Genomic DNA, 72,089 nt, shown 5'->3' on the forward strand with positions numbered 1-72,089 from the left:
GTGTATTTAGACTTCCAAAAGGCATTTGACAAGGTGCCACACAAAAGATTATTGCTTAAGATAAAAAATCACAGGATTGGGGGTAATATTCTGGCATGGATAGAGGATTGGCTATCTAACAGAAAGCAGAGAGTTGGGATAAATGGTTCATTCTCGGACTGGCAATCAGTAACTAGTAGTGTTCCACAGGGGTCAGTGCTGGGTCCCCAACTCTTTACAATCTATATTAACGATTTGGAGGAGGGGACCGAGTGTAACATATCAAAGTTTGCAGATGATACTAAGATGTGAGGGAAAGTAGTGAGTGAGGAGGACATAAAAAACCTGCAAGGGGACATCGACAGGCTAAGTAAGTGGGCAGAGATTTGGCAGATGGAATACAATACTGGAAAGTGTGAGGTTATGCACTTTGGCAGGAAAAATCGTAGAGCAAGTTATTATCTTAATGGCAAGAAACTGGAAAGTACTGAAGTACAAAGGGATCTGGGGGTCCTGGTGCACGAAACTCAAAAGGTTAGTATGCAGGTGCAGCAAGTGATTAAGGTGGTCAATGGAATGTTGGCTTTCATTGCTAGGGGGATAGAATATAAAAATAGGGAGGTATTGCTTCAGTTGTACAAGGTATTGGTGAGACCGCACCTGGAATACTGCATACAGTTTTGGTGTCCATACTTAAGAAAAGATATACTTGCTCTCGAGTCAGTACAAAGAAGGTTCACTCGGTTAATCCTGGGGATGAGGGGATGGACATATGAGGAGAGGTTGAGTAGATTGGGACTCTACTCATTGGAGTTCAGAAGAATGAGAGGCGATCTTATTGAAACATATAAGATTGTGAAGGGGTTGGATCGGGTGGATGCGGGGAGGATGTTCCCGATGATGGGTGAAACTAGAACTAGGGGGCATAGTCTTAGAATAAGGGGCTGCTCTTTCAAAACTGAGATGAGGAGGAACTACTTCACTCAGAGGGTGGTAGGTCCATGGAATATGCTGCCCCAAAAAGCTGTAGAAGCTACATCATTACATAAATTTAAAACAGAAATAGACAGTTTCCTAGAAGTAAAGGGAATAAAGGGTTATGGGGAACGGGCAGGAATTTGGACATGAGTCTAGGTTCGGATCGGTCATGGCCCTGTGGGTAGCGGAGCGGGCCCAGGGGCCGTGTAGCCTGATCCTGCTCCTATTTCGTGTGTCTAATTCTGTTAGATTCAGGAGATGGTTCAGTGATAGTAGATTGGCGGTTAGGATCAGATCAGCCATGATCTTAGTGAATGGCGGAGCAGGCTCGAGGGGCCAATTGGCCTACTCCTGCTCCTATTTCTTATGTTCTTATTATGTTCTTAATGACAGTACTATATCTTGGTTCAATAATGCCTAAGTATGACTGAAGGGAAAAGAATGAGGTATACTTTCCAAGCCAGCAAGAATATGCCAATTTAGTGGCAGTGAGAATGCAATAACAAAAGGATAACATGCAAGAAATTACCACACTAGCTTTGATTCATTGCATGATGGTTAAAGTACATACTTGAAAAAATACCACTTCTGCTTTGATAGAAATAGGAAAAGGTGAATCAACTGCAAACATTGTAAATATTAACACAAGACTAAGTGTTATTTATGTATTTTCTTTTACAAATAGCATCCTCACTGTCCAAGCAGATCAATCTTTATTAAATACTCTATAAATGAGGTAATAAATTAAGCAGTGCATCACACTTTGAAGCAGATTGGCTTAAGTGATCTTAGAATATTGGTACCAATATGGTAAAGATGTCCACTGACAAGACTGAAGATATCACTATGTACAACTTATTTCTATAGTTTTCCTCTTTTTTCAGAAATGAACACAGGGATCTAGAGTATACAATAGGGAATAGAAAGGTACAATGCTCTTTCTATAAACTGTGTTACTTGCAAATACAATAAACTCAATTAAATAATAGTTGTGTAAATCAATCCTGTTTAAGAAAGTGGTTACCAAATTTCAACAGGATGGGAAATTGATCACATGTTGTATTAGCATTGTGACTGAAACTACTACTTCCTCTAATTATGGTAGTACCCGTACACTTTACATGGCTCGCGTCACCGTATGGCTGGCTGCATGGAACTGAAGTAAAAAGAATTGTAAAGTAGTAACAAATTAAGTGACAATCCAAATTTGTGTCTTTTTTTGGAATGAAAAGAACTACTTGCATTTATATAGCATCTTGCAAGACCTCAGGATGTCCCAAAACACTTCAAAGCCATTGAAGTACTTTTGAAGTGTGGTCACCGTTGTAATGTGGGGAAACGCGATAGCCAATTTGCACCCAGCAAGGTCGCACAAACAGCAATAAGATAATGACCAGTAATCTGTTTTAGTGATGTTGGTTGAGAGATAAATATTGGCCAGGATACTAGGAGAACTCGCCTGTTCTTCTTTGAATAGTGCCATCTATCTGAGCAGGCAGATGGGACCTCGGTTTAACGTCTTATCTGAAATACAGCACTTCGACAATGTAGTATTTCTTCAATACTACTCCAGAATGTCAGCTGAGATTATGTGCTCAAGTCCTGGAGTAGGGCTTGAACCCACGACTTTCTGACTCAGGTCAACTGAGCCAAAATATTCTAGTCGACTCATGGACCACAGTAGCATTGAGTGGCGGGGGGTGGGGGGGGCGTAATTCAGCCACAATTAGGAGATTTAAAGACTGGCTGGAGTTGCAACTGAATAAATAACTGTAAATAAACTTATGTCCACACAGAGAATATGAAACAGAAAATAGAACACTGCTTGCATATCTTCTGTACTCCATGGTCTCCTAGTCCAGGGGTGTCCAAGCTTTTGTCTTCATGATGCATACCACAGAGCTCCAGAACCACATGTGAAGTTTAAATCAATGTACTTATTCATGTGCCATAGCCTGGCCCCTTCCTCTCTCTAATCTCCTTCAGCCCCACAAGCACCAGAGATATCTGCGCTCCTCTAATTCTTCCCTCAGGGATCCCAGATTAGAATCGCTCAACCTTTGGTGGCAGTGCTTTCTGTTGCCTAGGCCCTAAGCTCTGGAATTCCCTGCCTAAACCTGTCCCCCTCGCTACCTCTCTTTCTTCCTTTATGACGCTCCTTAAAACCTACCTCTTTGATCAAACTTTTGGTCACCTGCCCTAACTTATCCTCATGTGGATCGGTGTCAAATTTTGTGTCTTAAAATACTCCCCTGCAGCTCCTTGAGGCATTTTACTATGTTAAAGGCGTTATATAAATACAAGTTGTTGTTGCATGTGTTCAGTTGTTCAGACCAACAGATTTTGATTTAAGATTTTTTCATCAAAGATGCGAGTGTGTTAAAACCAGTTCTTTCCAAACCTCTAGGTTTTAACATAAAAAGATAAACACAAATAGGATAGTAGCCAGGGATAAGAGGGCTGGATTGCAAACACCAGAGGTCCACAGGTTGAACATCACTGTTCTTGGTTACCATTAGCCAACAGACTAACACTCAAACTGAAATCTGGACTAGTGCAATGTACATTCAGCAGACTGGCTATATTGTCCATATATAGGTCCGACTAAGCCTGCGACAAAGAAGCTTTACACATGGCAGAGCCAATAGGAGCAGAGTTTCCTTCATAACATTACTATGGTTCTATACTAAATTTATTAAATGCCTAGGCTGCCCAATGGATAATCTCTGAACTTCAAAAATGTGGCTTTGCATTAGCCCGGATACCAATGCAAATCACAAGCAGTGCAAGAATACCTGACTGAGGTGGTCTCAAACCCTCTGGCGTCAGTGCACTCGAGAATCTGATCAGAACCGGACACCAGAGTTACACTACCAATCTAGTATCAAGGAGAAAGTGGCAGTATAAAACCAGGAATAAAAACTGAAAATGCTGGAAATACTCAGCCGGTCAGGCAGCATCTGTGGAGAGAGAAACAGAGTTAACGTTTCAGGTTCTTTCATCAAAACTGGAAAAAGCTATTGATGTAACAGGTTTTAAGCAGGTACAGAGCCAGTGGAATGGAGGGAGGGGAGGAAAGAACAAAAGGGAAGGTCTGTGATAGGGTAAAAGGCAGGAGAGAGTAAATGACAAAGGGATGATGGTGCAAGGCAAGAAGGTATGGTCCTGGGACAAGAAAAGATGGGTTTGGAGGAGCTGTAAATGACAGGTCAGGCAACATCTGTGTCGAGCATTTCCAGCATTTCCTGTTTCTTTTTCAGTATTTTGCATTTGAATTAGAGTATAAAACCAGGTTTAGTTTGCAGTCAGGATATAGCACAAGTCTAATGGGCACAATGGCATCAATTTACTTTTGATCCAATGAGAATGCTGAAGACAGTTAACCTTCTACATAATGGTATGAAAAAACCATTACAACACCACGTGACAAATTAGATTGCTGAATACAAGAACAAAACACTGTTCAGCAACTTTTATCCTTACACCCATCATGTAAAAGTTTTAATTTGGTTCAGTAAAAATACAGGCGTCAAGGTTCTAAAACACAAGTTTTGGCAATCACCAATTTGAATGGCTCATGCAGACCAGCTGTCTCAATCGCATTGGAAGCAGAATGCTTTGTATAAAATGTTCCAGTGAATCCTCAGGTGTCCAATTCTATTTAAATAGAAGCAAGTTTTGAGGGTTTTCTCTACAATTCTCTTGCAAAGGACATGGTACAGAATTAACTTTTTACATCATAATTGTGAAGGAAACCATTCAGCATGATCGTTTCTTCAAAATCACATGTAGGTTAGTATGCTCCTTATATTTCTTCAAGCACTACACACATTGTTTGTATATGCCCCATGTCTTCAAGTATTGGACATGTAGGGAACCCATATTTACTCTGGTACAGTAGTTGCAAACTTAGAAAGGAAACACAAATCGAGGTAACAAGGATTTCCTACTGAATCGTCTCATTCACAAAAAGCATCGAGCAGTTTTTAGATCATGGAATATTGCTGTTACCACCTTCACCTCCTTCAGCACAGTCACATGGAGACTAACATTTCGGTTGAATCCATCTCGATTCTGTTTTCGGCGTTATTTCGGGAGAATGTGAGGTCAACATCCTTGGTATTAGTTCTCCTTTTACTTTAGAGTATTACCTCTGTACCCAAGTTGGATCTCGGGTGATAGATTCATTTTCAGGCCCCAAAATTGCAGCTCCGCATGTGCTGTGTCCAGTTGTCAAATACCTGAGTGAAAAAAATAATTAAAAATAGAAACATCAACTTATTTAAATAGTTACCTCTAGTAACCGGAGCACAAAAATTCCTGCACGCATTTGGGTCGTACTAGTTAGAATTCAAGAAAGAAAAATTAGAAAAAATAATGTGGGAGAGATAATATGGCCAAAGGAAAGACAGGGTGAGACAAAATTTTATGTGGTTACTTTAATTGTATAGAGTTAACATTGCAGTAATAAAACTCTTCCTGCACTCGAGTGTTTCAGTATCAGATGGAAACTGGAAACCTAAAAATAAAAAACCTCCCAGAAGCAATCAGGGCTGGGAGGAGCGGAAGCAGAGATCGTGGGCCGGGCGGATGTCAGCAGAGATCAGCGGCCAGAGGGGCGGAAGAGAAAAAAAAAAAATGGGGGCCTCGCCGGGGGGGGGGGGGGGGGGGGGGGGCGGGGGCAGGGACCCTGGAACCAGGAGGCAAGTGTAAAGGCCCTTACCTCCTGGATCCAACAGTCTTCGTCTTGCACTGGTTGGCAGGTTTCAGGAGGCGTGCAAAACCTGGCCAGCTAAAGTTAAATTCAAAATGGAGGTTAAAGCAGAAGCTACAAGCCTCATTATAATATTTAATTAGACGGCCCGCCTCTTGGCAGCAGATTGGCTGCCCGCCCCCGTTAAAACCGGAAGTGGGTTCAGGGCAGGATTCCGATTTCTAATACTTTAACTTCCCATATGCCCCCAACCCACCCATTTTTTTAGCCTAAAATTCCCCCTGTACACCAGAGTCACTGCGATGGACGATGTACTGACTTGCTCCAAACACGGTTCTGCTCTCATGTCTATTCTGAACTTTCCACTCTCCTGTTCCATATCAGCGTGCAGATGCGATAGTGCACACAACAGTCAGCATGTATTAAAATTTAAATGTCTCATTTTCTAGGGAGCAGCAGTAAAGGGCCCCTCATACATGGGTCATAGTTTCCCCATCCCCTCGTCCCAGTTTTTTTGGTTGTACAGTTGGATTATTTTTTTAGGTGGGTCACCTGTGTATGGCAAACCAAGGCAACTTAAACCTACCTGGACCTGCTACCAAAGGAAGGATTTAAAAGGTTTGTACTAAATTGAAAGCCAAACTCAAAAGAAACCATCAAAATAAATCTGTACATAATTTCCTTTTGAAACATATAGCTTATAGGGTGCTCAAATTTTCTGTTCTAGAAAAGTAACATTTAATTGCAGCTTTTAGTATTCTGGGATTTTTAAAAAAAAAACTACTCACTTGTTGGCTACTTCTACCAACCCATCATGATCAACAGCAAAAAGCTGCTCTCTACGTTTCTGCTTCATTTCATCAGAGATGCCGTATAGAAAACGGTCCAATCCTGTTGATCAAAGCAGAATAAGTGTCAAAAATAAACACCACATTTTCAGTTGTCAAATGCCCTTTTTGCAGGTCTGTCAGTGTTTTCTTTTCACATTTGTTACCAAAGGCTTTGTTAATTCTAAAATGTGCCTTTTAAAATCATCCACCCAATTATTGTAACTATTTTCTGCCATTCTCATTCACCCCCAACTATCAAGAGGTTTGCAACGGCGCTCACATTTAATTCTATAATGTATGTACTGTACAAGCAAAATGTTTCCCCGGAGGTTGTTAGACCTGCTGAGCTATGGTAGGCACATTGGAGGACAGATTTGGTTTTACTATCAATTCTTAATCAACTTTCACTCATACATTCCTGTCCATCGACAGCTTTTTAAAATTCTTCATTCAAAATGCCCCAAATCTTTTTGGGGTTAGAAAACCAGCATTATACAGATGATGTGATCACTGTTTCCTAGCCCTCCACAAACCCAAATATCTGCAATAACAACAGAAAATGCTGGAAAAACTCAGCAGGTCAGGCAACATCCGTGGAGAGAAATTTGAGTTGACGTTTCGGGTTGGACCCTTCTTCAAAACTGACCCTCCCAAATATCTGCAACTTTTAACATTCAAGGTAACACAATCATCTTTACCTTTGTCTGATGGGGCTACAGGAGCATCCACAGCTGAAAATACAGACAGTTTAGCTTCATCAATATCTTCAAGAGTAAATGTTCCCGCTTTGGCCCAATCCACGCTCCTTCGAAATACAGATATTGTATCGAGAGAATTTGGATCTCTAGAAGATTTTATTTTAAACAGAAGAAATAATCCATATACATGTTACAATAGTGTCTATTTCTCATTATACTTTACATCCTTTAACAGATCAACATTTGTTCATTGATGAAAACTGAACGTATCACAAACCCACAGACAATTTGTAGTTCCACATGTTACTATATAAGAAAGCGAGACAGTCATGGACTCATTCACATTTGAAGACTGAAATATACTTTTACAAGACAGAAAATAACCTAACCTGCCTCTGTAAATTGCATTACATATCTAGAGTATTTACTCTGTCATTTTGTACTCAATTAGCTCATTTAGTAGTTTTAGATCAACATACATAAAAGAATACTCTCCACTTGCCTTGATGAGTGCAGCTGCCAACAACATTCAAGAAGCTCAACAGCATCCAAGACAAAGCAGCCCGCTTGATTGGCACTCCATCCACCACCTTAAAACATTCAGCGTATCGTGGCTGCAGTGTGTACCATCTACAAGATGCACTGCAGCAACTCGCCAAGGCTTCTTCGGCAGTACCTCCCAAACCCGCGACCTCTACCACCTAGGACAAGGGCAGCAAGGGAACACCACCACCTCCAAGATCCCCTCCAAGTCACACACCATCCTGACTTAGAAGCATATCCCGGATTCTTCATCGTCACTAGGTCAAAATCCTGGAACTCCCTCCCTAACAGCACTGTGGGAGTACCTTCACCATGCGGACTGCAACGGTTTAAGAAGGTGGCGCACCACCACATTCTCAAGGGAAACTAGGGATGGGCAATAAATGGTGGCCTTGCCAGCGACACCCACATCCCATAAACAAATTTTAAAAAATTACTTTTTCAGATTCAAAAGTTTTGACCCTTAAAACGAAATCTTATCTGCTGCAAAGTCATGGGAAATTTCCATCTCCCTAGGCCAGCCACTTAGATACTTCTATATTGAGTAGTTTCATTACTGTACAATACTATCAACAAGAAGAAATCAATCTCAATTTTATTAAAACATGCGGCACCACGGTTTCACTTTTCCATTGTTCTTTAACGTTATTTTCTTTCCATATTAACCTAGTTTTATACAATCTAGTATACAAGGGCAATTTTCCCAGTGCACCCTTGTAGCAGGGAGCCTCGACCCCCCCAGCCACTCTGGTTTGGTAATTGTGGGTGCACTGCTGCAGGGAGTTTTCTCTGCTGGCAGCACATTCACAGAGTTGACCCTGTAATTTTTTTCTGTGCATTGTTTTGTTAAAAATAAGTTTTAAATAAGGATGTTCTTGCCATGGAGGGAGTGCAGCGAAGATTCACCAGACTGATACCTGGGATGGCAAGAATGACGTATGGAGAGAGATTGGGTCGATTGGGCTTGTATTCGCTAGAGTTTAGAAGAATGAGAGGGGATCTCATTGAAACTTATAAAATTCTAACAGGACTAGACAGACTAGATGCAGGAAGAATGTTCCCGATGGCGGGGGAGTCCAGAACCAGGGGTCACAGTCTAAGGATAAGGGGTAAGCTATTTAGGACTGAGATGAGGAGGAATTTCTTCACCCAGAGTGGTGAACCTGTGGAATTCTCTGCCACAGAAGGCAGTTGAGGCCAATTCATTAAATATATTCAAGAAGGAGTTAGATATATTTCTTAAGGCTAAGGGGATCAAGGGATATGGGGAGAAAGCAGGGACAGGGTACTGAGTTTGGATGATCAGCCATGATCTCATTAAATGGCGGAACAGGCTCGAGGGGCCGAATGGCCTACTCCTGCTCCTATCTTCTATGTTTCTATTTCACTTTAATTTCTGTATTCATTTTGAAGGAATAATTGGCCCCAACTGGCTAAAAGGTTGACTTTTCACCCATTAGGTCTGTTTCCTGGGACCAGGTCGATCTTTGATGATTTATAAAGCATCAGAGATGTGGTACTGCAGGGCAAGATATTCTTTGAACACAAGAACATAAGAAACAGGAGCAGGAGTAGGCCAATCGGCCCCTCGAGCCTGCTCCACCATTCAATAAGATCATGGCTGATCCAATCTTGTCCTCAACACCACTTTCCCGCTCTCTCCCCATACCCCTCGACTCCCTTGTAAAAGGAAACTTTGTGCTATCCGGCACTGACGGGACCGAGCTGTTGCCGTCCCATCAAAACTGCCGGACAAACCAGCGCTAATGTTGAAACATACGGAGATTTTGAGCTCCGTATCTGGCAACAAACCCTGTTGCTTAGCAACAGCTTCTAAACAGTCGGCCGTACCTTGCAAGCGTCTCTGTAGCTTAGCAACAGCTTCAGCGAGACCTTGCAGCACCTGACTGGTGGAAAAAAAAGCAACGAAAAGAAAAAAAACCTCACGAAACGGCTCCTGATGTTTGCCAGTGGCTCGAGCATTCCGGACAGTTAACCTCCGGATAAACCAAAGTTTCCTGTAGTTCAAATGTCTGTCTATCTCCGCCTTGAATATATTCAGTGACTGTCTCCACAGCTCTCTGGGGTAGAGAATTCCAAAGATTCACGACCCTCAGAAGAAATTCCTTCTCATCATCTTCTTAAATGGGCGACCCCTTATTCTGAAGCTATGCCCCCTAGTTCTAGATACCCCCACTAGGTGAAACATCCTCTCAGCATCCAACCTGTCAATCCCCCTCAGAATCTTAAATGTTTCAGTAAGATCACCTCTCATTCTTCTAAACGGCAATGAGTATAGGCCCAACCTGCTCAACCTTTCGTCATACGTCAACACCTTCATCCCAGGAATCAACCTAGTGAACCTTCTCTGTACTGCCTCCAATGCAAGTATATCCTTCCTTAAATATGGAGACTACAACTGTACGCAGTACTCCAGGTGCGGTCTCACCAGCGCCCTGTAAAGTTGCATCAAAACTTCCCTACTTTTGTACTCCACACCCCTTGCAATAAAGGCCAACATTCCATTAGCCTTCTTAATTACTTGCTGTACCTGCATGCTCAGTTTTTGTGTTTCATGTACTCGGACCCCCAGACCCCGTTGTACCGCAGCATTTTGTAGTCTCACTCCATTTAAATAATAATTTGCTTTTTCATTCTTCCTTCCAAAGTGGACAACCTCACATTTTCCCACATTATACTCCATCTGCCAAATTTTTGCCCACTCAACCTATCTATATCCCTTTGCAAACTCTGTGTCCTCCTCACAACTTGCTAACCCACCTATCTTTGTATCAGCAGCAATTTTGGCTACAGTACACTCGGTCCTTTCATCCAAGTCATTAATATAGATTGTAAATAGTTGAGGGCCCAGCACTCATCCCTGTGGCACCCCACTGGTTACTGGTTGCCAACCAGAAAATGACCCATTTATCCTGGTTCTGTTTTCTGTTAGTTAGCCAATCCCCTATCCATGCCAAAGCATTACCCCCAACCCCGTGCGCTCTTATCTTGTGCAGTAACCTTTTATGTGGCACCTTATCGAATGCCTTCTGGAAATCCAAATACACCACAGCCACTGGTTCCTCTTTATCCACACTGTTTGTTACATCCTCAAAGAACTCTAGCAAATTTGTCAAACACTATTTCCCTTTCATAAAACCATGTTGACTCTGCATAGTATAAGAAGGGCTAAGAATTAGTGTACTTTTTTAAACTGCATTTAAAAAAAACATTTTAGCAAACGTGCACCCCACTAAATTGATCAATTTATAAGGACAAAATGTGTAACTGCAACGATTTGACAAATGAAAATTTATTCAAACTCAATCTAGGAATGGTAAATTGCTCTAGCAAAGAGCTAATGATGACACGATGGGGTGAATAGTCTCATTCTTTGCTGTGGACTTCAATGATTCTAAGTTAACTTTACACTTTCAAAAGCCGGACAGGGAACAATCAGATTAAAAGACTTGTCAATAGATCAATTTTCTTCAAATTAAAAAATATGAAAAAGGATCATGTACTTTTTTCATAGAGGTTTCAACAGTTGATAAAAGTCAGGAAAAGGAGACATTGGATGCTTCATTCTGTTTTCTACTCTTCAAAATGTATGCTATTCTAAATTGTCAATTGTAACAGATGCATGTACCTGTACGAATAGAATGAAAACAGGCCACTGTGGCTTAGGGTGGCACCTCCTCCATATGCACCACCTTTCTCTCGAATTTCCCGGTGCAGGAATTTAGCGGTCAATAGCTGTGCAAGAACACGAAGACTATAAATAAAAAAATTGTTAATAACAAACATACTCAGATGCAAATCTAACAATACCAGCCTACCGTATATGTTAAGAGATTGTAGTATCCACAGGAATGTTTCATACAAAAACTGAAAATAATGGAGATACTCTGGTGACACAGCCCATTGGTATATCAATCAATAATCTGTATCAAGACATCTTTTTCCTCTCTTCCCCCCCACCCTCTCAAATGCTGGAATAGCTTAGGTTACTAGGGAAGTCCACTGAAGCAGACAGTATAAATGGGTTCAAGAGTAAATTGTGATGAATTTCTAGATAAAGGAGGGATTGAAGGATATGGTGAGAAGTGGGGCTGATATGAATAAACCTTTCCTGTGCCTGTTATTAGGTCCTAAAACTTAAGTGATGGTACCAACCACCTCCATTTAGAAATGAACATTAGACTGTCCCCCATCTTAGTTATTCGTCATCCTCCAAAAAACTGCAGCAGCTTTATTAATCATGGAAGGATAGTACAGCTCAAAAAAATCTCCACAAATTTCTATTTACTTTTTAGTTTTCTCCTGAAGGTACTGACTTATGTATGGGGACATCAGCCCTGCAACACCTCATGTTTTGCCAATTCTCCATGTGCAATTCACCGATAGCAATCTGGTTGATTTTATTCTCCTTCCTAGTCTTAAGCTAATTTATCTGGCTGATATTAGCCAACTCAGCAGAGACAAGAAATTGAAGCCAGGACTTTGATTTCAGATGGTGAATTTACTATAAAACCATCAGGAGCTGATGTTAATTTCACTCCCTTCCCCGAACGTACTAATTTACTTACGAAACCATTGGGAGCGGAGAGTTAATTTCACCCCCTTCCCTGAATGTATCCAAGGCTGGTACACTTACCTTCCGTGGAAAGCTTTAGGAGTTTTTCCAAAGGTTTTGTATATACACACTAAACATGTGCTTTTATTTTCCTCCCTCGTTATTTTTTAGTCCTTATTTTGATAAATATTCAAAGTCCAATATGAAACTAGTGTTTGAAATTTAACACAAATGCGTGCAATTTCATTTCAATGTAACTTACCTGGTAAAGTCTGGATTCATGTAGGGAACTGTGCGAATACATTCACTCACATAATTCACAGGGAAGGGAAGCTGGAAATGAGTCTTCATTTGACAAGCTTTGAAGGTGGGTTCCTAGGAGAGAAGGAAGCAGATAAAGGTTTAATTAAACTTTCGCTAATGGTTGCAAAAATATGTAGAACTGAGGTATTCTGTATCTAAGTGGGATTAAAGCATTTAGCTGATTTACTACTAACCAGCACCAGTTCCATAATGGCATCTTATACCTCTAACTTACAAAAGTTTTTTTTTTTTTAAATATAAAAGTCACGAGAAAACACCCAAAATAAAAATATTGTAAAATGGTATAAATTTAAGACACCATTTTTATATCTAGTTTTTTTTATTGAACAAGGTTTTTAAAATATCAAGTTAACAAAACCCAAAATTTTCCACAGCAACAAAGATCTGTACCAGCAGACAGGAAGTAGGTAGTGAGACATATTGCCATGGTATATCATCTGGAGTACATTACACCACAGTAATACATCTAGGAGTTCAGGGCATTATAAACGGCATGGACTGAATCTTGATCAATGTTACCATCTCAATCGAAGATCTATTACTATTCTGTAGTTCATCCCAGGCTATAGGGGTACAGTAGCGTAGTGGTTATGTTACTGGACTAGTAATCCAGAGGCCTGGTTCACTAACGTCCTTTAGGGAAGGAAATCTGTCATCCTTGGTTGGTTCTCTCACCACCTGTTGCAGGCCCAGAATGGCAGCTATGTCCTTCAGGACTCGGCCAGCTCGGTCAGTAGTGGTGCCACCGAGCCACTCTTGGTGGTAGACAGTGAAGTCCTCCAGCCAGAGTACATTCTGTGTCCTTGCTACCCTCAGTGCTTCTTGCAAGTGGTGTTCAACATGGAGGAGTACAGATTCATCAGCTGAGGGAGGGCGGTAGGTGGTAATCAGCAGGAGGTGTCCTTGCCCATGCTTCACCTGATGCCATCCAGTTCACTGATGTCCTTTAGGGAGGGAAATCTGCCATCCTTACCTGCTCTGGCCTATGTGACTCCAGACCCACAGCAATGTGGTTGACTCTGAAGTGTCCTCTGGCCTAGCAAGCCACTCAGTTGTACCAAACCACTACAAAGCGGTATCATGGACTGCAGCGGTTCAAGGTGGCTCACCACAATCTTGAGGGCAATTAGCGATGTGCAATAAATACTGGCCCTGCCAGCGACACCCACATCCCGTGAACGAATAAAAAATAATATTTTTATACTACAAAAGCCGAATGGTCTTTTGTCATTCTTTTTCCTTATGTTTCTATTATACATACAAAATTATGGGTGACGTAGCAGATATATGCCTAATTCTGGATTCCTTTTTCAGAACTCAAATACTAATATCAAAAAATGTACCACTGCTGCCTTGCACATCACTTTTGTACAGTGCTACATGTTAATATATCCAAAATGGTCAGTTTTTTTTAAATTTAACAATTTAAATCAACCCAACCTCAAGTGCTGTACCCAACTCAAGATGAAGGGAAATAATATCAGAGTGTGCCCATCAACAAGATAGCAGGAATATTTAGTTAAGATAGTCAATGGGTTGATACCTCCGATGAATTCACTACAAGGCCAGACCCAGCAATGTTATTGTACTGTGTGATTTTTGCTATCTATCTGGGCAACATTTGCAGAAATTCCATTAGTTACTGTGAATGTCAACACTATATTGCTCTTACAAACACTAGCTTCTTGGTAGCTCTCGAGCCTCCAGATACTTCACCCCCAGCTTCTTCAGGATTGAGCGGTTTCTGTAATGAAAATTTTTTTAAATTTAATCCTTCAGATTGAAATTTGAAATAAACATACATTTACTGCAATTTAGAAATATATGCACTCTACAAACCTAGTAAGGATATGAATACTTGGGAGAATGGAGTTCTACATTCAAAACTAAAATTCTAATTAACTATTTCACCAGTAGTTTTTAAAACAAGATCCACTCTGCACTGAAGACACTTGTTTGAATGAAGGAAGTTCACTTCAGGATTTGTGAAATTAAGCAAGAAGCTAAACAGAGGATGACCACTTTCTCTGAATGAGGCCATTCATTTACTGGAATTACACATACAAGGCACATTGATTGCATCAGCAGTGATTAGTCAGTCATTCATTTATGGTCAACGAGCACTTCTCAATAATAAAGCCCCGATTTCAAACATTGCAGCCAATGACCTAACTTCCTCAAAATGACAGCCATTATTTTACAATTTCTCATCAGAAACATTTTACGGAGTTCTGCTACAGATAACAAGATGCCCAAGAACATGACTGATGCTCTCACAAAAACAAAGTCAGTTGCATTGGGCAAAACATGCATCTTTCGAATAATACTTCAGCTGGGTGGTCAATATAAAGTTTTACACTCAACTTCCATCCAAACTTGATTAGAACTGCAGTAAACTACAAATGGTAGGCGTGGCATTATAAACTTTCTGCTGGATTCAAGAATGAAATTTGTAAACATCTCTCGTACTGGAATCCGAGTGATACAAAACTTAACGAGTTTTATTATAAGCTATGATACCAACAGAAGTTAGAGGGATACTGAAGTTCACCTTTGATTTGTGTACTCTTTCCAAGAACCTTAATTAATGACCACCACACTCTTGGCCACCTTGGCTGGCTGGAGATTTAACACACATCAAATTAAGCTAGCTTCTTCCAATAAATAACTAAAGGGGGTTTCTACAAATTTAGATTCCTGATACAGTAGAATCTCCAATGCCTATTAAAATGAAAGAGACCCATTTGGTGAATAATGGAAATTGTCCTTATAGTTTTTTTTTTTTAAATGCTAAAGCAGCATACAAAAAGCACAAAAAAATTAATTTAAATGTTCTCGTTAGTGGGCTGTGAAAGGATCGATGTTTCACATAGGGCTTTTCTCCTGCAAAAAACTGATGGGTAATTGAGATGACGGATAATCAGAGCATGAATAATTAGGTTTCTACTGTCGTCACAAATAAGGGGGAAAAGGAGTATATAGATACACATTCCAAAATGAACAAAGTAAGCACATTATTTAACTTCAATATGAAACATAGAACTAGAGGGCACAAGTAAAAAAATTCAGAAGTCCCTCTCCCTCTATACAAGACAGTACATTATTCCATCATAGACCCCTGGACTGATGCACCAAAGAGCCTTTTCTCCCACTGGACTTTGAATGTTAACATAGTACCTCAGCAATATTTGAACGGATGAGTTTCTTGTCTTTCTTTTTCTTTCCAAATCCAGGAATATTTCTTATGAACTTTTCAACTTCCTTTGACACTTCTGGAATTTCTTGAGGAGCAGCATTCACTGCACATCTATCACAAGACAGTACGAATCAATGAAATATCGGCAATAATCTAATATTCGCTCACCCATATAAAACCAGGCTCAATGTGAATTGGTTATAATGATTACATTGACCAAATGTCACTCGAAAATCCTTCTTCTATGGAGCATTTAAAATTAGCACTTCCTAGCATTCCAGAAACAAGGTACTCTTTTACAAGATGGAAGTTTATTTCTTTTTACATAAGTTGAGAAATAAAAAAAATAAAATCAGCATGAACTTAAGAGCATGTTTTTTTCCCATTCCAAATGTTAGCAGTCTTGAAAAAGTATGAAACCTTTACGACCACCTGTGTCCTCACTGCAACATTGTAATTGGAAAGTAATTTTGAGGCTAGAATTGTTGCAATTTTTATTGTATTGGAAGCAGGAACATAACCACTAATTTGTAAGTGGACCATTGTAATGCCAGAGTCGATACAAGTGGGGGAGAAAGGGAAAAAAATTCCAGCTCAGAAGTTCAAGTCTATACGGTGTTCTTACACGGTCAAATAATGAAAATGACTTTCTTTGTCTTACTGAGATCATCGTATAGTTGAGGTTGTCATTATGCATATCAGAACACGCCAGAGAGCGGAAATTTAAAGTTACATGCACTTTATTTCAATCGGATAATACGTGTTTTTAAATTTTAAGAACTCACCTCATGTACTCATTGCTCAAAAGGTGTATCTTAATTCGAGATAGCCTGCGGAGAAGAGTCATGAGTTCGGGCATTTCTGCAATTCTCTTCATTTGTTGCACCTTTGGAGGAAAAATATTTTGCACATGTACAAGTTTCTGGACATTTCTCACTATTCTATAAAGTTTACAGAAATACACATTCAATTCCCAGTACATATAATACATTAAAATAAAGTACTTCTACAGACTAAGGCCTAGAAATTCATTATAGCCACTTTTGGGGCGGTAAAGTCGGGCGGCCGCTAAAGTTTGCGCCCGGCGCAAATGCGAGGCCACTTCGCCGATATTCATTAGCTTCGCCTTAAGAGTTTGCTCGAGCGCTAAAACTGGCGATGCACGGCTCTCTTTAGGCGCTAAGCCGGAGGTGCTGAGCGATACCGCCGAGGCCGGGCGCAGCGCAGGTGCGGCCATTTCTTGATTGACAGCAGACACCCTGGCACCGGCCAGCTCTTAAGGGGGAAGGGTCGACTTGGTCTGCTGCCACGCCCTGCACACTGGAGCCCTCCAGCTAGGCCTGAACACTGCTGCTGGACCCATATAGCGCCTCAAAGTATGGAGAAGGCCCGTGAACGAGCGCAGCGCTTCTCAGAGCTTGATCTGAGGGTGCTGGTTAGCGCTGTGGAGAAGAGACGCCATATTTTGTTCCCAGACAATGGGAGGAAGCTGCCGACCCGCGTCTACCGGAGAGCCTGGAGGCATGTCGCCACCAGGGTGACATCGAACAGTGAGGTCCCCAGGAGCGCGGTACAATGCCGCAAGAAACTAAATGACCTCGCCAGGATTGTCAGGGTGAGTACCCTTTCCAGTGTCCTCCTCATCCTTGCATGTGCACCTCACATTATGGGCAAAGGGACCTGAAAGCCCTAATGGCCAGCCCTCATGCAGCAGCTATGGGTCAGTCATGAACATCAATTGCACATTGTACACTTAACACACTGGCCAGGGTATTCCACCATGGGAGGCAGTGCACACAAGATCAGGGCTACACACTGGCCAGGCTATTCGACCATGGGAGGCAGTGCACACAAGATCAGGGCTACACACTGTACTTAGAGGCCGTCCTTTCTCTTGCAGGCCAAGCTGGCCAATAAGAGGAGCCGGACTGTGACCGGGGGAGGCGGACCCCAGATCCAGCCGCTCACCGAGCTGCAACAGCGCGTGGAGCGCATCATGGGTGCCCGGGTGATTGGCCCCGTTGCATCTGGAGATGCCGACCCTGTTCTGGGCACCAATGGTAAGGACATCATTTTTTGGACCTCTTTCGTCCCACTTGCGCATCAGATCTACATCCTTTGCCACTGTCCGACCAATGCGCTGAATGCCACCACTCATGCATCCCTCGCTGACGCCCTCTCCTCACTCTAAAGCTACTCTTGTGCCTTCCTGCTTTCAGATGGTGAGGAGGAGGTCCCTGAAGTTGCCAGTGACAGCCCCTCAGAAGAGGAGGAGGAGGAGGAGGAGGAGCAAGAGGAAGGCGGCCCATCAGGGGAACCCTCAGCCGCGGCAAGCCATGCCACTGTAGGGGAGACGTCTTCCCTGGAGGGGAGCGTGGGGGAAGTGTCGGAGGGGAGTGTGGCTCCTGGGATCAGCGGCCTGCAGAAACGCGGGAGGGGGGTGGAAGTTCAGCGGCCTTCTCCCCAGAAGGGGGAAGGGTCGGAGGGGAGTCCAATTGCTGGGCCCAGCGGCGTCCAGCAACGCAGGAAGGGTCAGCCAGCTCGACGGCCTTCTCCCCAGAGGGAGAGTCCGGCCTCCAGTCCGGAGACGGTCAACGCCGAGGAGATGTGCCGCCTCGAGGACATGTCCGCGGACTCGGAGCGCCGGCACACGGAGCTCATGGGGGTAGTGGCACGGATGCCTGAGACCATCGAGTCCCTGTCTCGGAGTGTGACCGAATTCGGGGCCCCTCAGGCCACCAGTTTGGCGGAATTCGGGGCAGGTCAGGCAGCGACTGGCCAGGTGATCAGTGGTGCCGTGCAGTCACTGGCTGCTCTGATGCGGTCACAGAACAGGGCAACACGGGCACTCACTGCTGCCACACTCGCTGTGTCAGCCAGGCATCGCCAGGGCACCCGGCGCGCTGCAGCAGCACAGCGGTCTGTCCCTCAGCAGATTGCTGCGCATGCTGCAGTGCTGGCCCGGCCGAGTGCCAGTGTCTCAGGCGACCAGTGAGCGCCTGCCATCCGCCAGCTTGCCCCCATTGCTCCAGCCGCCACTGCCACTCCCCCAGTGGAGCTGCCACGAGCTGCTGCAGCGACTGATGCTGGCCAGCCACAGCTGCAGCATTCACCAGCCGGCCCCTCGAGGGCCAGACCTCGTCTAGGCCGACCCCCAAGGGCATCTGCCGTCACGACATGTGCCCCTCAGGAGCCTTCCCCCAGCCTTGCAGCAGCCACTGGCCTCACTTTGAGGAGCAGCAGGGCGTCCAGGGGCCGGCAAAGTTTGCAGAGGGCATCGCCCTCGCGGGACACAAAGTAGAGGGTGTGTCCAAATGTTGTGTTTTGTGGAATGGTTGTTTTTTTACATCTTTGGTTAATCCTCCCCAGGTGGTGGGAGTGACTTGTGGGAGGTGGGAGTGACTTGTGGGAGTTGGGAGGTGGGAGTTGGGAGGTGGGGGTGGCTGGTGGGAGGGACTTGTGGGAGGTGGGAGGGTGACGTGCGCGTGTGTGTGCGTGTGTTTGTTTTTGTTGGGGGTTTCGTGTGTTCTTGGTTTTCATGTGGGAAGGGCCCTGAGTTTGTACAATAAACCATTTTATTTATTCACATTGTCCATGTTTGATCTTTGAAGTGTTTGTTGCTTTAACCGGCTGAGGGCTTGCGCAGCAGCTGCAATCATGTTCTTTCATTGGCACAAGCCATTCCCTGACAGGGGGCCTAGAAGTGACGTTCAATAAGCCGCCGACGGGCGGCCCTTGGACCTTCTGCCTCCCTCCTGGGCTGGTACTCCTCGTCCTCCTCCTCCTGCTCCTCCTCCTGAGGTGGTGGTCCAACGTGAGGTGGCAGTGCCGGAGTCCTGCGGATAGCCAGGTTGTGCAGCATGCAGCAAACGACGACGAATTGGGAGACTCGCTCCTGCGAATACTGGAGGGCTCCCCCGGAGCGATCCAGACAGCGGAGCCGTTGCTTCAGGACGCCGATTGTTTGTTCGATGAGGTTCCTGGTCGCTTGATGGCTCTCGTTGTATGCCTCTTCAGCAGGGGTCGTGGGCGCGCGGAGCGGGGTCATGAGCCAGGTACACAAAGGATAGCCTTTGTCCCCGATAAGCCATCCTCTTGGGTGAGGCTGTGCCTGGAACATGTCAGCCACAGTTGTCTGTCGCAGGATAAAGGCATCGTGGCTGCTGCCTGGAAAGCGGGCATTGACAGCTAGGATGCGCTGCCTGTGGTCACACACCAGCTGTACGTTGAGGGAATGGTAGCCCTTCCGGTTGCGGTAATCCTCGGCATGCTCCAGAGGTGCCCGCAAAGCCACATGCGTGCAGTCAATGGCGCCCTGCACCATGGGGAAGCCCGCTATTCTTGCAAATCCCACTGCACGCTGCTGCTGCTTGTCCAGGGTCATGGGGAAGGAGATGAATTGACGTCTCCTTCTGAAAAGGGCATTGGTCACCTGGCGGATGCAGCAATGCACGGCGAACTGGGAGATGTTAGCGATGTCCCCAGTAGCGGATTGGAAGGAGCCGGTGGCATAGAAGTTGAGAGCCACCGTCACCTTCACTGCCGACAGAGACGTCCTGCGCATCAGCTGTGGACGCAGATCTCTGTGAAGCAGCTGGCAGATGTCTGCAACCACCTCCCTTCTGAATCGCAGCCTCCTAACACACTGCGCGGCAGACATGTTGAGATAGGAGAACTGCTGGCGGTATACCCTGGGTGGGTAAGGCCTCACTTGGCGACGCCTGTTGCCCCCTCTGCGTCTAGCCAGGGCTGCCACTCTCTCACGGCGTCTGTAAGCCCTTCCGACATAAGGCTGAAACTCAGCGTTGGCACCCAATGCAGCCCCCATAATATGCTGGCAAACACTGAGATCTCAATGAAGGCAAAGAGAATTGCACAGCTCTGGCCTGAAGCCAAAAAGACCTGTCCTAGTGTTGGGCCAAAGCAGTAAGCTCTCTTCCTTGGTCTCTCTCCAAAAATCCGTTGCACAAGAGTGAATGCTGCAAAATGGCTGCCATTTATAGTGCAGGGTAAGTGCCCTTTAATTTGTGCTCCCCGCGGCCCGCCTCGGCTGTGTACCGTTCCACTTCACAGTCGTTAGGGCCGCCCGGCGCACAATGGGGCGGCGCGAGTGAAGTTCCGGTTCCGGGCGCACAAAGGGCGTTGCACGACGAAATGACGTCATGATCTGCGCGCGCAGCTGAGCGCGTGCAAAGACTTTGCGCCGGCGCTAAATGTCTACTGAAGTTGGGGCGAGGCGCAGATCGCGCAGCGCCCGGGCGCTAAGCGCCTAGCGCTCGAGATCTGCTCCTCCTAAGGCGCTAACGCCTGGCGCAGCCAACTGAATTTCTAGGCCTAAGACTGTGATTTTGCCGGCACTCAGTGGGCGGGATGGTTGGTGGGTCAGCTGTGAAATTTAAAATGATTGACAGAGGGTCGGGAACCCAGTGTCAAAACACACACCCCTGCATTTCCTGATGTCGGGTCTGCCAGCGCTGAGCAGACCCAACAGGCAGTGGCGGGGGGCCCAATTCAAATTATTAGTGGCTTGTAATGCTTTTGTCCCCCCGGCTTTTTGAATTTGACAGGTCGCCCACTGGTTTCCCGCTGTGCCAAGACCTCGCCTGTGAAGCTGAAGCAGGAGCTCACTCGCCATTGAATCAGCTGATGAGTTGATGTCAAGTCAAAGCTCCCAGCTGATTGAGAAATGTTCCCGTAACCACTAGATTCTCTAAACAGCATTTCCACTGCAGATTCAGAATGCTGCAAGACTTTACACAAGTCTCCATCCAGTCTGACCTCATTACCTCTCCCACCATTGACAGGTTGCTTCTGCCATCTCTACTTCACATGCCATCTATTCCATCAGCATTGGTGCCCTTGAAACTCTCACCTTGGTCCTCAGAATCCCACCACGATCAGCCCCAACACCAGCGTCACCAGGCACACCAGCAACCACACCAACCTTCTCCACAATCACCTGATGCTGCACAGGACATCAGCACCCGACCACATTGCTGCCCGGGAGGCCAGGGATGGCCTCATCATGGCCAGATTTACTTCACTTGAAGCTGTACACCCTGGCTGCCACATGTGCCAGGTTGGCACCACCCCATACCAATAACATAAAGCAGCCCTACAATGCCCAAGCCAATCCTTTCACACTCATTAGCATTGCGGGGGGCACCGTTATGTCTCACCAGTCACTGAAATTCACTAAGCCACTTCCAAAGGTGCACACAGATCTGTCTAATAACACAAAGTGTTGAAAAAAAAGAGTTCAATGTTTAACAGCACATTAACAGAAAATTCACATGAACATTGGCTAAAACACACAAGTGCCTACCCTTGTGTTGTTAGTTGGTATGATTGGGCTAGGATGAGGGCGAGCGTGAGGGGTGGCTAGTGAAATGGGGAAGTGATGAGAGGGATGGGTGAAGGTGCAAGGTAAGTTGGTGTAAGGATGTGCAGGAGTAGGGTAGGGAAGGCAGAGTGATGGGGATGTGATGAGAGGCACAGCAGGAGGAGGTTGCAGGTGGCTTTGCAGTAACATTTCGTGATCTATTGAGATCATTGAAAGGTTCGCGCCTCTGCAGCCAGGTCCTCCGGACGACATCCCTGCTTCTGCCCTCTTATGCAATGTGCAACCAGGCTGCGTTGATCTCCTGGGGAGGTCTCTTCCACCCATTGGAAGGGAAGAGAACCTCCCTGCATGTGGTGACTCCCTCCAGAAGCATATGGAGGGAGTCATGGGAGAGCCTAGGGTGCAGCCCTGCACTTCTGTGCAGTGCTCGTCAGTGTTTGCAGCACCTCAATGCTGTAGAAGACAGACAGCACAAATGTCAAAATAAATTTGCGCATGGTCCCTTTAAGGAAACCGGTTGATGAAGTGTCGTCAAATGACATCATCAGACCCGCTTCCTTCAATAAGCCGGAAAACTCGCTGGGCGAGCTTAAGAAGCCCAATCAGGAGAAAGTCATGTCAGAGGCTGGAATGGAGCCAACAGTGGGGCCGGGACCAACGTTGCCCGCCAAGTTAGGAAAAAATCACGGTATGAATGTTTTAAAAATTCATTCTCGGGATGTGGGTGTCGCTGGCAAGGCCAGCATTTATTGCCCATCCCAAATTTCCCTCGAGAAGGTGGTGATGAGCCGCCGCCTTAAACTGCTGCAGTCCGTTTGGTGAAGGTACTCCCACAGTGCTGTTAGGTAGGGAGTTCCAGGATTTTGACCTAGCGACGAACAAGGATCGGTGATATACTTCTAAGTCAGGATGGTGTGACTTGGAGGGGAACTTGGAGGTGGTGGTGCGCCCATGCACCTGCTGCCCTTGTCCTTCTAGGTGGTAGAGGTTGCGGTGTTGGGAGGTGCTGCCGAAGAAGCCTTGGCGAGCTGCTGTAGTGCATCTTATAGATGGTACACACTGCAGCCATGGTAGAGGGAGTGAATGTTTAAGGTGGTGGATAGGGTGCCAATCAAGCTGGCTGCTTTGTCCTGTATGGTTTTGAGCTTCTTGGAGCTGCACTCATCCAGGCAAGCGAAGGGTATTCCATGACACTTCTTACTTGTGCCTTGTAGATAGTAGAAAGGCTTTGGGGAGTCAGGAGGCGAGACACTTGCCGCAGAATACCTAGCCTCTGACCTGCTCTTGTTGCTACAGTATTTATGTGGCTGATCCAGTTAAGTTTCTGGTCAATGGTGACTCCCAGGATGTTGATGGTGGGGGATTCGGTGATGGTAATGCCATTGAATATCAAGGGGCGGTGGTTAGAGTCTCGCTTGTTGGAGATGGTCATTGCCTGGCACTTCTGTGGTGTGAATGTTACCTGCCACTTATCGGCCCAAGCCTGAACGTCGTCCAGGTCTTGTTGCATACGGGCATGGACTGCTTCATTATCTGAGGAATTGTGAATGGCACTGAACACTGCAGTCATCAGTGAACATCCCCATTTCTGACCTTCTTGAACCACTGCGGTCCATGTGGTAAAGGTACACCCACAATGCTGTTTGGTAGGTAGTTCCAGGATTTAGACCCAGTGGCAATAAAATAATGGTGATATATGTGCAAGTCAGGATGGTGTGTGACTTGGAGGGGACCTTGGCGGTGACACTGTTCCCATTCACCTTGTCCTTCTAGGTGAATGAAGGTCGCGGGTTTGGGAGGTATTGCTGAAGCAGCCTTGGCAAGTTACTGCCATGCATCTTACAGCCACGGTATGCCAATGGTGGAGGGAACAGATGTTTAAGGCAGTGGATGGGATGCCAATCATGTAGGCTGGAGAGTGTCGAGCTTTTTAAGTGTTGTTGCAGCTGCATCCAGGCAAGTGGAGAGTATTGCTTCACACTCCCGACTTGTGCCATGTAGATGGTAGAGGGGTTTTGGGAAGTCAGGAGGTGAGGCACTCGCCACAGAATACTCAGCCTCTGGCCTGCTCTAGTAGCCAAGGCATTTATGGGGCTGGTCCAATTCAGCTTCTGGTCAATGGTGGCCCCCAGGGTGTTGATGCTGGAGGACGCAGCATTGGTAATGCCACTGAATGTCAAGAGGAGGTGGCAACGTTCTCTCTTGTTGGAGTTGGTCATTGCCGGACACTTGTGTGGCACAAATGTTACTTGCTACTCATCAGCCCAAGCCTGCTAGATTTTATTGGGAAATAAAAACCTGCAGTTTATTTGTGCATTGTGACATTCTAAATATTTTGCATGCAAATGATTATAAATTGAAGAAACTGCTTTAAATTTTATTTTTTTTAAATAAATACTTGGGCCTAGAAATTCAGTTGGGCCCCGTTTGGGGCGTCAAGCTCGCCTGGGCGCCGGAATTACCGCTGCGAGCGGAGCCACTAGCGCCATCCCGATATTCAGTTTCAGCGCCCCAAACGGAAGCGGGCCGCTAATCGAGGCTCCCCGCGTCTCGCTTGGGGCGCTGAAACTGATTATCGCAGCGCAACGCCACGGCACGCTGCGGTACTGCAGGCCTTCCTCCCACTGTTAAGGGGGAGGTGCCTGCAACAGCGCGAGCCCCGCTCGAGTGCCGGCAAATGAGCCCGGCACCAAGGAGAAGTGCCGGGCTCTCAGAAAACAGCCGGCAATGCCGCGGGGGGGGGGGGGGGGGGGGTGTTTAGGAGGCCGGGGACGGAGGTGCTGGCTGGCAGCCGCCGAAAAAGCGGCCGCCCCGCACTTCCACCTTAATTTGCGCCACTACCGCCACAGGTAGGCCCTGTGAACCGGTCGCGATTTGCGTTAAAGAGGCGGGCGCGACCAAATATGGTGATCGGGGCGGGAGCGGGGCACTGCGCACACCGATGACGTCATCGGTGGCGGCGCAGCGCTACAGGCTAACGCCGCCATTAGCGCCCCGCTAAATATCACGGGCGGTGTGGCCAGTGGCGCTAAAGCCAGAGTGCCCTCTTTGGGCGCTAACTGGTGGCGCAGCCCACTGAATTTCTAGGCCTTGATTTCTCTCTTTTTCTGAACCAGATGCTGCAGGCTTGAAGTTACAAAAGCAGGTTCTGAATCTGACACGAGAAAGATATGGAGTGTGGGGTGCAATGTGCTTAGTGGATGATTTTGAGCTGGTCCTCCTGTAATCTGCTGAATGTGAACCCCTTGAAAATTTGCATTCACAGTTCTTCCCATTCGTCTTCTGAACCTCACAAACACTTCAGCAGTCAAGGACATTGAGCCTCCGATCTTCGAGTAAGCATTCTCCAAGGCGGCCTTCGAGACACACGACATCGCAAAATCGTAGAGCAGAAACCGATAGCCAAGTTCCGCACTCATGAGGACGGCCGGGATCTTGGGTTCATGTCACGCTACATGTAACCCCACCTGACGTAGGGTCATCCAGACTCGAGTCGTCGTTGGCTTGTTCCCTCTACACAGATGCGGCCGGACCTGCTGTGATTTCCAGCAAAAAAGTGTTTTTTTTTCTGGTTTTTGTTTTTCATACAGACCCCAGCATCTGCAACATTTGACCCCTTGTGACCCCACCTCATTGTTCTTTGATGTAATGTTTTCCTGACTGACCTGTTTGGACACCATTCACACCTTTGATTGCTGTGATTATCTCTCTGCCATGGTGTGACAAATGGCAGTTAGAAAGATTGGCCTAGAAATTCGGTTTTGGCGCAGCGAGGGCTTTAGCGCCGGAAGTTAGTGCCGGCGCTAAGTCCCCCTGCGCGCGCCAAAAATTCAGTAGCGCCGCGCCCAAACGGCTGCCGGCGCTACTGAGGGGTCTCATCGCCTCAAAACTGGCGCCACGCGCCGCATTGCGGCGCTATTCCGGCGCTGCGGCGCCCGCTGCGGTGCGGCAGGCTCGGGAAGTGCAGGCCTCCTCCTTCCGTTAAGGAGGAGCTGCCTGCACCCGGCCGCGGCCCGCGATAATCTTTTTAAAAATGAGCCCGGCACCTCGGACAAGTGCCGGGCTTGCTTCTGTTCCGGGGGGGGGGGGGGGGGGCGCGGGGGGAAGTCCGGGGAGGGAGCTGCGGCCAGGCGGCCGGCGGGAAAGCGGCCGGCCGCCGCGGGGCCTTTAATGCGCCGGCGCAAAGTTCTGTAAGGCACCTCTGCCAGAACGTTGCTTGCGGCTGCCACGGGCGAGGCGGCCGCAACTCAATTTCCGAGTTCGGGCGGGTTACCATGGCAACCGGGACGCTGCGCACACCGATGACGTCATCGGTGCCGGCGCAGCGCTACCGGCCTAACGCCGATTTAGGGCCCCTGTCAATTTCTAAACTGGCCATAACTTCGGCGCTAGGCCCTCTAGCGCCTCAAAAGCGGCGCTAAGGCCAGTGAATTTCTAGGCCATTACCTGTAATCATCTGGCATTATTCTCTGACTATATAAGCTGTGTCTTTATGCATCTCTCTACTTCACCTGACAAAGGAGCAGCGCTCCGAAAGCTTGTGATTTCAAATAAAACTGTTGGACTATAACCTGGTGTTGTGTGATTTCTTACATTTGTCCACCCCAGTCCAACACCGGCATCTCCACACCATCTGCAACCATGGAGGCAAACTCGGTGAAAATTCAGTGGTGATGGAAGTGTTTCCAGCTTGTGAAGTTTGGAAGTAGAAGTGCTAGAGGTTGTGGAGCGTTCCTGGGTCTGAAGAGATAGCAGAGGATGTACAAGGTGGAAAGAGCGGAGAGATACACTATTACAAATGCTCTAATCAGACCACCTCATCTAACCAATCATTCTAGTCAGCAATTTAGGTGACCACAAAGACCATGACTGGCTTCACAGTCCCTCTATCCTCAGATAGGTCTACTTCCAAAAGACCAAGCTCCCTCTGCAAAAGATTAGTGCAACTCTCAGCACAACCCCAGCCCGGCACGAGGTTGAAAAGGCCATCAGACAACTGAAGAACAACATGGCCTCAGGAGCAGATGGAATCCCTGCCGAGGCACAAAAGCATAGCGGAGAAGCACTACTGGCGCGAATTCATGAGCTTATTTCTCTTATCTGGAAGGAGGAGAGCATGCCAGGGGAACGCAGACGCCGTAATTGTGACCATCTTCAAGAAAGGTGACAAGTCCGATTGCGGTAATTAAAGGAGTTTCCCTGCTGTCTGCCACAGGGAAAGTCATCGCAAGAATCCTCCTCAATCGCCTTCTCCCAGTGGCCGAAGAGCTCCTCCCAGAGTCACAATGCGGATTCCGCCCACTAAGGGGCACAATGGACATGATCTTCACCGCACGTCAATTACAAGAGAAATGCAGGGAACATGGCCTTCTTTAATCTCACAAAGGCCTTCGACACTGTCACCCGTGAGGGATTATGAAGTGTTCTCCTCAAATTCGGCTGCCCTCAAAACCAACGGTTCCACCACAGACCCAATTCACGTACGAACCGGGGTCAAGCAAGGCTGCGTCATCGCACCAACGCTCTTCTCGATCTTCCTTGCTGTAATGCTCCATCTCACCCTCAGTAAGCTCCCCGCTGGAGTGGAGCTAATTTACAGAACAAACGGGAAGCTGTTTAACGTCCGTCGCCTCCAGTCCAGATCAAAGGTCATCCTATCCTCTGTCGTCGAATTACAGTGTGCAGACGACGCTTGCATCTGCGCTCACTCGGAGGTCGAACGCCAAACCATCGTCAACACCTTCACCAAAGCGTACGAGAGCACGGGCCTTACACCAAACATCTGTAAGACAAAGGTCCTCTACCAACCTGCCCCCGCCACACAGTACTGCTCCCCGATTATCAAAATCCACGACAAGGCCTTGGACAACGTGGACCACTTTCCGTACTTCGGGAGCCTACTGTCAACAAGGGCAGACGTCGATGACGAAGTCCAACACCGCCTTCAGTGTGCCAGTGCAGCCTTCGGTCGCCTGAGGAAGAGAGAGTGTTTGAAGACCAGGACCTCAAACCCGGCACTAAGCTCATGGTCTACAGAGCAGCAGCGATACCCGCCCTGCTGTATCCCTCAGAGACATGGACCATGTACAGCAGGCACCTCAAAGCACTGGAGAGGTACCACCAACGCTGCCTCCGCAAGATCCTGCAAATTCATTGTCAGGATAGGCGCATCAACGTCAGTGTTCTCGCTCAGGCCAACATCCCCAGCATCGAAGCTTTGACCACGCTCGATCAGTTCCGATGGACAGGTCACATCGTCCGCGTGCCCGATACGAGACTCCCAAAACAAGCGCTCTACTCGGAGCTCCAGCACGGCGAGAGAGCCCCAGGTGGGCAGAGGAAACGCTTCAAGGACACCCTCAGAGCCTCCTTGAAAAAGTGCAACATATCCACTGACACCTGGGAATCCCTGGCCCAAGACCGCACAAAGTGGAGAAGCATCCGAGAAGGCGCCGAGCACCTCGAGTCTCTTCGCCGGGAGCAAGCGGAAGCCAAGCGCAAGCAGCGCACGTCAACCCATGCACCCCACCCACCCATCCCTTCAACCACCGTCTGCCCCACCTGTGACAGAGGCTGTAGGTCCCGCATTGGACTCAGTCACCTGAGAACTCATTTTCAATGGGACTGCCTAAGGAGGAGAAGAAATGCAACTCTCACTATTGGCAGCAAGGAGCTGCATCCATTTAATATGGTTGTGGCATAACGCTCCCACAAGTTTTTGCTGAGCAACAAACCTACAGGTCATCAAGCAGTTGAAATAAGAAAGTACAGTTTCTATTTGGCAAATTAAATTCACACCAAATTTTTCACCATCATTAGGTAATAAATCTTGATGCTGAAAAAACAATTATGGTGTACCATTCAAAAACAAAAAAGATAAATTGCCCCATTCAGGTCAATTAATTATTCGTTGTTACTAGTGTATAGAAATCCTATCATGAGGGGAAAGGGGTTGGAGAAAGGAGAAATCATTGATTGAACAGTCATCCTACCTGGCTTATTCCATCAAACATTTCCTGTAGATTTCCTGCTGGGGTTAGAGTCTTGCCAGCTCGAACTGCTGCATATTGCTGTCCAAAGTCCGGAATTCCATTGAATAGCTCCTGGGCGGCCATCATAACTAATACTCTTAAATGTTCCTCATCATCAAAATGTGGACTGCAAAATGCAGGAGTATTATTTACTAGGATGTCTATTGAGTCACAGAACAGTCCAACGCTTAATATTTAAAATTTACAGATCCAGTTTTTCATAGAAATCTTTTAAACATGTTAGTTTATAACTGCACATTATCCAAAGGGAATGTTTAAGATGTTAGATTGCATAGCATAGGCATAATCTTAATTCTTTGAAAAATACTAAACCTTCAGTTATTCTCCCCTCCTCTCCCCAAGCTATTTGTACTTGTTGCACAACAGTATATCCTACATCCATTCTTCTCACTATGCAAATCTGTCCACTATCAGTACATGTTAAATGAGGTTAGAACTACAAAAGAAAGTGCCATTAGTACAACCCTCCCACCTCCATACCATTTGAAGTTATTTTCTTCCACTTTAAAGATCTACGCTAAACACAATTTCACAAAAGAAAAAGTAGGCATGCAACCCATTCTTAGGTCCCTGCCAATGCTTCTTTTGACCCAACAGCCAGAATATTTACGGTAGTGGTACAGATCAACTCACGTCACAATTTTCCCTGCCTTGGTGATGGGCATGGACCACCTATTCTCCAAATAGTGACTGCATGCTCCAGAGATCCCACAATATGGTTAAGGCATGAAAGCATGCTTCAGTTACCAAACAACTTGCATTTATATGGGATGAGTCACAGCACTAAAATCTTACCACAAGTCAGCAGCACTACTACAACAGTTTACCATACCGAGTCTTAAAAATCTGTAAACTATTTAGAGTTCCATCAGTTAGCCTCTATTGCATTACAAAAATAACACTAGATTTTTTAAGCTTAATTTCAATGTTGAGATGTCATCCTGCAAATCTTCCTACCAATTACATTTAGGATTTGAATGTGTATAAATTTGATTCAACATTTATGCTGAACAGTACTAGCAAGTACAGCATTCATTAGATCAAATGCAGTTTAGGTACCAATTTTCAATGAGAACTGAATTTTAGTAGACCAGTCACGTCACCAGTGGCAGAGTAAATGGTATTACTGTAACCTACTCAGTTAGGATTAAGGTGCTTCCACGGCCATGTCCCAGGCTAGCATGGCAAATAATTAATCATAACAGCAAAAAGCTATTCCCACACATGTTTGGAACCCAAGTGTTAATCAGCTCTTACTTGTTAAAAATGTCCGTCCAGAGCTGCATCATGTCAGGCAGGTTTCTGTCCAAACACAGAGAAGTAAATAACACTCCCTATTGTAAAGAAAACAGTTAGTCAGAAATTTTGAAAATATGACAACAAATGTTATGTACACAAGAAAAAAAGAGACAAATTTTAAAAGCAATAAAATGCTAAAAATAGTACAAGGAAGCCAAGATGGCGCTGGAAAAATGATCAGAATAATAGCACGGTATTTTTCAGTTATGGTCAGCAGCAGCAAACAATCAGGACATGTCAGGACAGGTTATTAGAGGTTGAGAAAGTGGCTGATATGCAAAGATTATTAAAATCATTTTTATTACCAATCTAAAAAAGTCTTTTTCGTGTAAATTCAAAGAAAATTGTTAAAATTAATTGATTGTTTGGATCATTAAAACTCAGGGAAACAAAACTAAAAAAATGTTTTATGAATATATACAATTATTAAGATTCTAGACCAATTATGAAACAGTCAACCTAAATGACAACCCACAATTGTTTGCACAGTTCATACACCACTTTTATGGGCCTTAATGCACATCCAAATATTTTACCCAAAGATGTGAGATGCAATGAACATGTGCTAGACACAAAAATTTATATATATCAGCGTGATTAGGGATTTTTCCTGAAGCACCTTAACATACAGTCATCAAGATTCTTTGATGTACTCTGAAGAACTCTTAATTAAATCCCTTAAATGTAGAAAAATATAACTTAGCTTATCAAAACGTCGGACAATTTGAACCAGTGACTTTTTTCATCCAGTTTGTTTCTCCTTGTTTATATTCTACTTCCCCAGAATGCCTATCCATCCCCACATTCCCTCCATTCAACTCTAACCAATTGCTTTTCACAGATGACATCTTATTGGACACATTGGGTTCATTATCTTGGATTGCACTTATCCATATAATATTAAAACTCTTTCCAAACCAGATACTTATCCAGTTTCCCCCCTCCCACCCCCAGAAAAAGACATTACCGGATTTTAATAGGAATTTGTTCCACATTGGGGGAGGGGAGAAGAAAACAATTCTCACATCTTTTGTTCTCCAGCTCAGTTAATTTTGTACTTGTGTCCCCTAAGGCTATGCTTACTGTCCAAGTTAAATCAAATGTCCATATACATTATTTATGCCACTCAACATTTTTAAAGACCTAGATCATCTAGGAATACTGAATTCTTTTTTCCCCCCCCCCCAGTGAAAAGAAGTTCAGTTTTGCAAATCTCCCAGTTAAATCGGAATCCCCAAGTCCAAATATCATCCTCGCCATTCTTCCCGGAACGATTCCTATACATCAGTATCCTGCTGAATGCAGCGCCCAAACATTGGGCTCAGTGGTATAAATCAATAAAACCATTACAATAACCCTCCTGTGACTTTTAATTGGTGCAGTTCCCTTTGAACGGTATCAATCTCCCTTATACTCATCATCTGACCACAAACCAAACGTCACATCTTATTTTACAACTACTGTACTCTCTCCCAAAATATCTGTGTGTGGATATTCGGGGACTTACACCAGATGTCTATGGGACGCCTTTAAACAGTCTTTTCCAATTTATCAACTTCTGCTTGCAACTAGCCAGATAATACCACAAATTCCATAGGCCTTAAACTTCTTTTAAAAGACTCACATTTTGTTCACTCATCCACCAATCCCACAGGTTTGAGTTTGAGATATTACTGCAGATAGATAGATGTGAAGTTTTGCTTGGCTATTTTAAAGTCGAGGAGAAATTCTTCCTTTCTAGCGCAAACTGAAGTAATACCCAGCTCCTGTACTACATTCTGCTATAATTTCTTTGCTAAAATACAGTAATTGCTGTACCTGTTCATACATATCTAGGTTATCAATATCTTGGAGAATCTTAGGTGAAGCAGTCATTCCTCCAGTCTTCAACTCGATCTGCTGATCCTGCTGTCTGTAATTAAGACTCCCACAGCCCATTCTGAATAAGAAAATACATTTTTTAATAAAGTAAAATAAACAGACCTTCAATTTTTTAAACCCATTATAGATTTATCAAATCCTGCAACAAATCTCATTTTCAGTGTTTGGTTAATACAACTATGCCACCACCCAATCGGGTGCTTCAATGACTTACCTTGTGATCACATTGCAGAACAGTGGCACATATGGCTTCAGATCCTCAGGCAATGTGTTAAGGCTAGTGAAAGCCCTGAAATAAACAACTCCATTGGTTGGCTGACTACAATACTGAACAGGCACCTCTCCTCCTAAAAGGAAATACCACAGAATGAAGACTTTATCTATAGCCAAAACACAGTACGTTTCAAAGATATATTTGATGTAGTCCTACAATAGCTCACTAAAGAAATGATCAATCTTATCTCAGATTTTACTGCAAATTTAAATACATACGAGTTAATCTCCCAATATTTAAACATTTCTTTCTTCCTGCATCTGTGTCTGCCTTGCTTTGTCTGATTTCCAGTGTCAACTACTTTCTCTCTCTCTCTACCCATGACTCAAACTCTTAACACTTTTCCTTGTTGCCTCTATATCCTGTCTCATTGGTAAGTTTTCTATCCATTCAGTACCGATTTGTTATGTATAAGTTTGATATTTGGCTGTTTATAACCAAGTAGTCATCTATTTTTCTTCATCATAAGGCTTTTTAAGTGACTTTTCAAAGTGTTGCCATAACCTGTTTCTGGGGTTCTTTTTCATTGAACATATAATTTTAAATTTAATCTAGTTATAAAATCAATCCATCAAGATTGTGAAAATCAACTATTCTCCAAACAAATACGGGGTCACCCATTTAAAACGAAGATGAGGAGGAATTCCTTCTCTCAGAGGGTCGTGAATTTTTGGAATTCTCTACCCCAGAGAGCTGTGGAGGCTGGGTCATTGAATATATTTAAGGTGGATATAGACAGATTTTTGAACTATTGGGGAGTCAAGGGTTATGGGGAGCGGGCAGGGAAGTAGAGTTGAGGCCAAGATCAGATCAGCCATGATCTTATTGAATGGCGGAGCAGGCGCGAGGGGCCAAATGACCTACTCCTGCTCCTATTTCTTATGTTCTTATGTTCTATACCAGAACTTTTACCTGCTGATGACTGCGCACTTGTGCACATTCTGAAAAGGAACTTCAGCTGATAAGATAGATTTGTAGCTTCCACTAAGTAGCTATGAGCTTACTAATAGTCTGAAGACTGAAGTAACCTATCAACCAGCTCCTGGGAAGCCACATGTTAGACCATCTATCACCACTGGCAAAACTGAATTGGATGTGGTCAAGGAATGCACCCAACTTGGAGGTTTACTGTGCAAGGATCAATAAGGAAGTGATGGCTCGCATACAGAGTGCAAGTGTGTTTGGAATCAGCACAGTATCAAGGTTTGCACTAAACTGAAGGTTTAAAAGACAGTAGTTCTTGCATGATAATCCTAACCTGGTTATTAACAGTCTTACCTACATATGCCATCTCTACAGGGGTCAATGGAAACGTTCGTTGAATATCAGAAACTTTAAGTACTGGGAGACTGGACAGATCCGGAGGTGTGTTCTGTGCCGCAATCAGTTCCAGCCCTGAGGAAACAGAATGACTCAATGTGCATATGGAGGGTGAACAGTAATATATTTACAAACATCAGCTCTGAGTAATGAGAAAACAAAGAAGCATTTAACTATAGTAATAATCACAAACCACACTGCTAGAATATTTAAAGCAATGCTTCAGACTAAGGCTTTATGATAGCACTGTCTTCAAGAACCACTACTACATCCCTTATTTCTTGTTTAACCTTACGCTGTGGAATACATTTTTTTTTTAAAACCCTGCAGATATATTGCCTGCCAATCACAGTCAACATTTCTCAGACTGGGAACTCAAGTGACATTTCACTCTCCAGCAACACAATTAAACACAAATGTTGATTCATTGCCCATAAAGCAGTACATTAATCTGAATTGTTGATGGATTAAAAAATATAATTGTCAGTAGTAAACAATATTTTGAACACCTGAAGTGCTTCTGCAACAGCCCATGCCAACGCCACATGGTCAACCCAACATCTGAATCCAGCTCTACAAATTTAGAATGCATTCCAGATTTTAATGAGTAACTTGCTGCGCACACAACTGTTTAAAGATTCACTCAGAGCCCCCCCCCCATCCCAAATGGCCTGGCGGATAAAGGCACCACTGGTATAGTACTTGACCTCATAGACCAGGTTTGATTGCTAGTGTGCAGCATCTAGGGTTCTGCAAATTGGACTCAGCATACCATTCCGGGCATGTCGGGAGAAAGTCACCTAGGGCTCCCACTGCCGATCATCAGTGACTCCTGCTGCAAAGTGCGTACGTGTGGATGTCAGGTGATGACAGCTCAACTACGATGCCCTCCAGGATGAAATAGCCTGCTGACACTCGCAGCCTAGGCTAGAGCAAAGAATGGCCATTTGGGTGAGGTACTACGGGGTTACTGGTGCCCATGGAACAGCACACCATTACAAGTGAGCATTTTCAGAGCCAGAAGGAAGAAAGTGATAACAAAAATAAGTTTTATTCAATAAAATTAAAATGATTTTTTAAAGTAAACTAGGAAAGTAACTAGAATTTGGCAACATTATCCCAACCTCTACAAAAAAGTCACACCTTTTTCATAGATCGCTTTCTTTTCTTCCAGAGAAAGGGAACTGATCTTCTCTTGTAGCTTGCCTTTCTCCACTTTAGCTTGATTTTCCAAATAACCTTCATCTGGACTCATTGACAAGGCCAGCTGGTGTGGATTTTCCTGTAATGCAATAAACATCACAAATTATGACTACAATAACCTTGGCATTAATACAATAGGTAATTTCTCTTGCAAAATACATGGCTTTTTTTTTCCCCAAAAATGCAGTTTTCACAACAAGAGGATGACCTATTTTGAAAACAATAGGAGCCGATGGCTTACATCCAAGGATTCTGATGGAAGGTAGGGAAAAAAATTGGTGGAGGTTGAAACTCAAATTTTTTATTGGTCCAGAAATTTGGGTCCCAACACGCGAGTACACACTGGGTACTCACGCGTAGGCCCAACGTAAGTGCCGGTTTCGTGCATGCACTGCGCATGCGTGGGAAACCAGCACTTCCATTCCCCTGAAAGGGGTTGAGAGGTGGAACGCGTGCGCAGGAGAGGCAGCGCGTGCGCATCGAACTTACGTTTTTTTTTTCCAGGTTTTTCTGGGAGGGTAAGTCTCCAGCAGTTACACTTTTAAAAAGCTAACAAGGTAAGTGGTGAATTAATTAAAATTAAAACATTTTTCCCCACAGGTTTATTATTTCTAAATACTTTAAAGGTAAGTTTATTTTTAGCCCCCTTAGAAAATGTAATTAATTTTTTCAAAAATTTAAATTGTTTAAAATAGTTATTTCATGTAATTTAGAGTTATTTTAAAAATGTGATTTAAAAAAAAAAATTATTTGAAGTTTTAGTGATGTTTTGGGGCTTATACAGGAAACTTTGTTATATCCAGCACCGACGGGACCGATCTATCAAAACTGCCGGACAGACCAGCGTTAATGTTGAAGCATACAGAGATTTGCAGCTCCGTATCTGGCAACAAACACTGTTGCTTAGCAACAGCTTCTAAACAGTCGGCCCTACCTTGGAAGCATCTCTGTTGCTTAGCAACAGCTTCAGAGACTTTGCAGAGCCTGACTGTTGAAAAAAAAGCCACGAGAAGAAAAAAAAACTAACAAAACGGCTCCTGATTTCTGCCGGTAGATCAAGGTTTCCGACATACAACCTCCGGATAAACCAAAGTTTCCTGTAGTATTTATAGGTTTGACAGCTCTTCCTGTCAAACTTATGAATGAAGCATTCCCTGCTACCATTGGCTCTCCATGGCCCATGTGATCCCAGGGGACGCATCGAACTAACTGCGCCCCGGGATACGCAAGCACTGCGCGCCGGCAGTTGGAGCAGGCCCAGGATCGGAATCCCACTCGGGCCCACAGCTCAACAGCTGGCGCGCTAGGTAAGTGCAGGTCGGGGGCTTGCACCCGCAGGAAGCCTCCGACCCGAATTTCTGGGCCAATATGTTTTTTGGAAAGGAGAAATGTACAGGAGGACTCGAGGGTGTCAAATCCCTCTTAAAAAAGAGGCAAGAGATAAGTCAAGAAATTCTGGGCCGGGGTAAAATTACTAAGCAATTTGAGAAATATTAATCAGCATAGATTTGCAAATTAATTGGTAGATTGTACTTGACAGGAGTCTTTGAAGAAATGACAGATAAAGGTAATGCTTGCATGTGGTTTAAATGGTACTACAGAAGAAATCACAGTAGTGTAGTATTTATGGTACTAGACTTGGCAATCTGGAGATCACAAATTCAATTATGCCAAGTTGTGAAAATTAATTCAATAAATCTGGTCATTTGTGGACTGGCAACAAAAAAAAGTGACCATAGAAGCTGCTAGTTCTGTCATTAAAAACACAACTGGTTCACCAACAACCTTCAGGGAAGAGAAGCTGCTACTCCTACCCTGTCTGGCCTACATGCGACTCCAGTCCCATACTGTGTGGTTGACTCTGGAGTGGCCAAGCAAACCTCAAGTTGTAAAAACAATCAATCAATCACGACAGAAGGCGACTTCCATTGCCTTCGCAGGGCAACTGGGGATGGGCAATAAATGCAGCCTCGCTAGTGACATCCACATCCCAAGAACAGAAATACTGACACCTTGTGTAATGTGTCAATTCAATAAATGTCAGCATTTAGCTCTTCCTTCCATGTCACACACTAGAAGCAAATTGTATTTTACATGGCCCGAAATTGGCAGTCAGCAGCAAAGCGACGTCAAAAAAAGCTGCGCACAAAGATCTAGCAATCTCTGTGGTGTGAATTTCAGTTCTCCCAACCTTTGTTTGAACCTGGTGCCAAATCAAGCAAATCTCCAGCATCCAGCAACAGTGATGTCATCAAGCAGGCTGAGCAGCCAATCACATTGAAGAATTCTCAGACAGCAAACCAGGAAGTAAAATGCAGATTCTAATTTACTTTTTTTAATAAATTTTACAGACAGTGAAATAAAGATTGGGACATACATATAGGACTACGGTATCAAACAAACTTAAAAAAATTTTTTTTTTAAAGCCATGTAATCCTTAATCATAGTAATGGAAAAATTTGACATTCCACAAATATAACATTTGTTTTTCAGGGTTCAGCAGTCAATACACCATTAAAAACCCAGTTGTACCTCTTTCAACAAGACTTAACTTTTTTTTTGGGGGGGGGGTTTAAAACAGCAATATTCCACTGTAATAGGGGAAGTTTTTGTCCTTGAGTGTGATTTGAATTGATTGCCGGCTCTGGGGAGTTCCACAGTGCAACCTGTGGCAGAGCAGGGAATGACTGAGCGCAACCTCTGGATTTCCACATTTATCTGTGCATGTGCTAGATCCTGTAGTTGCTGTTAGTTTCAGAGGGGTAATGGCAGCGAACGCCAACAGTTTCACCATCATTACCACCGCAAATTCCGTGCAAAGGTCTAGGAAACAGCATTGCGCAGAAACAAATGTCATTAGCATACATGTTCCTGAACACCATCTTAAATACTATTCATGGAGCTACAATATTTAGCCAGTTAATACTGCTTTAAATAGGATAGCTTCTTCATATTTTAAAATACATCCAAATTCCAACATGGATTCAATTAAAAAGTGACTTTTTAAAAACTAAATCTTTGAATAGTCAGAAACAATTAAAATGTACTGACAATTCTTTATAGATGTTTGATTTTTGAAGAGCAGCATGTATAAGGATAGCCATCACATGGGAGACCTTGACTAAACTGGCATGAAAGGGGGTGAAAAAAAGTTCAATTTCATCACATTTACCTTGAAATAGTGCTTGATTTTATCCTGTAGGAAGCGTGGATTATCTTTCAGGGATTGTCGAAACCTAGCCACCTTCTCATTGATCTGCAGCATCTCCACAGGATCTCCATCATGATTCCAGTTTGTTGCAACATACTAGACACCAGACACATGCAAAGCAGAAAAATCAGGGATCAGCTACTAAAGGAGAATATTTAATTGCTGGCAAATTGAATTATAATAAAGTCACACCTATAAAACAGACGTTGCAATAACATTAAAAAAAATCAAGTAATTATCGCATCTAAAATTATATATTTTGTAATTTCAGTAGGACAATTTAAGTTTCAAAACTAAAAAGATTAATTATCTTGTGTTACACTGCATTTTTGTGCAGAGACACACAATCTACACAAGTGTCACCTGAGTTTCTGATCTACTTATGCAGCATTAACTAGGTACTGCAGAGATGGCAATTAGGAAAAGTTAGATCTCTGGAGTTATAGCATAGTTCTTGCATTGGATAAGCAGCTGGTTGAAATAATGGATCTGCAGGATATGTCGGGGGGGGGGAGAAAGAATTCCAGCAAGACCTCAGTGCTTTTGGATTTAGCCGTGGAGATGCTGGTAGAACACGTTTGTGCAAGGTGGGAATTCCTCTTCCTCTCAGAGGGTCAGACAGTGCAACACAAGAGGTGGATTATGTGTCCTGCTAGTGGAAACAGTGTCTCTATCTAGTCTATCAAAACTGCTCATAACTTTGAACACCTCCATCAAATCTCCCCTTAACCTTCTTTGCTCAGAACAATCCCAGTTTCCACAGTCTCTCCATATAACTGAATTCCCTCATCCCTGGAACCAATCAGGTAAATCTCCTCTGCATCCTCGCCAAGGTCTTGACATCCTTTCTAAAGTGTGGTGCCGAGAATTGGACTCAAGGCAGCATTTAACAGAGCGTGGCATCAAGGAGCCCTAGTAGGTCAACGGGAATCAGGGGGGAAAACCTCTCCACTGGCTGGAGTCATACCTAGCACAAAGGAAGATGGTTATGGTAGTTAGAGGTCAATCATCACAGCCACAGGACATCGTTGCAGGAGTTCCTCAGGGCAGTGTCCTCGGCCCAACCATCTTCAGCTGCTTCATCAATGACCTTCCCTCCAACATAAGGTCAGAATTGGGGATGTTCAGTGATGACTGCACAGTGTTCAGTGCTATTCGCAACTCCTCAGATAATGAAGCAGCCCATGCCCACATGCAGCAAGACATGGACGACGTTCAGGCTTGGGCTGATAAGTGGCAGGTAACATTCGCGCCACAGAAGTGCCAGGCAATGACTATCTCCAACAAGCGAGCGTCTAACCATCACCCCTTGACAATCAACAGCATTACCATCGCCAAATCCCCCATCATCAATATCCTGGGAATCACCATTGAGCAGAAACATAACTGGACCAGCCACAAATACTGAGGCAACAAGAGCAGGTCAGAGGCTGGGTATTTTGCAGCAAGTGTCTCACCTCCTGACTCCCCAAAGCCTTTCCACCATCTACAAAGCACAAGACAGGAGTGTGATGGAATACTCTCCACTTGCCTGGATGAGTGCAGCTCCAACAACACTCAAGAAGCTCAACACCATCCAAGATAAAGCAGCCCGATTGATTGGCACCCCATCCACCACCTTAAACATTCACTCCCTCCACCACTGGCATACCGTAGCTGCAGTGTGTACCATCTACAAGATGCACTGCAGCAACTCACCAAGGCTTCTTCAGCAGCACCTCCCAAACCCGCAACCTCTACCACCTAGAAGGACAAGGGCAGCAGGCGCACGGGAACACCACCACCTCCAAGTTCCCCTCAAAGTCACACACCATCCTGACTTGGAAGTATATCGCCGTTTCTTCATCATCGCTGGGTCAAAATCCTGGAACTCCCTCCCTAACACTGTGGGTGTACCTTCACCACACGGACTGCAGCGGTTCAAGAAGGCAGCTCACCACCACCTTCTCAAGGGCAACTAGGGATGGGCAATAAATGCTGGCTTTGCCAGCAGCGCCCACATTCCATGAACGAATATAAAAAAAACTCGAGTTGAGTTCTAACCAGTGAAAAGGTCATTTCCTTGCTTTTGTATTCTATGGCCCTGTTAATCGAGGCAGGAAGGGAGCCGGGGTGGGGCAGAGGATTTGTGACCGCAGGTACTGCCAAATTTAACAGCGGGACCTGTTCAACGGGCTTCCCAGCCACAGCCACCCAGATTGACAGTCGGGTGGGAAAGCAGCCAGGCAGCGGAGCAGAGCGAAGTCAGACATGGGGGGGAAATAATCGTATTTAGTTAAGTTTTCTGTCATCTGTAAACTTTCATATTATGCCCTGTATACCCAAGTCCAGGTCATTAATGTATATCAAAAAGAGCAGTGGTCCCAATACCAACCCCTGGGGCGGGGCACCACTCTATACTTCCCTCCAGTCTAAAAAAACATCCATTCACTACTACTCTGCTTTCTGTCTCGGCCAATATCACACCCATATTGCCACTGAATCAGTTTGTGTAGCTGAAAAGTGAATTCCAACCACTTTCAAAAGTTGTCTTTGAACACTTCGCAATTAACACATTCTGACCATAATAAGCACCATTACACAGAGTGTACTATGAATTAGTTAGATTATAGCACCACCTTGTGGTACACTGACTGTTGCAAATATTCTCAGCAGTATACAGTAGTGTTGTAATCTCTGGTTGGAACGCCATCATGTGGGTGAGGTAAACAAAAACTTACTGATGCCAATGCAAGGCCAAAATTGGTAGTCTGGTGTTTCAACTGGATTTCAATCTTGTGAAGGAACGCTTCTATCCTCTCTTCCTCAAAGCCATTCCTTTTATTTTGAAAAGAAAAGATGCAACTTTTAACAAGCGAATGAACACTCAAGCAAATCTTTACAATAATAATTTATTATGTTTCTGTCAAGCATGTCAATATCTATGTCATGACAACAAAACTATCGGGTGACAGACAAGGCAGTCAGTTTTCTTCCTCATTCATTTACTGTTTTCAGGCCGGCCTGTCACCGTGAACTGGGCACAGGAAACAGTCCCTGCGCCTGAATGGATAGGCCAGAGTCGGCTGCACCCAATATTTGGCCTCGGGTCCGATTAGCATATGAAAAGATGTAATAAATACATAGGGCTGGATTTTGATACTGGGGCGGGCTGGGGTCGTGTAATCCGCATTTAGTGTTAGCCACCCGATTCTAAATCGATGTGGGAAAATGATGCCATTTTAACTTAATTGGCCAATTGAGTTCCAAAGTGTGGGAACCCATGGCCAATGAGTTTTTCCAGTCTGAAAGTCGCCTCCAATGATGTCATCATTGCTGCTACATTTAAGGTCTGCAACAAGCCTTGCTTCTTCTGCAGACTGCCAAGCTTTTGCCCTTGCATGTTAGAGGCACCTGCAGGAAGAATGGCCAGCCAGAGACCTAGGTCTGCACCCTACTTTGATGACATTGCCCTGCAGGCTTTAGTAGAGAGAGCAAGAGCAAATAGAGGTGCTCTTCCCTTCTTCAGGGAGGAAGAAGCCTCCCCAGCAAACCAAGGTTGTGTGGATCCAGGTGGCAGAGGAGATCAACTCTGTCAATAACCCGCAGAACCTGGATTCAATGCAGGAAGAGATTTCATGACCTTCTGCGCACTGGAAAAGGGAGTATGAATTTCCCCATCACCCTCAATCTGATCCCCATTGCCTCTCCTCACCAGCACTCAGCTTTAGCAATCTCTTCCTCCACATCCCACTTGATACTGACATCCATGCACCCTTACCCATTCCCTCTCTCTCTATGGTCACATTCACCTAACTATTCAACTATGCAGCCCTCTCACTCCCTCTCACTCTGATGCTATGAAAACAACTGACAACACACAGGGAGGGCCCTTGGTCTTGCCACCTCACTTCATCTTTGTCTCCTTCTAAGCATCTATGCTATGGATTCTCTACACTCACTCCTTCATTCTCACTCAAACTCCACTTGTCTCCCTCATTGCAGGAAAAGAGAGCTCACAATAAGAGGGAAAGAGCGAGGACAGGCGGAGGGCCACCCTCAGTAGCCCAGCTCACCATCAGGGAGGCGGCGGTCCTGGAGATCGTGGGAGCGGAGGAAGATTCCCAAATGGGGGCCAGACAGATGGGCGCATCAAAGCAAGCTGGTGACAGAATAGTTTTCCATCTCTCTCAATGACACTGCATGAGTCGCTGATAATGATTCTGAAGCTCTCACAGATGGACTTATCATCTGCAATATGCAATGTGCATGTAACCTTGGCCTCACATCTCTGACTCTTTCCTTTACTCCCCCACAGGACCATCGAACGCCCCCGTCCCCATTGTCCAGGAGGAACAGCCTGAGTCTCCAGACTCCTCAGAGGAAGCTGCAACCTCGGAGGGCACAGCATCAGCAGAATTCACCACACCCAGCACCAGCGCACTCACACCTCGGAGGGAACATCGCGAGATAGAGTAGTGTTGTCACCTGGTGTATCACAGCTCACTAGTGAGCATCAGCAAATTGTGGAGACAGGGACAGTAGTGGAAAGTCCTAGTCGGAGGGCGCAGGACTCTCCCAGCTCGGCTCAGCTGCATGTCAACCCTCTGCCTCTGGGTCCATCCATAAGATCAGCGATGCTGGAACTCCAGGAACAGATGCAGGAGTCTCTGGCAGGTTTTGTCTCCAGGGTCGCTGCGAGTGTGGAACGAATGGAGGAATCTATTGCAAACATGAGCAGAGCCTTTGTGGAGTCATTGGCGCATGAACGCATCACCACAGAAAGGATGGCTACAGTAGACGAGAGGATGGCTACAGTAGACGAGAGGATGGCTACAGTAGACGAGAGGAGATAAGTCACCAGAGTGCAGAAAACATTGAGTGTTCAGAATAGAATGACATCTCTGGAGGCGCGATGGTCATCCATTGAACACAGAAACCAGACCTTCATGGAAGTCCTTCTGAGTAGGACTTCCAGTGCAGATACGGGTCCCCCATGGCCCCCCTGATGTGCAGCAAGGTGCTCTCAATCCACTTGCAAGCGCTGGGGTGGACCTGACCCATGAGAGGGATGTTGTTTGCAGAGAACAAGGAAGTGGTGGCTCCTCTCCAAGCGCTCACACTTCCATGCCACTGACAAGTTCTCGGTCAGAGCCCCACCAGAGACCGCACCCAACTGAGATTGCGTCTCAACCCCTGCACAGCCGCAGGAGCAGCAGACTGTTGCCGAGCCCTCACAGGTTCGCAACCCCAGAGGATGCCAGCCAAAGGTGTCGAGACAGGAACAGCAAGAAAGTGAGCAAGGGGCCTCCACATCTGCTGAAGCCACAGGGGAAGCACCACGTAGGAGCACGCGTAAGAGAAAGATAGTGCACAAATAGTCACAAGGGTAGTCACTTGGGTGAAATTTGATGTTTGATGTTTGATGTTAAAAAGCCATCAGATGATTACTGTAAATAAAAAATCCGATGGCTACTGCTGTAGTTGTGGCGTGTCATTTCACGAATGGGACTTCCACATTGAGGGCTTAGGATTATTTGCAACTGTCAGTATGGTGGTCAAATTGCTAGGAATCTGCTGGTTCTTGGCCACTGTCGATGCTCAGGTAAGAAGCTGCGAGGCAAAAGTGCTTGATTGGCTAGGCTAAGCAAATCTGGCCAAGATGAGTGCGTTCCTTGCAACCCGGGCAGCAATGTTCTCGCGTACTGCTGCCGCTGGTTGATGGGCCTCTGCAAGATGTTCGTTTTCGCTCTCCTCCTCCTCCTCATCCGAGGAGGGTATGTGAGGAGCCACTTGGTCCTCAGGAATCTGCAAGCCACGATGCTGTGCCATGTTGTGAAGTGCACAGCAAACCACGATGATTCTGGAGACCCTGGCTGCTGGGTACTGCAGGGCTCCACCTGATCTATCCAGGCATCTGAAGCGCATCTTCAGCAAACCGATGGTTTGCTCGATTATGGCTCTGGTGGACATGTGGCTGGAGTTGTAGCTCTTCTCAGCTTCGTTGGATGGGCTTCTCAACGGCGTCATTAGCCACGTCTTCAGGGGATAGCCCTTGTCTCCAAGTAGCCATCCGTTCAGTCCGCCAGACCAACTTAATAGCGGAGGCACACTAGACTGACGCATTATGAAGGAGTCATGGCAACTGCCAGGGTACTTGGCACAAACATGCAAAATTTCCTTCTTGTGATCACACACCAGCTGAACGTTAAGGGAGTGGAAGCCCTTGCAGTTGACAAAAATACCTGGATTGCGATGGGGTGCCTTAAGGGCCACATGTGTGCAGTCAACGACGCCCTGCACCCTTAGAAAGCCCAGATTAGCTAATCCAACCGCACGCGCCGTGACACTTGCTTGATCCTTGGTGAAATTGATGTGATTGCGCGCGATGGCAAAGAGGGCATCGGTTACCTGCATGATGCAAGTGTGTGCGGCCGCCTGGGAGATGCCGCTGATGTCTGCTGCTGATCCTTGGAATGAGCCTGAGGCAAAAAAGTTGAGTGCGGTGGTGACTTTTGACGGCCACTGGTAAGGGTTGTCCACCTGGTCCTCTGGGCTCCAGGTCTTGTTGCAGCATTGCGCAGATGTCACCCACTACCTCTCACGAAAGTCGGAGCCACCTTTGGCACTGCTGCTCAGACATGTTGAGGTAGCTGACCCTGTGTCTGTAGACCCTGTTTGGGGGGTATCTCCTGCACCGACGGGCTTCCATGCGCTGGCCCCTTCTGGCCTGTGCAGCTTCAGGTGGGTGAGCAGCAGCTTGGCGCTCCTGTTGTTGCTGCTGTTGTTGCTGGCTCTGCTGGTGCCGCAGCTGGTCTTTGTCCCCATCTGATGTCCAGAAGGGAAGGAAATAAATGGCTCCCATGCTTCTGGTATATGCCTCAGTTGAGGAAGCACTCAGTCAAGGTGGCGAGAGGGGTTTCCCAGGAGGTCACACTGGAGATGGGTGTCAGGCTCCAAACTTCCACAGCTGTGGTTATGCCTTCTAAAAGATCCCCCAGACCTGAGACAACAAAGTCCTGCCACCTGCAAATGATGGCTGATCAAATCTCCTATTTAATAGTTGAGCTGCAGCTGATAGTCAGCAATACAATTGTGCTACCGCCAGGTTTCACCGTCGTGTTTCAGAGGGGGCGTGCATCACGTGGGAAAAGGGTTAAAATCACAAAAGCCTATCAAAATGGCATTATAGAGGCAATTTAGTGCTTGTTAAGGGCCTTAACGGCCTATCCCGCCTCTTGGAGGTGGGATGGAGACGGGACCAGTAGACACGATTTAATGAAAATTGCTTGGAGGCGGGATAGAGCCCGCCCACCAGTTTTTGCAATTTTAACCCCCCACACACCTCCAATCCTGCCTCAACGGCCCGATGAAATTTAAGCCCATAGTTCACAACATGACCCTGGACAGAGCCCATCACAGGTATGTATGATTTTCACTTTCTTGGGCAACACACCAACAGCAGGTGACCTGATGCCATACATTTCTCTCACGTTTGACCCAGACAGGAGGAAGTGCAGAAGAGCAGCCAGATTAACTCTTCTTCCGTGTTTCTTTCCTCCAATGAGGATGCCACTGCCCTCTTCTCAGCAACTTCCCACAGCAGGGTAAATGAGATGTTGAAGACAGGAAAGGAACATAATGGGTACCCAAATAAGTGGCATCACTCTGTGGTATTACATGCTGTAACTCCAATACGCTGTGCTACTGTAATTAAACTCTTAAGTTTATAGAATAGTTTACGTACTCAATTACTTCATCAATTGTTTTGGTGATGATCTGTTTCACAGTTTTAACGTCTTGTTCTGCGATGCCCTGCAGCCCCACACTAAAGCAAGCCTCTCTTGTGCTGCCATCATATCTGGAAAACAAAACACAGTTCCCATAAGTGCCCACAGAAATCACAAAGCCAAGCTGGTATTTTCTTGTTTGGCAATTTTATTTTGCAACCTGTTCCATATTGAATTATCTTATTTATAATCAAACTAAAGATTATAGTTTAGAAGAAATAAAATAATTTTTTTTTTTTTTTTTTTTTTAAAAACACCAAAACTAATCACTTACCCAACAACAGGAGCAAAGTCAGTGCCAATCCGGGCGTCAATCAAAGCTTTGTAAAAGGGAGAATTGGGTCCAGATACCAGCAAAGATGATAGAAAACTCAGTGTGAATGCTTCAAAGCTATTGGTAGTGCTACGGGAAGAGATTTCAATAAAATAAAATATATCCCCCAAACATTCTTCAGCCAGATGAAAACAATGCTCTTGACAGATATTGCTTTCCAGGGCCACAAAAACCAGTTAATTTTATAGGCTTGGCTCATTGCTGTTGGAACAGATATGCAAATCAGCTACCGTTTTTGCCTGCATTACAGGAGATACAGAACCAAAGAAATAGGTGTGAAAAAATTACAACACACTTGCATTTCTTACATTTAAAAAAAATACATCCACAAATGCATGAACCGCAGAAAAAGCAAAGGAAAATTGACCAGATTTGGTTTTAAACATGGGGGGGGAAACAGTAACATGAATTATAGATGTTGCTCACATCATATGAATGTAGGAATGACAAAAGGATGTTGCCTGATCTGCTGAGTTTTTCCAGCATTTCCTCTTCATAACAACGTAGCAGACAAATGGGAGGTTTCTGAACATCTTTAGGCTATTACTGGATGATGAAAATTAATACTGATTCCAGCCAGAATGTTCGGAAGAATTCGAAAGCCAGTTGTCCAGATCAAACAAGCATTAAGGGGTGCATTATGAACATGAGCACATATTCCAATGACTTATTTTAAAATATCAAAACAATTCCTTACAATAGTTTGTATTTTCTCAATGGTGAAATAATGGAAGTTTGATAAATAATTTACTATTAATTCCAGGAAATTTACTGGGTACTGTGATCATAGTCGATACAGAAATTAAATGGATTAAAGACAGAACTTTAAATTGGAAAACTTCTTTGAAAGGCATTGTTCAGTGCAATGGTACATTAGACTTTAAAATAGCTGCAGAGTACAAGTCCCCTTTCAATACTTTGAATAATGCTACTGAAAATGTATAATAATTTATGGATAGGTTCTAAAAGCTCTGCGCAATTTAAAATAATTAGAAGAGACTCTTCAGTCCAAAAATAGCCAAAATAAGTGCCATATGACAAAGGAACATTTTTGTCCCATTATGGTCAATATCATAACTGGGTTATTTATTAGAATGCTTAATATAATGTATTCTTTAATTTCTTGTCCCAATCAAGAAGATAAATAGGAATAGAATTATAAATGCACTTACTCGCCCAATAAGAAGCTCACACTGTATGTGGTTTGTTTGACCGGATCAGGAGCCATTGAGTTGGGCCCACAAGTAACATGACACGCCCTCTAGAAAATAAAAGTACCACAGCAGAAACAAAAAATTGTACGGTAATTACATTTTTTTTTTAAAAAAGGAAATGTTTTGCATTTATGGTAAGATTACAGTGCCAATCTAATTCTACTACTGGTACAAGTTGTAACCAGTGAAAATTCACAGCTTCCTTCATTATTACACCTTCTCTGCCTTTAATTTCTTTACCAAAATGGGTAGCAAAGCCACCTAAACCAGAACTTTTATTCACTGCCATTTATGGTTGAGAGTCAATTTGGATGGAAAACATGATTGTTGTCACACCATATAGAAATGCCAGCTTATATTAATTTCTCGAGCATTTCTGTATAGCCTCTCCGAGTTTCTCTGTACTTAAATATTATAAACCTCCACTTATATAGCGCCTTTGATGGCTTCAGCACATCCCAAAGTGTTTCACAGCCAATTAAGTACTTTTGAAGTGAAGTCACTACTGTAATGCTAGCAAACGTGGCAGCCAATTTGCACACAACTAGATCCCATGAACAGCAGTGAGATAAATTAGCAGATATTCTGTTTTGGGGCAAACTCCCCTGCTCTTTTTTGAATAATGCCATGAGATATTTTACATCCATCGGAGTGTGTAGCCCGGGCCTCGGTTTAATGTCTCATCTGAAAGATGCCTCCAGCAGTGCAGCACGCCCCTCAGTACCGCACTGAAGTATTAGCCTAGATTTGTACTCAAGTCTCGGAGTGCGGCTTGAAACCACAATCTTCTGACTCGGACGCGAGAGTGCTACCACTGAGCCAAGGCGTGCAATAAAAATGTCTACGATTCTACTTTGCCCAAATTAACAATTACAAATGCCCAGGGCCACTGAGGTGGTGCCTTTGTATAATTTTTAACTTGGAGCAAAATTTAAAAAGAAATAGGACAGTTTTGTAAAATGCTTCTGCATTAGCTAATTTGCCAATTTTTGGGTTTAATCTTCATGGTATTGCACTTGAATATTGGCTTAGCGTTACAGTTAATATTAGATCAAAATCAATCAAGTGTGAGGATCGAGACTTCTCAATTGATGGCTCGATGTTCTATTTGCATGGGAAGAGGAGCTGCTGTGTCACACAAGGCAACTCTCATACATCACACCAGTCAACTATAGACTGCTATTGCCAAAGGCCTAGAAGCACTTCGACTGCCAATCTTCTCAGATAGGATTGATGTGTAGCAAAACTCAACAGTATACATAAATTAACAACCATCACCTGCTTCTTGCTCATTAACATACGTGCTTACAAAAGGCATGCAATCATTTCCGATTTCTTGCCCTACCAGCAAGTCAAAAGGCACAGAAGCTTGGACGTGGTAGTTGTGGGAATTCTCCTTGAACCACTGCAGGCCTTGTAGTGATCCCAAATGGAGTTAGGTAGGAAATTTCAGTTTATTGACCCAGTGACAATGAAGAGAGTGACTGACCATCATGTATTTTTTTTGTTTTTACACACAAAACTAACAATATAAAAAATTGTATAACTAATAGCAATTATATGTTTAATTCTTGTATATAAAGAACTTGCATTTATATAGTGCCTTTCACATCCTCAGGACATCCTGATGCACTTCACAGCCAATGAATGACTTTTGAAGTTTAGCCACTGTTGCTACCTAAGCAAATGTCGGCATTAGTCCAGAAACAGCAAGACAGTGTTTACACTTACCGGTTCACTCCAGCGTGGCTGTATGGGAACGGAGGTGCCAGGTTCAATTTTCTGGAATTTGCAAAGTGCCTCTTCCTGGATTTGTTTAAGGTGTTGCTCCAGTGGCAGGTCACCATAGGTAAAGAACCTGGAATGGGTAGATGTGTATAAATAAAACTGTCAGGCTATTATACAATCAATGCATTTGCAGAGCCTAGATTTAAATTGAATCAAACATTTGACACAGGCTCCCCTGATGGCTCAGCAAGTTCAGCTATGCAAACCAAGATCACAAGTTCAATCTGAAATCTGTGCTGAGTTAGCTTATCTCAACCGGAGAGGTGGAAGGAGTATTACAATTGCCTCCAGTATCTCTTGGTTAGGGAGTGGGGGGGGGGGGGGAGAAAGGGAGTGAGAAATCTGATGGAAGTGAATGTATATGGGTACCAGTGAAAACAGGATTGGGCTTGGCTATGATGCCCCAGTCAAGCAGCCTGGAAACTTGCTATCATAGTTCAAACAAAACTGAAGTCCACTCGGGCAAGGTACGAGATTGCAAATCAGTATTAATGCAACCACACCATTGCCAAGAGGCAATGCCTTCAGGAGATAACAAAGGGAAGAAAATATGTTAAGGGAAAAAAGTGCAGATTTTGGTTAAGCCATTTAAAGATGTTAGCTACTTTCCCACACATTGTAGAAGAGGTATGCATAATGTAGCTAAAAATTTCAGGAATGTAATCATATATTCTTTACATATTAGAGAACATTAGCTATTAGATTATGAGCAGCAACCTCATCAAAGCATCCACAAGGACATCAACCAAAAGCGGATTGCTCTATACCTTCAACAGATTTTTGAAGTATGCTGCATGTTGAAATACAATATGTACGTTTAAAGACTTGACAATACTGAATTAATTACAATTGACAGTGATAATCAGCAATTGAGTAGCAAAATATGACACCCAATATATAGTCCGAAAAAGTTTATATCTTTGTAGTTTATTTAAGATATTTTCCAGTTGCATTTGTAACCAGCAATAATTTTCATACATTATAGATTCTTTATAATGGATCTGCAGCAAGTAAAAATCAGTACTTTTAAAACATTATTTACAAAGCGGACAAGGGTTTTATTCGCACAGCTAAAGTGCTTTCAATTGTGTAATAGCAAAAAAATTAAGTGCATGATATAGTAGGTAAATATTTGAACTATTGTTCATTTGAATTGAAATTCTGCAAATAAAATCACGCAAAGCTATTTTATTAAAATTGCCTAATTTGTACTACTGATTAATTCAAAAAAAATTTCCACACAAAAATGACTGAATTAACGGGAGTAGACTGTGTGCCCACATCAGCACAATCCTTATCCGCTGCTCTTAGAAGTGACAAACTGTTGTGTACTTGGCAACTTAATTAGAAATTAATTGATAGCTTCAGTTCCGCATTCAGAAACAAAAAAATGCCTCTTATGCTTGGGCTAGAGGCACTTACAAACCACACACATGGAAGGTGTCATTGAATTCTGTTTTCTTGACCTAAAATGCCAAATTGTCAAAAATACAGGGTTCAAATTTAAACAGGATACAAGATAAAAGTCTGCAAATAATTTATGTAGAAGACAGGGTGGAGTGGGGGTGCAGCGGGGGATTGTCTGATTTAAAAGTATCCCTATTGCATTAATCTCCCCCTCTGAAAGGTGGATGATGCACTGTCGTATACAAATAATGTTTGCACACCCCATAAGTAAAGGCGTCACATTACTCAATATAGTGGCATTATTATACCTGGCATTGCTAGGATGGTAATGTGTAGCATGAAAGCGTTTTAATTCTTCCCACGTAAGCTTGGGTATATGTAATGGGTCACCGCCAGATATTACCGAGTAGGTATGGTCCGGTAGAAGCTTGTTCTGTAGGTGCTGAGCATATAGGTTCTCATTGTTTGCCTGAAACAACAAATAGATACAGCTACTTTTGTTTAAATACAAAATGGAAACTGATTTTTTGCTACTCATACAAATTTACAGCACAGGCGGCTATGCTGGCCGAAAAAGAGCTATCCAGCCTAAGATAACGAATCCACATAAACTTGAAAGAGACAGCTAACTTTTTTGTACTGAAAAGTCCACACAACCAAAAAATGTTTGACAACAGTCGATAACTAAAGTGTTTTATTGTTTCATGGTTTCTGGTGTAATTACATTTAAAAGAAATGTGCTCAACTATCCAACAAATCCCCAAGCACAAGCAAGAATGAGAAAGGATACAAACCTGCACTCCACTGTATCCTTTACTTAGAAAGGTGAACGCTGCAGGGATCATTGCACTTTTTTTTTTAAATCTCACTTAAAGGCTACTTGTGCTTATGTAAAAATCCTAACAGCTTAAGCCACATTTTCCTATTTGATATTATATACATGATTAGCTATCTTGCTAAACTATGGTTTTACATAGGTCCAAAAAGTTTGGTTTTCATAATGTACAACAACGGCTAGAACATCTATAGGTTTTTTAATGCAATAAAGTAGCTCAAATGAACTCCAAATTGAATCCCACCAGAAACTCGTGCAAATATTGAGATTATATTTCAAAGCTTTGGTTTTACAATGCATACAACAGGAGTCACTTCTCCATAAAATTATATCCTGCCTTACAGTACCACAAATGTACATTAAAAAGTGTTCAAGTCAAATTACATCTCATGCAAAAACACTTACAAACACACCCTTCATTTCATTCAACACAACCCCTTTAAAGACAAGTGGCGAACTTGGATCATCAGGGGTTTCGTGTTCCAGCCTCCACCCTTCCTGCCTGTGACAGAAGAAAGACAAGGTAAAATGCAAGATTACAATACAAAATATCGCCTTATACATACAGCCTGCATATGTAAAAATTTATCATCTTACCAGAAGTCCAATTCCCTTAGGCATGGAAAGAAGGCAGCATCCAAGTAAACGGAGAGAAGATTCTGAAAATCCTTGGAATTTTGGGTGGAAAATGGATACATTGTGTAGTCATTAGCTACGAGGATCAAAAGAAAAATCCACATCAACTGTTAGTTTCCCTTGATGCTGCTAAATTATCCAAATCAATAGCACTTCATCTCACTTAGTATCAACAATTAACCTCAACAAGCTGCCCTGCCTTTTAGGTAGCATCAGTAACTTAATATTAAGGGGAACAGATAGGGTAGATATTAGAGAGAAACCATTCCGCTGGTTGAGGATTCTAGGACTAGGGGGGCATAGTCTAAAAATTAGAGCCAGACCTTTCAGGAGTGAAATTAGGAAACACTTCTACACACAAAGGATGGTAGAAGTTTGGAACTCTCTTCCGCAAACGTCAATTGATGCTAGATCAATTATTAATTTTAAATCGGAGACTGATAGATCTTTGTTAACCAAAGGTATTAAGGGATATGGGCCAAAGGTAGGTATATGGAGTTAGGTTGCAGATTAGCCATGATCTCATTGAATGGCGGAATTTCCGTGTAGTCATTTCTTTGTATTTGCTATGAAAATGTAAAATGTTTATGTTTCCTTTACAAAATATATACAGTACAGAAAACAGACCACAGGCCAATTGAACACAAAGCCACAAAAATGTAGTCAAACCTGTTCAATGGATTAATTAGCAAACTCACCCACCCGCAACACCCCCCCACCATCCTCTACACATCCACACAATTCATCAGTACTGACCTGTGAAGGCATTCATGAAGGTGGAGAGTGATCGGGTCAACATTTTGAAGAAGGGGTCTCTACATTGGTACTTCTCAGAGCCACAAAGTACCACGTGTTCCAGAATATGAGGAACACCAGTACTGTTGAGGGGTGTAGTACGAAACTGCACGCTGAAATGTAAGAATACACACAATACCTCGATGTCTGTTAATTATGTGACAATACCACTGCTAAAAACCAAAATTAGGATTTCATCGTACACTCTCACTAAAAGCCTCATTTTAATCGGCCTCACCCATTTACCATCACATTCCTCAGTATGAATTACATCAACCTAAATCTTCACAGATTAGCAAAAGTCAAACAGCCAATGAGATCCTCAATCTTCTACATCACATACACACCTTTTTAATACTGCTTCAGTTGTAGCTAAGTCAATTATAAAACTTGTGCCCATGTCAGGTTCTACAAAGAATTATCAGCCATTGTCTCACATTTCTATTTCCAAATACTGAATCGAGTTGATTTAAAAAACAAGAGCATCAGAGAAGAGTTATTAATAAATAAGTGTATACAAATAATCAGGCATACTAAATGTGCTGTTACTATAAATGATAAATAATAAAAGTACCTGAACAGATTGTTTGGATCATCCCTTGCTACATGCAAGTACTGAGCCCCTGTATTATCGTGGTTAAGTTTAACAGCAGTCAGGAAGAGATCAGGAACAGCTGTCACCTATGGGAAGGAAAGATTGTTACAACAAAATGTAGCAATTTTGAGTTACACTATATTTTTAGTCCTTTTGAAGATAAGTTGCAAAGACAGCACCCAAATGTGAACTTAGTGAGTTAGAGAAGTAAAATAATCCGCAGAGCAAAGCCCTGCCACGTTCTCCTGTCACTGCCCTCCAGACAATACTGTCCATTTATCAAGAATTGAATCCAACGAGCTCACCATGCATCCTGGAGTTTATTAACTTTGTTGACATTATTCTTACATTGACTCGATATTTTCAGTGAATGATTGATAAATCACAGAAGTTTTTGTTTTGCCAATGGACACCCATCCTTTGTTTATACATTTTTGTGCCAATATGCATCATTTTATGTTCAGCTGCCACTTCTTAACTCACCAACTTAATTTGCAAAGGTCCTTTTGAATACTTTCTACATCACTCATCCAGCTACATGCTTTTCTTTCATCAATCAATTTAGCATTATATTATTAAAGGTAGCCTCCCCTAAAGCACAAACAGATGAACCAGAACAGATTCCTCTCCCTGCCTCAAAAAAAACTCTTGCCTATTCATTAAGATCTTCTAGAATCATAGAATGATACAGCACAGGAGGTGGCCAATTGAATCATCATACCTGTGCCGGCTCTTTGAAAGAGCTATCCAATTAGTCCCATTCCCCTACCCTTTCCCCATAGTCCTGAAATGTTTTTCCCCTTCAAATATTTAGCAAATTCCTTTTGAAAGTTTAATATTATTGAATCTGTTCCACCACCTTTTCAGGCAGTGCATTCCAGATCACAACAACTCGCCGTGTAAAAAGAATTCTCCTCATCTCGTCTGTTTCTTTTTCCAACTACCTTAAAATTCTACTTTTGGTTTCCAGGACAAATTCACTCAAGTTACTTTGCCATTAATTCCATGCAACTTTATTCCCTTTAAAGCCCTCCAATGTGAAATTTTAACAAATAGTCTTATGGAAAACAAGCACATTACACCCACTGATTTTCCCTTATGTTAGAGGAAAGGGTGGAGAAAAGGAATAAATTTATGTAATCCCATGTCACACCTCTCCGAATATCCCAATGCACTTCACTTGAATTACGTGGAAGTGCTGTCACTGTTGCTATGTTGGAAAAATCCTACAAAAAAAGCGTTAAAATGACCCGTACAATCTGTTTTTATTGGTATTGGTTGAGGACAGAATGTTGGCCAGAACATCAGGAGAACTCCCTGCTCTTCTTTGCATAGTATCATGGGATCTTTAGCATCCACCTGAACCAACAGAACAGGGCCTCTTACCTTAAGGACGCTGCTTCAGACAATGCTGCATTCCCTCAATACTGCACTGCAATAATACCTAAGAAGAACTGAAATGTCAGGCTAGATTGTGTGTTCAAATTCTGAAATGGGGTTTGAACTAACATTTCTTATTCAGTGCGATCACGGTGACACGAAAACCCGAGCGCTTCATATCAATGTTTCTTTTTTACAATTTATATTTTGTTTAAATGATCAACAGCATTCTGTAGCAATCTCCCTTCTGTGATATCACCAAGTTCTATCCATTGACCTTCTGAACAGTGGATTGTCAGACTATGTAACAACAGAGTGTCAACTCAAGGCAGAAGATTGCAGGTTCATTTCCCACTCTAGGACTTGAGCCCATTATCTAGGCTGACATTTCACTTACAGCAGTACTGAGGGAATGCTGCATTGGCAGAGGTGCCATCTATTGGATGTGACATTAAATCAAGTCCCTATCTGTCCATTTAAGTGGGCCTAATAGATACCATGGCACTTTTTCCAAAGAGCATGGAGTTCTCCCAGTCTCCTACCCAACATTTATGCTTCAATCAACACCACCACAACCGATCATTCATCTCATTGCTGATTGATGGACCTTGTTCTGCACAAATTGCTGCCACGTTTGTGTCTACAAAAGCAATAGTGATTACACTTCAAAGTAATTCATTGGCTGTGAAGTTATCCCAAGGACATGAAAGGCACTATATAAATGCAAGTATATTTCTTTTAAGTAGAGAACTTCACAAATGTTCTAAATAAAATATTTGTTTACAGGTTACATGCAACCAACAGTTTTAGAGCATAAGCAATAACAAAAATGATGTCGAGATACTAACTGTGGATGTCTTTAGGATGATATCATACAGTAGTATACAGCTCTACTTTTAAGAGTGAATATAAATAAATAGTTAACAAGTTAGCAAATTACCTGTTTTACAGTGAACCCATGAATTTTCTCCCCAACTGTGTACTGTATGGCTCTCTCTCTTGCAGAACTGCTGTTCCATCGCCATGAACAGTGACTCACAGATCTGTTCAGAAAAAGATTGTTGGGATGGCAACAAAACTCCTCAAAATATATAAAAGCATGACTTAAATAACTGTAAAGGGGAAATCTTTAACAGAGTTGTTCAAAAAGCATGTATGGAAAAGAATATGATGCACTAAATTTTAAGCACTTTTCTAAATTAAAGTCTGCAGCCATATGTTCACCTTTCACCCCACCAGTCTCCACATTCAACGGATCATCCGCCGCCATTTCCACCACCTCCAACGTAATCCCACCACCAAACGCATCTTCCCCTCACCTTTCAGCATTCCGTAGGGACCGCTCCCTCCGAGACACCCTAGTCCACTCCTCTATTACCCCCAGCACTCCTTCCCCTTCGCCTGGCACCATCCCGTGCAAGCGCAGGAGATGCAACACCTGCCCTAAACCTCCCCCTTTCCCACTGTCCAGGGGCCCAAACACCCCTTCCAGGTGAAACAGCGATTTACTTGTACTTCTTGCAATCTAGTATACTGTATTCACTGCTCACGATGTGGTCTCCTCTACACTGGGGAGACCAAAAGCAGATTGGGTGACCGCTTTGCGGAACAACTCCATTCAGTCCATAAGGGTGACCCTGATCTTCCGGTCACCTGTCATTTCAATTCACCGTTCCATTCCCACTCAGACCTCACCGTCTGCGGCCTCTTGCATTGTTCCACGGAAGCTCAGCGTAAGCTCGAGGAACAGCACCTCATCTTCCGATTAGGCACTTTACAGCCTTCCGGACTCAATATCGAGTTCAACAACTTCAGATCATAACCTCGGCCCCTATTATATTTTCATATTTTTTTATCCACACCTTTGGTTTGTGCCTTTTCCTTTTTCTCTCTCTCTCCCACATGGCAGCTGTCTTTCACTCTGCCGGCACATTTCACACTTCATCTAGAGCCATTGTTTGTCTCTTTACCTGTCCTATTACTATCTCGTCTCACCTTGAATATCTCTTAATGTCTCTTCTTTCATTCCCTCCCCCATTTCCCAGCCCCCAAACTGCCTTTTAATCTGTTTCATTTCCTGCCTTTTTTTCCTCAGTTCTGAAGAAGGGTTTCGACCTGAAACTTTGACTCTATTTCTCTCTCCACCGACGTTGCCTGGCCTGCTGAGTTTTTCCAGCGTCTTCTGTTGTTATGTCATCTCTTGTTGGGATGACATATGGAGTGAAGTCTCTGCCCTGATCTGCAGCCGCGTCGACCTGTACCCGGAGGCCAGCTTGTACCCATGGACCCGGGCCGGGCTGCACCCCCGGGGGCCCGGAGCCCAGGCCAGGCTGCACCCCCTGGGGCCCAGAGCCCAGGACAAGCTGCACCCACGGAGGCCCAGAGCCCAGGACAAGCTGTAACCCCGGGACAGCTGCACCCCGGGGGCCCAGAGCCCAGGACAACCTGTAATCCCGGGGACCCAGAGCCCGGGACAGCTGCACCCCGGGGGCCCAGAGCCCAGGACAACCTGTAATCCCGGGGACCCAGAGCCCCGGACAAGCTGTAACCCCGGGGACCCAGAGCCCGGGACAAGCTGTAACCCCGGGGGCCCAGAGCCCGGGACAAGCTGTAACCCCGGGGACCCAGAGCCCGGGACATGCTGTAACCCCGGGGGCCCAGAGCCCGGGACAAGCTGTAACCCCGGGGACCCAGAGCCCGGGACATGCTGGAACCCCGGGGGCCCAGAGCCCGGGACAAGCTGTAACCCCGGGGACCCAGAGCCCGGGACAAGATGTAACCCCGGGGACCCAGAGCCCGGGACAAGCTGTAACCCCGGGGACCCAGAGCCCGGGACAAGCTGTAACCCCGGGGGCCCAGAGCCCGGGACAAGCTGTAACCCCGGGGACCCAGAGCCCGGGACAAGCTGTAACCCCGGGGACCCAGAGCCCGGGACAAGCTGTAACCCCGGGGGCCCAGAGCCCGGGACAAGCTGTAACCCCGGGGGCCCAGAGCCCGGGACAAGCTGTAACCCCGGGGACCCAGAGCCCAGGACATGCTGTAACCCGGGGGACCCAGAGCCCAGGACAAGCTGTAACCCCGGGGGCCCAGAGCCCGGGACAAGCTGTAACCCCGGGGACCCAGAGCCCGGGACAAGCTGTAACCCCCGGGGACCCAAAGCCCGGGACATGCTGTAACCCCGGGGACCCAGAGCCCGGGACAAGCTGTAATCCCGGGGACCCAGAGCCCGAGACATGCTGTAACCCCGGGGTCAGGTTGCATTAGAGCCGGGGCGCTGATGCCGGTACAGGCTCTGGCCGATCAGTGACATACACCCCGGCTGACGGCAGGCCTCACCTCCCGCTCCTCAGCCGCTTCAGCAGGGCCCGGACCGAGGCGGCCCTCAGCACCATCCTCCAGCTCCCCTGGTGTCCCGGCTCACTGTCACCGAGCACCGGCTCCCGCACTCGCCAGCAACCCGCGCCCTCATTGGCCCAGCCCTGCGCAGAACGGAGGCAGCAAATGGCCCCGCCCCTTGATAAGAGCGTCTGACGTCATCAGTGGCGGCGTGGTGCACTCTTTTGATGGGGTGCTTAAACAAATTGACTGTAAATTAATAAAACTTTAAATAAAACTGAACAAATCAAATTAAAATTTGGTTGTCTGGATTGATGATGCACTCCAGTCCCCGCGGCGCCCACCGGTCGCAGAAGGCCTCGAGCGTGCCGGCGGACACCGTGTGCTCCATCTCCAGGGCCACCCGGGTGCAAACATGGCCGCGGAAGAGAGGCAGGCAGGCAATCGGGCCAGACGACCCCCTCGACCGCCCGCTGCCTGGACCAATTGATGGAATTTTTTGGCCAGGCCCAGGAGCAGTCCTACGAGGAGGTCCTCCAATCTGCCCGCTCCCCTCCGCACCGGGTGACCAAAGATCAGGAGCGTGGGACTGAAGTGCAGCCGAAAATCGAGGAGCAGCCCCTTCAAGTAGTGAAAGAGGGTCTGCAACCTCTCACACTCCATGTAAACATGAAACACGGACTCCGGCGGCATGGTGTAGTGCGAGTGCGCGCGGCGCCGGGGCGCGCGCACACGCTGTAGCTCAGGGTCAGGAGCAGGAGCAGGCCTGCATTTTCTGCAGTCTGGAGGTGTGGTGTTCCATGTTTATATCGAACGTATGAGGTTGCAGCCCCTCCCTCTTCCACTATTTGAAGGGGCTGTTCCTTGATTTTTGGTTGCACTTCAGTCCTACGCTCCTGATCTTTGGTCACCCAGGTGGCCATCAACAGGTCCAGGCAGCGGGCAGTCGAGGGGGTCGTTTGGCCCGACTGCCTGCCTGCCTCTCTTCCGCGGCCATGTTCGCGCCCAGGCGCTCCTGGAGATGGAGCACGCGGTGTCTGCCGGCACGCACGAGGCCTTCCGCGACCGGTGGGCTGGGGTGCATCTTCACAACCGAAAAAGGAATTTTAATTTAATTTGTTATGTCTCCTTTAAACTTTTTTTTTTAAGTTACAGTTTTTTTTTATTGGTTGTCCCCCTTTAAAAAGGGGGCACATGCTTGACTATGATAAAGAAAAAATCAGCAGCAGCACCCCCCCGAAACGGCCATTATTTAAGCGGGCTGCTCCTTGATTTTTGGTTGCACTTCAGTCCCACGCTCCTGATCTTCGGTCACCCAGTGCGGAGGGGAGCAGGCGGGTCGGAGGACCTCCTCGTGGGACTGCTCCTGGGCCTGGCCAAAGTGGCCATTAACAGGTCCAGGCAGCAGGCGGTCGAGGAGGTCGTCCGGCCCGATTGCCTGCCTCTCTTCCGTGGCTATGTTCGCACCCGGGTGATCCTGGAGATGGAGCACGTGGTGTCCGCCGGCACACTTCAGGCCTTCCGAGACTGGTGGGCACTGCGGGGACTGGAGTGCATCATCACCCCAGGCAATGTAATTTTAATTTGATTTGATAAGTTTTATTTTAAGTTCTATTTAATTTACAGTTAATTTGGTTCAATAAAAAAGAGGACCCTCCGAAACTTAACTTGTTTGCTCACCCTGCAGATGCTGCCTGAATGTTTCCAGGATCTGAAGTATTTTTCCTTTGCATTTTTATTTAGGGCTCCAGAGACTTGAGCACAACAATCTAGGCTGATGCTCCCAGTGCAGTGCCGAGGGAGCGCTGCACTGTCGGAGGTGCCGTCTTTCGGATGAGATGTTAAGCCCCGTCTGCCCTCTCAGGTGGACGCAAAAGATCCCATGGCGCTATTTAGAAGAAGAGCAAGGGAGTTATCGCCGGTGTCCTGGCCAGTATTTATCCCTCAATCAACATCACTAAAAAAAAAGCAGATTATCTGGCCATTATCACATTACTATTTGTGGGAGCTTGCTGTGCGCATGTTGGCTGCCATGCTTCCTGCATTACAACAGTGACTACACTTCAAAAAGTAATTCATTGGCTGTAAAGTGCTTTGGGGTGTCCAGTGGTCGTGAAAGGCGCTATATAAATTCAAGTCTTTTTTTTCTTTCATCATTCTGGACGCTCCTTAAAACCTATCTTGTCTTGTCTCGGTTGAGTCGGCATATGCAGTCTAGCTGTACGCCACCAACTTTTACCTCTTTGACCAAGCTTTTGGACACCTGTCCTAATATCTCCTTATGTGGATCGGTGTCAAATTTTGGTTGCTAATGCTCCTATGAAGCGCCTTGGGATGTTTTACTATGTTAAAGATGCTATATAAATGCAAGCAGTTGTTATAGAATGAAAAGTTGGTGCTAGCCCGACCGATTTATGTGCTGAATTTCAAATTGCAGCAATGCCACATTTTTATTTTATTTTATTTTATGCAAACCACGAATGATATTTTTCAATGTTAGAAAAAGTGGGACACTCTTACAGAAAAGGAGTGGGATTTAACCCTGTCGTAGTACATTTCGAGATAGGCCTCCTTTTCTGTAAAGGGGTGGACTACAAATTTATTTTCGCAAGTTGGCTTTGGTATTTGCAGCTAGTTGAAGCTGTGGTGACTTTTCATCAATATTGACCCAGATTTTGCTTTCAGCGGCAAAGGAACGGCTTTTGCCGTTCACCTCATGTATAATTGCCCACAGACCTTTTGCGGGCTTGTCAGCGGAGATTTAATTGCGGCACCCTCTACAGGGGATCTGAGGTGTCTGTGAACAGGGCAAGCTGTAATAATAATGGTCATTACCGGGTAAATATGACAGCAACTTCTGGCATCCGCTCATGTGCAGTTAAATGTGGAATTCCAGAAGTTGATGACAGAGATACCCTCTACAGGCTCTTCAACCAATCAGATTGAAGTATCCTCACTGAGACATGCAGGGTCCAAACCAGGAAGTAAAAAGCAGGAAATATAAATTACATTTAAATCATGTACAGGAAGCAAAATAAAGATTGGGAAATACAGATGGGATTAAGGGAGTGAGATAAAAGAGACAGACAGTAAAGGTAAAACAAAAACATTTATTTTTTAAGAATCTGTAACATTAATTTTCCTCTGAGGGAGTGAGACTCCACACTTGTAAAATTAATTTTTCAGGGCCAGAAAGGTTGTTCAGCAGTAATTATCACTTATTCCGCCATTAAAAACTTACTCCTGATTGCACTAGCCCGAACCTTTTTCAGCCGTTTTTAATTGCAGAACTAGTGGGTAAGTATCCCAAATTTACACCATTACAGTGATTTCAGTGCCGAGTCTATCAGCGAGGACTGTAACAGAGTACCCTGTGGAGGAGCAGGGTATCTCTGTCAGCAACTTCTGGAATTCCGCATTTAACTGCACATGTGCGGATGCCAGAAGTTGCTGTCAGATTTACCTGGTAATGACCATTACTATTACAGCAAAATCCGGGCCAATATGAAAAGCACACAATTATGCATTATTTGATTAATACCTATTAGTACAGCCTTGTAAGTCTGTTACATACATAAACTGCTAATTATCATTGACGAGTGTACTTGTGCTTGTACTTTCCTTCTTCTCTTCTCAGCCTAAGAGAAGACTTGTACTTTATGTGCCCGTGTGCACACAATACAGGAAATTTTCTGGTATCCGGCACTGACGGGACCGAGCTGGTGCCGTTCCATCAAAACTGCCGTAGAAACCAGCGCTAATGTTAAAACATATGGAGCTTTTGAGCTCCATGTGAATCAACAAACCCTGTTGCTTAGCAACAGCTTCAAAACAGTCGGCCGCAGCTTAAAAGCATCTCTGTAGCTAAGCAACAGCTTCAGCTAGACCTTGCAGAGCCTGATTGGAAAAAAAAAGCAACGAGAAGTAAAAAAACTTATAGGAAACGGCTCCTGAATTTTGCCAGTAGATAGAGCTTTCCGGACATTTAACCTCCGGTTAAACGAAAGTTTCCTGTAGCCCAGAAATTTGGCCGAGCAGCGCCTATTTTTAGGTGCTAAATGACCTCCTAAGCTCAAATATGGCGGGCAGGAAGCATACGCTCATTATGAGCCTGAAATGAGCCACCAGCCATATTGGAAAAGAGCAACAAATCAGCGTGCAGTTTTCATGCCTGAAACAGGCGTTAGGCCTTTTGCACATGAAATGAGGGGACTAATGTCTGTTTGAAGCCCCTACTGTAAGATTGAGTTTCCCTGAGGCAGCTGGTACTGGCTGCATTCAGGAAAGCCAGGCCTACATGCATCCCTTAAAGTTAGGTCAAATTAACAAGCTAAGTTTTTTAAAATATACTTGCCGTACTGTAGAGTTGGGAAGAGCAGTAGTGCTCCTTCCGACCCCACATTAAAAGAACACAAGCCGGCTGCATGAAAATGAGGCCCAAGGCCCAATTTTCAGGGCACATCGGGCCTCACCATTTAGGCGCTGGGATCGATCCCTGTGCCTCCTGCATGCCCAGGAATGGACGTACCCAAATTTCTAGGCCAATGTAACCAGTTTCTTTGTAGTTGCTTAAAAAAACTCACGATTTGAATCAAGTGCAATCTATTCCTGAAAAATAAATGGATGTTATAAGAGTACATTGTCTGACCTTGGTAGGTACACACACACATATACTTTAATTTATGTGCTTCAAGGACTCCTGTTTAATAGAAGGAAACATAGATAAGAGCTTAAGAAAACAAGGAATGAGAAAAGGCTTTCCAGTCTATTTACCCTGTTGTGGACTTTAAGCTACTTACTGAATTTCATGAGGGAATCATTTGCCTGACTCCATAGATTCATGCTGTTTCTCTAACGCTGTTTTTATGTTTTTCACCAGCTGATTTTCGTAGTGAGGCTCTCCTGTAGCCGGCAGTCGCATCAAAATAAACACGCTGGACTTTTTTAGACTATTAAGGAATTGGCATCCGGGGGCAGAACAATGGCCTGGATTTTGCAGTCAGCGGCAAATGAATGGTGCTCGCCGTTCAATACCCTTACACTTGCCCAAAGTACTTTTGTGGACTTATACACTGATTTGCGATAATTAGAGAGCCGAAACAGAGCGGTGCCCTCTACAGGGGATCTGGGATCTATGTGAACAGGACAAGCAACGGCGTGTCTCTTCAGCCAATCAGATTGAAGAGTCCTTACTGAGGCACGCAGAGTCTCAAGCAGGAAGTATAAGTTAGAACAATTAATTCAATGTAAAAACATGTACAGAAAGCGAAATAAAGAGAGTGAAAGAAAGGTGGGATTAAAAGAGAGAGATAAAAGAGAAAAAAAAGTTATAACATTTAAAAAAAAAATTTTTAAATCTCCAACAATAATTAACATCTGAATGAATGAAATTCCACACTTGTAAAAGTAAATTTTAACTGCTAGAGAGCTTGTTGGGCAGTAATTAAGACTTATCACACTGTTAAAAATGCATTTACACTTGAATGGACAAGCCCTAAGTTGGGGTGTTTAGTGGTTATCTAGTGGGTAAGTACAGTAACGTCACACTCTTCATGTGTTTGAATACTGAGGCTTTCGGTGAGATACCGTTAGGGCAAAGCTTGTGGAAGAGCAGGGCAATTTGGACAGCAGCTTCCTGGTTTCTGCATTTAACTGCACACTGCAGACACTGGAAGTTGCTGTCCGATTTACTCCTTAATAATGGTGAGCGCTGATAGCCTCACCGTTACTCTTAATGCAAAACCCTGCCAATATAGGAGCTTACCCAAGAGCAACACAAGGGAAGTGCAGACTGCAATAGAAATTCAGATAAATGTACTCTAGAATTTAGGGCATTCACACAAAGTATCTCATTGTCCAATACTGATCATATGGACTTTTAACTGTTAGTGATGCTTTGAAAGAATCCCATTAACCAACATGATTACTGATTGAACCCTTTCTAAATATTTCATGTGACTGACCTCATTGTACTGTAAGAAGAAGGACACTGGGTTTACGGTATCCTGACTTATATCTGCCAAAGAACCAAATGAATCCATAACACCCTCGCTAGGAACTGTCTGGGATTTACCTTCCAGGGTAGGCCGAGGGAAGAATGAAGAATGGTGCCAGGATTGACTCGCCAAATGGTCATTACACTATCCTAGCCTAGAAACTGGTTAGATTGGCCCAGAAATTTGGGCACGCCCATTCTTGGGCATGCAGGGGGTACAGGGATCAATCCCTGCGCCTGAACTGTGTGGCCCAAGGCGTCCTCAAAATTGGGCCTCGTGCCTCATTTCCACGCGGAAGGCCTGTGTTCTTTTTATGTGTGGTCGGGAGGAGCACTACTGCTCTTCCCAGCTCCACAGTAAGGCAAGTATATTTTAATAACTTACCTTGTTAGTTTGGCCTAACAGTAGGTCCCTTTAAGGGCTACGAGTAGGCGTGGCTTTCCTGTGCCGGCTGCCTCAGCGAAAACCAATCATAGAGCAGGGGCCTCAATGTGGATTAAATTAAATTTTAGTTCAACCCTCAATTTGAATACTTACAAGCTACTGAGTGAATGAATTAACATAGGAACAGGAATAGGCCATTCAGCCCCTCAAACCTATCCTGCCATTCAGTTAGCTCATGGCTGATCTGTATCTTAACTCCATCTACCTGCCTTCATTTCATAACCCTTGCAGTGTCAGCCGTGGCTCAGTGGGTAGCACTCTCTAGGTGGGAGAGGCTAGGAGTGAGCCAAGTGTGACTGGTTGCCTAATTGCAGCTGGGTGTTGGAGGAAGTTTTGTAAAAAGTTGGTGGAGGGTTTTGGGGTGTTGTTTTCAGGTTTTAGGGCCTTTTTGGCCCACAAAAAACAGCCAGATGGCTGCTGAGGGGTCCGGAGTGCTGGGCCCCTCACAGGACAATATTCCCGAGAGGAATTTTATTAGGGAAGAAACTGTGGTGGGAAGGGGAAAAAAAGGCCCAAAGATTTGAGCCGGGACCTCAGTAGGTTTGGTAAAGAAAATACGGTGGTGGTGCAATGTGAAGATAAGAAGATTCGAGCCTGGGATATAATCCAGGCAGTTCATGAGGACTGTGGTGAGGGAAGCTGTTTTGCCTGCCGACCAAAACCAAATGTGGGATTTGAGGTGACGGTCAGTGGTCGTGAGGAGGTGGAAAAACTGCTGCTCAGTCTGAAAGTTGGGGAGAAATTTTTGGAGGTGACTCTGCTATATTCAGAGGTGGTGGCTTCATTTTTGAACTTGCCTGTGTACATCGAGGACGAAGTGCTGAGCAAAAAGTTGGAGTCGTGGGACATTAAAATCTATTCCGAAATAAAGAGGAGGTACTATCCGGGAACACGGGTAGCAGACGGAACCCGGTATGTAAATGTACGGTTCCCAGAGGGGGTGAGGTCTTTGCCTTACAGTATGAAGTTCGAGACACTGGAAGGAGTACAATACTTTTGTGTGCTGCACGATAACCAAGTAAAGGTGTGTTACTATTGTCTGGGACATGACCATCTCGTGAGAAACTGTCCTGATTTGTATTGTTACAATTGCGGTGAGTCGGGACATATCACGCAGAGCTGCAAGGCGGAGAGCTGTGGGGTGTGTCGTAAAGGCCCCACCCACTGTGAGTGTGTGGCAGAAGGGAGCGAAATGAGTGATGAGATGGGAGAAGGAGCAGGAGAGGAGTGTGGAACGGCCGGAGGTGCGGGGCAGTCAGAGGACACAGCTGGTAAAATGAAGGAAAAAGGAGCACAGGAAGAGGCAGAGGTTGGCGGAGCGGAGATCGAGATGGAGATGGCGGAGAACACGGCGAGTGCTATGGAGGGGAACAAAGACAGCAGCGGGCAGCAAGGGTCGAGTGCAGACTCGAGCCTTAGTGCAGTTCGGCTCCCCCTGGGGAGTCTGGTGTCTGCGAGGGGAGAGGAGGCAGGAGCGGGGTGTGTGGTGGAAGTGAGTGCTCCGGGGAAAGGCGGGGAGTCGGATATTTTGGTGAGCGGGAGGGGGCAGGGTGGGGAGAGGGTGCAAGAGGCAGGAGCCTTAAAGGGACAGCAGAATGGGATCGGCGAGATAGAGACGTCAGAAGGGAACAATTTAGGTGCGCCATTGTCCCATGGAGTGAGGGAACAAGGTGCAAGGGTCAGAGGTAGAGACGTGGTCGAAGGGGGCGGCACAGTGGGAGAAACTGCGATAGCAGGAAGACTCTCTATGGGAGTTGAAGTATCTGACGGGGAGCAGGATTATGTATCTGACGGGGAGCAGGCACAGGGGGTTGCAGAAGAGCTTGAGTGTGAGGAATTAGAGGGGGACAGAGACATGGAAGTCGGGGATGGGGTGGCATCATGTGGAAAGGTTAGTGAGGGGCAGAAGGAGGGAGAAAGGGCAGCTCCTGGGCCCAAAGTTAAGGCAAGGAAGAGGCTGAAACAGCAGGGAGGGGTCAAACAGGAGAGGAAAAAGAGCCGGAGGCTGCAGGAAAAAGCAACAGCTGCCCGAAAAGTTGAGAAGGAGCATGAGAGGAGGGAAGAGCCAGAGATTAAATGATGGGGAGATTATTGGGCATACTTCCCTTCTTTGGAGCCATGATTACATTGGTCTCGATCAATGTGAACGGACTGAGGGGTGAGAAGAAATTGCAGCAGTTGTTGCAGGGTTTTAAAGGCACGGACTTGTTGTGTCTGCAAGAAACCTTTTGCGATGAGGATATTCTAGAAAGAGTTCAGAAGGTTTGGAAGGGAGAGGTGTTTGCAAGTTGTGCAAACAATAACCGTAGAGGGGGGGCTGTTTTGGTGAGTCCGTCCATAGAAGAGAATGTTGCCTTGGTGGACAAGGACACTGAGGGGAGATTTTTACGGCTAAGGGTAAAATTGGAGGGATTTAATTGTGATCTTTTTAATATCTATGCACCGAACGACCATTGCAAGCGTCGCAAGTTTTTTCGGGGGTTATTCACTGAAGTGGCAGAGGTGGAAAATCCTTGTATAGTGGGGGATTTTAATGTATTTTTATCTTGGATGGACATTTCAGCCCAGATGACCTTTAAAGAGGATAACTCCAGAGGGATGATTATAAAAATAATGGCAAATTTAAATTTGAGAGACTTATGGAGGGACCGGAACCCCATAAAAAGGGAGTTCTCCAGAGCAGGTTGGGTGGGTGATGTTTTAAAACAGAGCCGAATAGATTTTGTGTTAATGCGGGAAGGGTTAAGTTCGGAGGTGATGGAGATTTATTATAAAAAAGTATTTTTTAGTGATCACTCGGCTTTGGTTCTTAGAATTAGGAACAGCAGAGTTAAGACAGCACGGTGGCATAGTGGTTAGCACTGTTGCCTCACAGCGCCAGGGACCCGGGTTCGAATCCGGCCTCAGGCGACTGTCTGTGTGGAGTTTGCACATTCTCCCCGTGTTTGCGTGGGTTTTCTCCGGGTGCTCCGGTTTCCTCCCACAGTCCAAAGATGTGCGGGTTAGGTTGATTGGCTATGATAAATTGACCCTTAGTGTTAGGGGGATTAAATACATGGGGTTACGGGGGATAGGGTGGGATATGTGTTGGTGTAGGGGTTACGGGGATCGGGTGGGATATGTGTCGGTGCAGGCTCGATGGGCCGAAATGGCCTCTATCTGCACTGTGGGGTTTCTGTGATTCTGTGAAGATCGGTTCAGGGGTGTGGATTTTAAACAATCAATACCTGAAGGAAAGTGCTTATAAAGAAGGGATTATAAATAAGAACATACATAAGAACATAAGAAGTAGGAGCAGGAGTAGGCCATACGGCCCCTCGGGCCTGCTCCGCCATTCAATAGGATCATGGCTGATCCGAACCTAGACTCGTGTCCACTTCCCTGCCCTCTCCCCGTAACCCCTAATTCCCTTATCTGCTAGGAAACTGTCTATCTCCGTTTTAAATTTATTTAATGTTGCACCTTCCACAGCTCTCTGTGGTAGCAAATTCGATAGATTTACTACCCTCTGAGTGAAGAAGTTACTCCTCATCTCAGTTTTGAAAGGCAGCCCCTTATTCTAAGATTATGCCCCCTAGTTCTAGTCTCACCCATCAGTGGAAACATCCTCCCCGCATCCACCCGACCAAGCCCCCTCACAATCTTAAATGTTTCGATAAGATCGCCTCTCATTCTTCTGAACGCCAATGAGTAGAGGCCCAACCTACTCAACCTTTCCTCATAAGTCAACCCCCTCATCTCCGGAATCAACCGAGTGAACCTTCTCTGAACTGCCTCGAGAGCAAGTATATCTTTTCTTAAATATGGAAACCAAAACTGCATGCAATATTCCAGGTGTGGCCTCACCAGTACCCTGTATAACTGAAGCAAGACTTCCCTGTTTTTATACTCCATCCCCCTTGCAATAAAAGCCAAGATTCCATTGGCCTTCCTGATCACCTGCTGCACCTGCATACTAACTTTTTGTGTTTCATGCACCAGGACCCCCAGATCCCTTTGCACTGTAGCACTTTGCAGTTTTTCTCCATTTAGATAATAACTTGCTCTTTGATTTTTTTTCTGCCAAAGTGCATAACCTCACACTTTCCAGTGCTATATTTCATCTGCCAAGTCTCTGCCCACTCACTTAGCCTGTCTATGTCCTTTTGCAGGTTTTTTATGTCCTCCTCACTCACTGCTTTCCCTCCCATCTTTGTATCGTCGGCAAACTTGGATATGTTGCACTTGGTCCCTTCCTCCAAATCGTTTATGTAGATTGTAAAGAATTGGGGTCCCAGCACTGACCCCTGCGGAACACCACTAGTTACTGATTGCCAGCCCGAGAACGAACCATAATATAATAAAGAATGCTCAGAAGGAGCTTTTGTTCTTGAAAGAAAGAAGAATTTGGTGGGACAATTTCAAATATGAGGTAAAAGTTTTTTCGGTACGTTATGGGAAAAAGAGGGCGGCAGCTAACCGGCATCGAGAAGAGAATATAAACAAAAGGTTTACGGATGTCTGTAAAGCAGTTGACGGAGGGGATAAGGGAGCTGAGACTAAGTTCCGGGTGCTAAAGGAAGAGTGGGAATTATTGCAAGCTGAAAAATGCAAGGGGGCCATTCTCCGTGCAAAGGCTAGAGATGCATTGGAGGGCGAAAGATGCACTCGATATTTTCTAGAGCAAGAGAAGCTGCGACAGAGATTATCGTTAATTGAGGAGTTGAAGGTTGGGGAGAAGATCATTCATGAAAGTGAGGAGATTTTGGAGGCAGCTAGCAGCTTTTATCAAGAGCTATATACAAAAGAAGACATTTCCAATTTGGAGATGGAGAAGGTTACTGCTTTTATTGAAAAGGGTTTAAAGGAGGATAAGAGAAGCATGTGTGATAAAGAAGTAGGATTAGCGGAAATAAAAATAGCAATAAGTGGAATGAAGGGGGGGGAAAGCCCAGGGTCCGATGGACTAAGTGCAGAATTTTATAAGGAATTTTTCAAGATTTTAAGTCCATTGCTCTTAGAAGTTTTTAAGGAAATTAAAATTGAGGGAAGCCTGGCTCCATCTATGAGGAGAGGTATCATAAGCTTAGCTTATAAAAATAAAGGGGATAGATGGGATCTGAAGAATTGGAGGCCCATCACACTATTAAATGTGGATTATAAGATCTTGGCGAGGGTTATGGCAAATCGTTTGAAGGAGGTGTTACCGGAGATAGTTTGGCCCTCTCAGTCCTATGGAGTCATAGGCCGGGACATCGCAGACTCTGTGGTCTCAATCCGAGATGCGATAGAGCTCATGGAAGAGAGTGGGAGGGAGGCTTATGTATTAAAGATAGATCAAGAGAAAGCCTTTGATAGGGTCTCTCATGAGTTTTTATTGAAGGTTTTGGAAGCATTTGGTTTCAAGGAAAATTTCATTCAGTGGATAAGGATTTTTTATTCAAACATATTTAGCTGTGTTAAATGTAATGGTTTTTTATCTAAGTATTTTCCGATACAGAGATCAGTGAGACAGGGTTGTCCCCTGTCCCCACTGCTGTACACATTGGTAGCAGAACCATTAGGTTACATGATGTGAAAGAAACAAGGTGTAGTTGGGATTGTGGTACCCAGTTCCGGGCTGGTGTCGGTGATACGCCAATATGCAGATGACACAACCTTAACATTGAGAAATGGGGAGTCAGTGAGGAAAGCTATGGAGGTAGTGGAGGAATATTGTAGAGCTTCAGGTGCCAGAGTGAATTATAGTAAGTCCCAATGCCTGGTTGCAGGGAGGGGTAGGGGGGAATGGTTGGGGGAATGTCCCTTTAAGGTGGTGGAGGTTTTGGAAGTTCTGGGGGTGCATATGGGGTGCAAGAAAGACAGGGAAGAAGTGAATCGATTAAATTGGGAACCGAAGGTTATGAAAATTAAAAAGATTTTGGGAAGATGGGAAAGAAGGTGGTTGAAAGTGCAAGGAAGAGCGACATTGGTGTCTGCTCTCCTGCTATCTAAGCTATGGTACTTATTGACGGTGGAGGATATTCCTGAGTGGGCAGAAAAGTCCATCCGAGAGGCTTGTGTGAGGTTTTTATGGGAAGGGAAACCAGCCTTGGTGGCTTACAATACCATCATTGGACGGAGAAATCAGGGAGGACTCAACTTCCCAGATATTGATTTGAAGAAAAAATCCTTTAGAATCAAATGGGTGAAGAGATTTCTTCAGAAGTCAAATTCCAGTTTTTGGAAGAGTTGTTTTGAGCATTTTTTAAAAACAAAGTGGGATAGGAGGGCAGGGGATATTGTATATGGAATACAATAGTATGTTTTTGAAATCGATTAAGCTTCTCCCTAGGTTTTATAAGAGGGTTGTAGAGACTTGGGCTCAATTTTTAAAAAGTGTGCAGTTTATGCCCAAGGGGGCTGAGGAAGTTTTAGAACAGCCCTTATTTTTGAACAGGTGGGTCAACATCGAAGGAGAGGTTTTATTTAATCAAGCTTTTATAAAAGCTGGGATTATATCGGTGAAAGATGTATTATACGAGGTGATTCCAGGTTGGTTGCCGGAAGCGATAGTGAGGGACATGGTGTGGGAGGAGGATCAGGAGGTAGAAGGAAAAGCAATAGGAATCATGTATGAGAAGATTGTGAGGGCAATGCCACAGGATTGGATGGAAGAAATAAATGCGGAAATCTCCAAAGGAAGTAAAATGCGTCCTGCTTTTCCAAGCTTTGTACTGGAGAAAGGGGGAGAGTCAGTCCAATTTGACAACTGTAATACTCGAGATTTCTATGAGGTATTCAGAGATTGGAGATTCAAGACACCTGCTGGTCAGGAGTTTTGGCAGAGTATATACCCACAGCTGGACTTCAACAGGATTTGGAAGGGAGTGTGGGCGAATTTTAAATGCCCAGAATGGATTGAACTGGATTTCAAATTGGCTCATAACCGGATTTTTACCATGACGGTCTTGTGCAAGATTGGACGAGTGGAAGCGGCAACTTGCCCAATGTGCCCTCTGTGGTTCAAGAAGGCGGCTCAAGGGCAATTAAGGATGGGCAATAAACGCAGGCCTTGCCAGCAACACCCACATCCCATGAACTAATTAAAAAAAAAATTACTGCCTAAGCATAGAGAATAAATTCTTAGTGCAAATGTGCTGCCCCGAGATAAGCTGTAG

The 72,089-nt window shown here is 44.8% G+C and overlaps 1 protein-coding gene across 5 annotated transcripts; it reads right to left on the bottom strand.

Moving 5' to 3' along the window:
• Positions 1 to 4,281: 4,281 nt before the first annotated feature.
• On the bottom strand, positions 4,282 to 58,668 carry pitrm1 (pitrilysin metallopeptidase 1). Of its 5 annotated transcripts, none has more exons than XM_085987607.1 (28): positions 58,511 to 58,668; positions 56,115 to 56,217; positions 53,774 to 53,880; positions 53,161 to 53,312; positions 52,366 to 52,480; positions 52,174 to 52,270; positions 51,242 to 51,402; positions 49,470 to 49,596; positions 47,697 to 47,785; positions 46,465 to 46,593; positions 46,148 to 46,261; positions 41,142 to 41,238; positions 38,383 to 38,517; positions 35,151 to 35,289; positions 33,966 to 34,082; positions 32,628 to 32,760; positions 32,351 to 32,471; positions 30,491 to 30,567; positions 29,174 to 29,339; positions 16,624 to 16,724; positions 15,820 to 15,949; positions 14,315 to 14,386; positions 12,581 to 12,693; positions 11,392 to 11,517; positions 7,200 to 7,345; positions 6,460 to 6,562; positions 5,681 to 5,749; positions 4,282 to 5,198 (listed from the first exon to the last, which is right to left on the bottom strand). In XM_085987607.1, exons 1-28 carry the CDS (start codon positions 58,564 to 58,566, stop codon positions 5,105 to 5,107), a joined length of 3,189 nt encoding a protein of 1,062 aa, XP_085843733.1. In that variant the 5' UTR covers positions 58,567 to 58,668; the 3' UTR covers positions 4,282 to 5,104. The 5 variants fall into 5 exon arrangements, with proteins under 5 accessions (XP_085843733.1, XP_085843729.1, XP_085843731.1 ...); XM_085987603.1 differs by lacking the exon at positions 58,511 to 58,668 and adding an exon at positions 57,037 to 57,186; XM_085987605.1 differs by lacking the exon at positions 5,681 to 5,749 and having other exon boundaries at positions 58,511 to 58,658.
• Positions 58,669 to 72,089: the final 13,421 nt, after the last annotated feature.

This window comes from Somniosus microcephalus, chromosome 5 (assembly GCF_052327205.1).
Source record: "Somniosus microcephalus isolate GS21.2 chromosome 5, FLI_Smic_1.0, whole genome shotgun sequence".
Lineage (NCBI taxonomy): Eukaryota > Metazoa > Chordata > Chondrichthyes > Squaliformes > Somniosidae > Somniosus > Somniosus microcephalus.

Bases quoted from the DNA above. Each gene is read 5' to 3' on its own strand.
- pitrm1 (XM_085987603.1), bottom strand. From the start codon at position 57,119: ATGAAGTGTGAAATGTGCCGGCAGAGTGAAAGACAGCTGCCATGTGGG. The intron at 46,594-47,696 runs GTAAGTGCATTT...CTCTTCCCGTAG, and splicing joins GTGAGCTTCTTATTGGGCGA to CACTACCAATAGCTTTGAAG. The intron at 12,694-14,314 runs GTAAGAGCAATA...CTTCTCTCCTAG, and splicing joins CTACCAAGAAGCTAGTGTTT to GAACCCACCTTCAAAGCTTG.